At 41.6% G+C, this 72,089-nt stretch overlaps 1 protein-coding gene across 10 annotated transcripts; it reads right to left on the reverse strand.

The window, feature by feature from the left end:
* Positions 1 to 2,256: 2,256 nt before the first annotated feature.
* On the reverse strand, positions 2,257 to 53,592 carry brd4 (bromodomain containing 4). 10 transcript variants are annotated; one of them, XM_058378266.1, is made up of 20 exons: positions 53,510 to 53,592; positions 47,777 to 47,932; positions 16,333 to 16,747; positions 14,473 to 14,610; positions 14,245 to 14,380; positions 13,586 to 13,935; positions 12,681 to 13,052; positions 11,277 to 11,405; positions 10,961 to 11,200; positions 10,518 to 10,735; positions 9,912 to 10,288; positions 9,090 to 9,191; positions 8,580 to 8,996; positions 7,228 to 7,956; positions 6,405 to 6,511; positions 6,165 to 6,321; positions 5,914 to 6,050; positions 5,573 to 5,778; positions 4,362 to 4,629; positions 2,257 to 4,053 (listed from the first exon to the last, which is right to left on the reverse strand). In XM_058378266.1, the coding sequence occupies exons 3-20, from the start codon at positions 16,585 to 16,587 to the stop codon at positions 3,985 to 3,987; spliced, it is 4,407 nt and encodes a 1,468-aa protein (XP_058234249.1). In that variant the 5' UTR covers positions 16,588 to 16,747; positions 47,777 to 47,932; positions 53,510 to 53,592; the 3' UTR covers positions 2,257 to 3,984. The 10 variants fall into 10 exon arrangements, with proteins under 10 accessions (XP_058234249.1, XP_058234252.1, XP_058234250.1 ...); XM_058378269.1 differs by having other exon boundaries at positions 47,777 to 47,929; positions 53,510 to 53,534; XM_058378267.1 differs by lacking the exon at positions 53,510 to 53,592 and adding an exon at positions 53,074 to 53,197.
* Between the last annotated feature and the right edge of the window lie 18,497 nt (positions 53,593 to 72,089).

Consider the following 72,089-nt stretch of genomic DNA (forward strand, 5'->3'; position numbering starts at 1 on the left):
GAGAACGGTACTTGTCTGACTGCATTGTGCCAAGTGTAAAGTTTGGTGGAGGGGGGATTATGGTGTGGGGTTGTTTTTCAGGAGCTGGGCTTGGCCCCTTAGTTCCAGTGAAAGGAACTCTGAATGCTTCAGCATACCAAGACATTTTGGACAATTCCATGCTCCCAACTTTGTGGGAACAGTTTGGAGCTGGCCCCTTCCTCTTCCAACATGACTGTGCACCAGTGACCAAAGCAAGGTCCATAAAGACATGGATGACAGAGTCTGGTGTGGATGAACTTGACTGGCCTGCACAGAGTCCTGACCTCAACCCGATAGAACACCTTTGGGATGAATTATAGCGGAGACTGAGAGCCAGGCCTTCTCGTCCAACATCAGTGTGTGACCTCACAAATGCGCTTCTGGAAGAATGGTCAAAAATTCCCATAAACACACTCCTAAACCTTGTGTCTTCCCAGAAGAGTTGAAGCTGTTATAGCTGCAAAGGGTGGACCGACGTCATATTGAACCCTATGGATTAGGAATGGGATGTCACTTAAGTTCATATGCGAGTCAAGGCAGGTGAGCGAATACTTTTGGCAATATAGTGTATATATATAGCATATATAGAATATACAGTGTATATCGTATAAAATTTGGGTATTTTAGTATTTTTGTTATATTCCTTCCTATTTTATCTATTACCTGTGTTTGTGGATACTGCTGGAAACTGAATTTCCCTTTGGGATGAATAAAGTATCTATGTTTAGTTTTAAAGAATTCTGCTCCTCGTAGTATAGTTTAGTTCTATGTTTGTCTGCATCACTCTGTAATTTGTTTGTTCTGTGTAGCACCTCTGGTCCAGGAGGAACGTTTATTTCATTTCACCATGTACTGCATGAGATATATATGCTTGAAGTGACAAAGCTTCTTCGACTTTGACTCCAGGTTAAAGGTGAGGTACAAAGACTTCCCAAGTGATCCTGTGTTTTATACGAGATTAGAAGTGTTTAGAGTTCGAGTTCGATCATCCTCCTCTCACAGCAGCTGAACTTCATGGACGTGATGAACGGATCGAAATAACCACAAACCAGACAAAAGGCAATATTTTTTTGTTTCCTTTTAATTTTCTATAAAAGAGATGAGTTTATATCATGATTATAACAGAATCATTAACCTCGATAGCTCACTCACATACCAAACAGAAGTCGAGGGAAATGTTGAACACAACAAAAAAAATAAACAAAACAAAAAAAAATAAAAGGAAAAAAATAAAATAAAATAAAAGAAGAAGAAAAAAAATTAAAAATAAAATACCTGAATAAAGCAAACTCTTGGCTGAGATGCGGATCAGCACATTCTCCGGTGAAATAAACCATAATCTATGGCACATAAATGTCTGACTGTTACTGAGGAAAAATAAACAAAAACACAAACAGAATACATTTAAAGGCTTGAAGGAATGAAGTGTTTCTTCTTTCACCTTTTACAAACTGAACTTTTAAAAAAAAAAAACAGAGCGAGAGAGAAAGAATTGTATATATTTATTTATGTGGACTTCGTAAAAACGGGTAAGGGGGGGAGAAAAAACATACAAACAAAAAACAAACAAACAAACAAAAAAAAAGAGCGATAGCAAAGCAACTCGTTCTCGTGAAGTGTTTATGAACGCTCCGGGGAGGAGCCATGAAATTATTTTTTTTGGACTGTGCCACATACTGAAGACCAAACCGACTCTCACACACACACACACACACACACACACACACACACACACGGCTCTTCATACACACAGAATAACGAGTATGCGGCTGCTCAAGACACATCCTCTTAAAACAAGCTTCAAGGAGAAAAAAGAAAGAAGTAAAAAGAAACAAAACCTTAATCTCCGGGTGAAGAGTTAAGAAGTCCAGCTAAAACTAGATTTAAACCTGAATATTTGTAAATGGGTAGAATATAAAATGTTGACCTTTCTTTTTTTTTCTTCCTTTTTTCACTTTTTTGTCATTTTTTTCTTTTTTTTTCCCGCTTTTTACACAGGCTTTTCCACCGCCCCGCCCCCCCACCACGCTGTCCTCCTTCCCGAAACCTTTACTCTTCCTCCCCTATCCCTCCCTCCCTCTCCCCCCGTCCCCGAGAGTGTAATATATGCCAACTAGAATCGCAATACAATACAGGCACTGGAGAAAACACCATAGGAGAAAACTGGAGAGAACCGGCTTTAAAGCGTGGCCCCTCCCTCTCAAAAACAAAACAAAACCAAACAAACAAAAAAAACCCACCCTGCCCTCCCCCTTTGATCCGCGCCCGCCCCTTTAAATCCGACTCGAATAACATAATTAGAACTCACATCCACTATAATTGAACAAGAACGATGATATAAAATCAGAACGCTTGCAATTTTTATTTGTTTTTTTTCTTCTTGTACTTGTTTATCAAAAAAAAAAAAAAAAAAAGTCTCTCATCTGGAACAGCGTCTACGAGCCCTCTCTGGCTGCTTAACATGAAATGATCTGCGAAAGAGAGAGACAGACAGACAGACAGAGAGAGAGAATAAAAATAAAAGAGATCTAGACAAAAAGAGAGAGAGAGAGAGAGAGAGAGAGAGAGGAACCATGCAAGAAATGCCTAAGCGCTCGAGAGGTGACTTCAGAGGAGTCTCGGAGGATTCAGAGTCAGCCGGCTGCTCATCCGCGCTCGAGCTTTACGATTATTTCCAGAAGCGTGAATCGCTTCCAGACGCTTTTTTCAGGTCTTCTTTCTATAATGTATAATACACAAAAGTAATGTAGCACTGTGTGCTTTTTTTTCTTCCAAAAAAAGGAAAAGAAAAAATAATCTCAAACTCAAGGATAAACAGGTAAACAAGCTCCTCTTACCGTGGATTAAAGTATAACTTAACCATTTTCGTTTTTCCTCTTCAATCGTCGGAATAATGCATATATTAGGTATATTCTACTAAACAAGCTACCTAAACTTTCACGTCTGGTGTGAAGGACAAGAAAATATATTTATATATTAAAAAAAAAAAAAAAAAAAAAAGGCGTGTTAAATGAAAGGAAAAAAAGATCTCCGGGACTAGGACTCTTGTTTGGCATAGACATCATCATCATCGTCATCATCAGAAGGAGAAATGGTTAAGTGTTGGTAAGAAGGTTTTTTAAAAATAACAAAACAGTACTCTTTAAGAAAGGTGTTTGTTTTTACAGTAGATCAGTAGAACAAAAGAAAAGAAAGTGATAACACTTATTTTTGGGGATGGGGGGTGGGTGGTGTCATTGTAGCTGTTGATCATCCCCCTGGGGTCTAGACTGTGAATGGGGTGTGTGTGTGTGTGTGTGTGTGTGTGTATATGTGTGAGAGAGAAATGTAATTTTGTGATTTATCTCCATACCATGAGTTGTTAGCATAAATCGCTTGCTTGTGTTAAAAAAATAAAATAAAAAGAAAAACAACAAAAAAAGAAAAACAACAAAAAAGAAAAAAAAAGGAAAACAAAGAAGAAAACAGTGAAAGGAGGGAAAAACAAAAGCGATACCCCTCACACATCTGGCAGTTGATGAACAGCCTACTACGGGTAAATCAGTACGTTTAAACTGTTGTCACTTAGATATACTTCCACTGATATCAAGGTCCAAAAGCATTGCTCCCATTCGTGCGAAAGAGTGCCCCAAGGAAACGTCCTCTCCTTCCTGCTACTTATATGGGTTTAAATCCAGGAATTATGCCAGAGAGGCAACGATGTCCCCAGCTCGAGGGTCCCTCTGTATTTTCCCCCCGCTGAGGCTACAGGGGGCGCCCTGTCAAGGCCTCAGCTTCGCCCAGTGCCGTTCCTGCCTCGGTGGCGCGTTTCTCATGCTCTCAGTTGGGGTCTTTTGAATTCTTTTTAAAATTCCCTTACTGCTTCATCAGTCCGTTATTTCTCTATGCAGAGGAATCCACTAGCAGTTTTGTTTTGTTTTTGTTTTTTTATTCTCGCAGTCCTCTTGTGCCTCCTCGTGCACTTCAAAACAAGTTCTCTTCGAATATAGCCATCAGATCACTTTGGAAATTCATATCAATGGTAGCTGCCATCTGTAAGAGACACAGCAGACACTGTTAAACACTGCATGACTATCACTCTGTCTGTGTGTGTGTGTGTGTGTGTGAGAGAGAGAGAGAGAGAGAGAGAGAGAGAGAGCGACAGGCAGATAGAGAGACAGACAGGTGGGGAGACAGAGAGACAGGCAGGCAGAGACAGAAATAGACAGGCAGAGAAAGAGACAGGCTGACAGGCAAGCAGAGATTTCCAAAAATGTCCATATACGTCTGGACAAGGCCTGATCTGCCTGTGTCCATCTTTACAGAAGTAAAAGTTAAGAGATCAGAGGTAATGTACTCACCGCCTCTCTCCTCCTCCTCTCCTGCTCACGGCGGCGTGCCATCTCTCTGTGCTGGTCGAGGGCGCTCTGGTTGGAGGCCGGGGACTGAGGGGGAGCCTGTGATGGCTGTGTGGCGGACGGCGTCTGGGGCTGTTGGTTCGGGGTTTGGGATGGGGCCTGATGCTGCTGTTGTGGCGGAGGAGCCTGGGCCTGCTGGTGCTCCGAGCGCCTCCGCTGCTCCTCGTGAGGCCTTCGAGTCACCTCCATCGTATCGTCCTCATCACGGCCCCTTCAGAGAGAGAAAATCAGTGTTTTGATGAACTGTTACGACTTTCATTACTGCCATTTTTTATTAGACATGTTAATTATTCACATAAAAAAGGGAAATAAATTGTGCATCAAGTAAGGGAAAGTTACGAGGCCATGTCAGCACTATTACACTCAGGTGCCAACATCTACAGCTTAGCCAAAGCAGTTACAGTTTTTCTTAAAATCATGAACTGATAGTATCCCTTTGTGCTTTTAAGGGAGAAAGAAGTGGGCATGGTCAGATATAAGTAACATGGCATGAAAAAATGAAAAAAAACAAACAGAAAAAATGGCAGAAGTTGCGAGTTGGCTGTAGCTTTGTTTTGCTAGATTTAGGCAGGAACTAAAGGATATCAGTTACATGTTGGTGTGCTCTGGAGATTCTTATTGAATCGCTGTATAGTGAAGTCACCCTAATAAACACCACGCTGTTCCGCCTTTCTTAATTTAATCCCACAGTCCTGTTGTGAGAGTGAAGACATTCATCTGTGTGGCAGTACGGACACGCGAGACTAAGACACATTAAAGGAAGTTTGTTGCTCTGCTCTAAAATCAGACAGAATGTTAGTGAAGGTCAGTAAGATAGATGAAAAGGAAAGGTTGTAAGATCACACACTTTAAAATCTTTAAGATGCGGACACACTGTGTTCTTTTGAATGCCTTAAACTCGGTCGTCTCAAGTCTAAAGTGGATTCACTAAAGGGGAAAATGTGGTCCACTGGTCCACCAGAAATTACTGCCTGGTCCACTAAATGTCCTAGGAATTTTGTGGGGTAAATTGTTTTTCCTCTCTGTTTGAAATGACTGTGTTGGAATTTTCTTCTGAGCAAAGGTTGCACGGTCAGCAGGCAGTGGGAATAAAAAGGGCGCGACTGGTTAAAACACACTACAATGCTATGCGCTCCTCCCCGTGTTAGTCTCACCGCTGTTTCTCCTGCTCTCTGCGCAGCCGGTCCTTCTCAGCCTGCTCTGCCTGAGCCTTCAGTGCTTTCTCCCTCTCCTCCTTCTCCCGGGCGGCACGACGGAACTGCTCGAAGCTGTCGCTGCTCGATTTGACTGCAGAAGACGGTGTAGACGTGGACCTCTGCGCCAGGCTGGCCCACGAGCCCATGTTCTTCAGCTTCACATCCTGCAGGACAAACATTAAGCGAAACATTAAACTGTGCATGCATGAAGACTCTCTTCGTATTTCAGCACTGTATACAGAATGTTTCGATAAATGTGGTAAAAAAAAAAAAAAAAAAAAAAAGTCCCTTCCACCCACCTGTACCTTTTTAGGAGCCACAGGAGTCTTGGGCTCCTGCTTGAACTTGTCCTTGTCCGGCATGGTGGGAGGTGGACCGCTCTGATCTGAGGGGCGAATCACGGGGCGAGAAGTGTCCAGAGGCTTCATGTCCGGTCCTGAGAAATAAGGAGAGAAATGGTCAAAATCTCTTTGTATCATCATCATCATCGCAATTGATAAATAACTCTGAACAGTTTGAATGGTGAAATCCTGTGAACCCCGGGACTCACTCTGCTGGCCATGGCCTGGCATGTGTGTCTTGCTCTCTGGTTGTTTGTGTGGTTCCTGTCGTATGGGTGGGCTGAAGGACTCGCTCCTCATCACAGGTGAGGGCGGCTGCTTCTCCTCCTTCAGCGGTCCGAGAAGTGGCGGCCCTCGCTGCGGCTCCTGTGGGAAGTATCTCACATGTTAGTAACGCATAACTGTAGAAGTGAGGTGGAGCATGAGAGCGTGAATGGAACGACACTCACTTTTTTGGGCTGGATGTTTTGTGGAGGAGACTGATGGACTACAGGAGGATACTGGGAAATCTGAGGGGAATGCATCATAAGAGGAGAGGGGTTCTCTCTCAGGTGCCCTGTTTAAAAAACACAAGATAAAGACAAGATAAAGCGCACATCCTTCTTTGTGGAAATAACGAGTTAATAATGAGTCTGACCACAAGAAACACAGGTGACCACAAAGCAGTTTCACTGTTTAACCCTTTTAACCGCTCTACATGAACAGTGCTTTAAATAAGCCAAGACATAATTCAATTTCTTTCACGTTGTTCATACGGCAAGTTGTAAAAAGTCATTTATCAAAACATTACATTCTATAAAAAAAAACTCTAAAAAACAAGAGAGCTCCACAACATTACATAATGTCAGAGATTCGGCTTGGCTAGTTACTACAAGATGGATGCAATTTTGGGTGATCTGTTTGAAAATAAAGAAAGAATGAAAGTTGGACAAGCTAAAGGACCAAAGTGCCGCTGCTGTTATGATGAAAGGGCTTAACCCCACTGCGCCACTATCAGCAGGCATTCGAATGGCATTGTAAATAAATCAGGAATATGAAAATAGACCAATATGGTGATAAAATATATATATTTAAACCAAAAAGAATAAAATATAAATAAAATAAATTCTAAAGATAATCTAAAGTTTGAAATGTATGCAATATATAAGGGATAACGTCTGCATACGACTTTATTTTAGGAAAAAACTGTTATTTTTGCATAATGTTGCTAAACAACAGATGTTGGATGTAATAATAATAAAACAAAACAATTCTAAAACTGTTAACTCTGACCTGTGCTGTAAGGATCAGGTTTGTGTTGTCGTGGAGAAGGATGCTGCTGCTGCTGCTGCTGCTGCTGAATAATCTGCTGTTGCACTTTATTGGGAGTCATGGCCACCTTGTGCGGCGCCGGCTGCGCCTGCGTGGTCTGCACTGGGCCCTGTGAGAAAGCCAGCTGCTGCTGCTGCTGGCTCTGTGTTTGCTGCATGTGTCTCGGTGCATGCTGGGGCATCTGTGGCGAGGGCTGGTGCGCCGGAGGAGCCTGGGGCTGAGTCTGGACAGGCAGCTGTGTCTGCACAGGCAGCTGTGACTGCACCTGCACGGTCTGCAGCAGGGAAGCTTGGCTCTGTGGCTGCGACTGACGAGCCTGCAGCGACTGCATGAGCGACACCTGCTGCTGTTGTTGCTGCTGCTGCTGCTGTCTACCTGGCTGCATGTGGTGCTGCAGGTAGAGGACCTGCGTAAGGGGCATGGGTTCCTCATCATCCGCCAGCAGCACCTGAGGAGGCTGAGAGGAGAGCAGGCCCTGTGGGGTGAGCGTAGGAGGAGACAGCGGCCTTTGGCGGATGGGCTGAGGGGGGTGCAATAGGGGGTGAGGGAGGTGGTGCTGGGTTTGAGGAGGCTGTTGGGGCTGGAGCTGCAGGGGCTGCTGGGGAGCTGTGGGCTGCGGAGGTTTGGCGGGGAGCGGCGCTGCTCTGTTGCTGGGACGTGAAGGTTGCTGAGGCATAGCGTTGTGCAGTGCTGCGGAGAAACACGAGGAAAAGGGGTCATTTTATGCAAACACTGAGCATTTAAACAATGCGGCTATCACATAAAATTAAAACATTTTCTTAAAATCTAACTGTTTTTTCTTTTACTTAATTCAGTTTGGTTGAAACAGAAATGCAGTCTCAGTCACAGGACATGTCTGTTACACGAACGCGAATCATTAGAGGACACCTCAGACCCTGTGTAGTGCACTATATTCTTCAAATAATTACATTTATTATACATTATTATTATACACATTAATTAATATTATACACATGCTAATATTATTACCCATCTTCATAAATACCGGGAATGCGTTCATATAGTAAAATTTGCTGTCCAGGAAATGCATTAAGCTTATGTTTGTATGACGAATTTACCTGTATTCCTTTTTAAAAAATCAGAAAAATGCATAAGGAGTCGATTACATTACAGTACCATAGATCAGGTTATAACTGAATCATGAAGTACTTAAGGATTCCCAGTCCAAGTTTAAACACATCTGATTCAGTGAATTAAATAATTATGGGGAGAAAAAGCCATTCAGGTGCTCTGTTTTAGAATAACATTACTGCAGATGAAAAGGAAATCTCTGACCAGATGCTGTGACGTACCTGGGGATTGAAGGATGGGGTGCTGGTTTAAGAAGGGGTGCGTGTCAGGTGACCCGGGGCCACTTGCTGTGTGAGCGTTGAGGTGAGGCGGGGCAGGAGAAGACGAGTCATTGGCATGGTGGGGTATGTGCATGAGGGGCGGTCCAAAGTGGGCTAAAGAGTCAAACGTGTTCTCGAGCACCTGGGATGACTCCAGCGCCGTGACCGAAGAAGCCATGTATGCTGCGGGAGAAGGATGCTGTGGCTGCTGCTGCTGTTGCTGCTGCTGCTGTTTTATCTGATCGTTGGGCTGTAAGACAGGAGCCTGGGGCTGAAGGGGCATCTGGGGCTGGCCCAAACCTGGCGCTATCACAGGGTGGTGGACTTTCTTTCCCTCTTTTGCAGAGTGACCTCTCTTCTTCAATTTAGAGGCCATTCCTGAAATGGTGAAAAGGCAAACAGCTGGTTTTAATCAAAACCAAGCAGCAAGATGAGACAGCGGCAGTGAATAAGGAATCATGGCGTCTTTACCTGACTCAGAATCCTCGCTGTCAGAAGAGCTTGACTCACTGCTGCTGCCCGAGTCTGAAGATGAGCCTTTTGGCTTAGCACTCATAGTCTCCATGGTCTTTTCTGTAAAGGGGTAAAGTGAATATTCACGTGCTTTGTTGAGAATTCCATCTTAAAGTACTACATCCTATTATAAGCTTGACTAAGTGCAGTAGCACATTAAATTGCATTCAAGCTCTATATTACAATTCTGATTACTGGTCACAATTATTAACCACATTTAGAGCATTTAATAATTTTAAAATCAGAAAGCGGTCTAATTCTTCTACATTATAAACATACAGATGTCCTTCACACAGATAAATAGTTGCATTTGAGTAAACTCGAGCATGAGGCACATTAACGAGAGAAATAAACAAACACATATGGTCCCAAACAGATGGCTAAATCATCTGAACGAGGCGCTCTAAATTCACTGCAGTCAATTATCATCCAATATAAAGGTAATAAATATCATATTTTACATATTTTGGGGTAAAATATTGCAGCTGACTTTAGTATGTAATTTATTTAGTTTCAGTGAGAAAGCCAGAATAGTGATTGTAATGAAAGAATATTTCATTGTGCAGTCTGTACATAAAAAGCAAAGTTTGTAAGTGAAAGATCTAAGTGGGAATGGTTCATAAATATTCACCATTTGTCCCTTATTTACTCATTTGTTTGTTTGTTTATTTATTTAACCAAAGCCTTGGCTAAGGCGGCAGCACAGTATAATTAACACAAACAACAGAAACAGATATAACACTTGAATCCTGTAATCGTAGCGTTTAAGAAGAGACCAACCTGGAGGTTTCTTCTTCTTGCGGAGACAGGATGAAACATATCTCTCCAGCTCCCGCAGCGTGGAAGGTTTTAGCGTCTCGAAGTCGATCTCGATCTCATCCGGGTTGGAGTTTTTCAGCGAAGGCTCACGGGATTGAATGATGTGGACCACGCGGCCCAGCTTGTCCCCAGGAAGCTTATTGATGTCGAGGCTCAGCTGCCTCTTCTCCTCGTAGGACATGGGCTTACACTTCTCGGCTGGCACCAAGCCTGCGGATCCTGGTCCCCCTCCCAGAGTCAGCTCTTCCACAGGGTCGAGGCCAGGCACCGGCTGCAGGGTGGGAGGTGCGGTGCCTGGGGGAGGAATGGAGCGGTTGTTCTTTATGCCCTCCTTCTTACTGCAGGATCAGAAGAGACAAAGATTTTTAAATGACACACATTGATAAAAAGACTTCAGTCTAAAGGACACGAGTTTGTGTTATATTAGAGGTCAGAAGTAGCATTTCCTGTATTTAATACAGTTTATTATGTAAATGTTTCAATAGAAGCACTTGAATATTCATTTTACTTTAAAAAAAAAAAAATAAGAAGAAATTTTGTTTATTAAAATAAAGCTCTGTGGCTCACCTTGGCTTCTTGGTCTTCTTGGGCAGAGGATCCTTGTTCTTGTTCTTGCTCTTCGGCGTTGGGAGAGTGGAAGGTGCCTCGAGGATCTCGTCCAGTCCAGGGATGGCTTTCTTTTTGTGCTTCTCTTTCTTTTTTTCCTTCTTGTCCTTCTCTTTCTTCTTTGGTTTGCTGGCCTGAGGCTGAGACAGGGCTGCCAGCTGTTCGTGGACCGCCTTGAGCTACATTGCAGAAACAAGAAGGACCATATGATTAAATATACTTCAACTCTATTTTGTCCTCTGTCGTGGTTGACGCTAAAGATCGACCAGAAGAGAACTGGTTATTTATTTAATCCAGACATAAGGCTTTATAGCTACAAGAATAACATTATTGTTTCTATGGTAACATCTCTTGATATTAATGAATAAAAAAAAAGGACCATGTGTCCTTCTTTAAAAGGACACCTCTTTTATCCACACCTGCTCCTTGAGCTCAGCCAGTCTCTGAGCTCTCTCCTCCTCCGAATCGTCGGTAGAGGATTCCGACTCAGACGAGGAGTCACTGGAGCTGTCGGAGGACGAGGGGGCGGCGATGGGTGGTTGGGGCTTCACAGGAGCCACAGGGTGCAGCACGGGGGCAGGTGCAGGGGTAAAGACCTCCTCGGGCTCATCAGGCATCTTAGCAAACCGCATCTCAAACACATCCTGTAGAAAGACAGAGTTCTCAATGACCTGAAATAAAGATGAAATAAAGAGGGAGTTTCAGTGTGCGTCTACGTACCTGCAGCTTGCGTGCCATCACCACAACCTCGTGGTCCGGAGGGTTGTACTTGTAGCAGTTGGAGAACATTAACCGTACGTCTGCAGCAAACTCCTGCGCGTCTCGGTACTGTCTGTTGTCCAACTTGTCCTACAAAAAAAAAAAAATTAAAAAATTGATATGACAACATGCTTACAATGGTCAAAACAGCATGCAGCATTAGAATGTCGGTGCCTGTTGATAGAATTCCTAAAGTCGTTAAGAAATAAAACCACTCGTGGGTTAATGCGACTGATGACACGTGGTGAAAATACTGTAATGATGTAAACACAGTGTAGGAAGAAGCAAATACACCAAACAGAGTGTAAATGACCAACAGTTTCAGTCACAGACATTGGTTTGATCAGAGAATCAACATGAATGGTCGACATATTGCTTTAGATGTAAACTGGGAACGCAGAGATTGGAAATCTACTGGAAGCTTGTTTTAGAGTGTTAATGGAAGCTGACTGGGGGTCATCAGATCAACATGAATAACAATAACATGACTAACAATACTGTGAAAATCATCTGAAACTCCTAGACATATAAAGGGATAAAAATCTAAATCTGAAGTGGAAAAAAAAAATCTCTCTGGGGAGGTGTCTCACATTCCCAAAAAAAATCCAGGACAGAAAAACCTTTAAATATAGCTTCATTCACCTGTTTACCAAACTGATATTCTTTAGCACTGGTTCATCACTGATTTATTACATAAGCGCTGTTTGTGCATGGTTTTGACGATGGGTTGGTGGATTTGTATCTGCTTCTCTTACATGTACAACCTTGAAATAAAGCTAAAACTATATATTAGTATATATTAGTATATTATCTAATTCATATCTGTTAAGTAGTATTATAACAAAAAAAGGTGCTTGTTACATAGCTATAAAGCAAGAAAACAAGCTTTTATTTTCATTATTTGAACAATTGTTATCATTTCTACGGAAAATCCCCAAACTTCCTTTTGAGCACATTGTACAGTCATACCCCACCCTACGTCGTTAATCGGTTCCAAGAGACGCGACACAAGTCGATTTTCCCCTATAAAGTGCTGTATATGTTCCCTTTAATGACACATGAATGAATATATGTATTTTCTTATTTTATTAAAAGAATTTTGTTTAGTTTGTTTTATTAGCCATTTTTTATTGTTACTACGCGACAGAGGGACCGACGTAAGGTTGTGTAAAGTGCCGTAAATTGGATTTCATTTTTCTATTTAATATTTAAGGATGAGCAAAGGAAAAGTGGAATCGGCGCAAGTCGAAACGACATTAAAAAGGGACACTTGTGTATAGTCATTTTCTCTTATTTCAGAAGATTAGAAAATATTCCACACAAATCCAAATTATCAATTCAAAAAAATGTCCATTTCTCTCTCACCTTGATGGTGGTGAGGTCCATGGGGTGTTTGATGATGTCGTGGTAGTCGTGCAGTCCCAGAGTCTCCACATCCACCGGTTTGTAGAAAGGCCATGCGTAAGAGGCATGCTTCTTAGCGAACATCTCCTTCACGATGCCGGTGCAGTAGCGCAGCTGCTCCAGCACTTTGGGGCTGTTGGGGCCGGCAGGGACGCTGTAGCCGAGGTGGTGCTGGGAATCCGGCGCTTCTTTCTTGGGCTGTTTAGACGGCCGTGCGCTCTCTCGCCGAGGGAGAGTCTTCCCCGACTTTGATTCTGCGGGAGAGGACTCGCTCAGCTGGTCGTTGGCGGTAGGGGTCGTCGTGTCTGCTTTCCTCTTCTGGCTTTTCCTCTGCTGTTTTGTGGAAAAAAGAGAGATAAAATAAATAAAATGGCTATTCAACAATTCATCTTTAGCAAAAAATAAAATTATTCACCATGACATTATAAATTAATACAATTTATTTTAAAACAAATAATTTGTGAAAATTACACTCCAGAGCAGTGTATTTAAGTAGTTAATAACAGGGACGGTAATATTAAATGAAATATGATAGAGTATTTCACATCATCCTCTTGATAATGCTAACTAGCCATATGAAAACCAGAGCGCGCACACACACCTGACAAGCTGTTAGGCTTACAGATTTATAAACAGCAGAAATAAATTTAGCTTATGACACACGATCATTTTTTATCACCACATGACAGTCACAAATTTGCACCATACACATTTCCTGCTAAAAACCTGAGTTAGGAAAATGTAAATTTAAGGTTAGTGTGTACTTGTCCAGCTATCTGACATTTCATAATAAAACTACATGAACACAAAGAAACAAAAAGAAAGGCTTTTTTCTGAAAAGCCTACTGGATTTGAACTTTCGTTACCTTTAATATTGGAGGACTCACTTTAGGCATGACGCTCTGAAGCATCGGGGCAGGACTCTGTTGAATGGGCATGGGTGGAAGGGCAGTCTGGGTCGGGGGAGGCACCGAGGTCATGATGGTGCCCGGAGGGTTGCAGTCTGAAGGGGCGAGTGGAAAGGGCGGACCCAGCTGGGGGATCGTAGGGGGGACACGTGGGGGTAGAGCTTGCAGCTGAGCCACTTGTGGAGGGAGAGCTGGAGGACCTGGTACAGGTGCTCTAGTCTGTGGCCCTGGGCCGTGATTGGAAATGCCACGAGTCTGAGGAGTCGATGGAGAATCCCTGCCAGGTCCAGGGGGCTTCAAGTTTAACCCTGGAGACAGAAACACACAGAGAGAGTCTTAGTGGCTATAAAGGGACTCAATTTTTTTTCTCATGTGAATATGTGCCTCAGCACGACTCAGTTTTAAGTAGCAAGAGAATAAACGAAAATAAAATTAAGTAAAATGAGCAATTTAATGCACTAGAGTCAATAAAACAAGCATCATGTTATTTGACTGGTTCACTAGACACCTAATATCAACATTCTGTTGTGTTCAATTACTCAAGCAAGCCAACAATCAGTTCAAAAATTAAGCTGTAAACTTTGTAGTTGCGAAAATACATTGAGAAATACAGGTACCTGGGTCCCTCCTGCCCCGACCACGGCCCTTGGGAGTCATGACTGCGATCTCGTTCTCCTCCTGGGGCATTTCCGAAATCTTCTGGAGGAAGAGTTTCTCCAGTGCCTCAGCCATTAAGACTATATCATCCCCTGGCTGTAGAGGGCGACACGTACCATTAACAACCCATATACATGCAGTGGAGCCTCAGAGGAGTCACACAGGTGAGTGTGGATCACACCGGTTACCTTGTTGTAGATGTAACAGTTGGTAAACATGGTGTTGAAGTCTTGAATACATTCTTGGGCGTTCCAGTAGAAACTGTTCTCAAGCCGTTTCTTGATTGTTCCCATGTCCATAGGGTTTTTAATTATCTTATAATAGTCCTAAAGCAGAAAGGAAAAAGAAAGCCATGTCGGTTACGGGAAATCACGAGCCATGTGAGTCAGATGCAGGGGAGAAAAAACAAAAATTACTCATTCACATCACTGTTATACCTCAACATGGCTATAAGGACTTTAACCTGTCTTAATCATGCACATTTTTTGGCACTGACTGACAAGCGGTTGTACAATATACCACGTTATAAACACAGAGTTCCTGTAGTATTGATTCTGATAAGTTAGACAGCAGATCCAAGTCCACAGGCACTGGTTATCCCGTTTCTACGGTAACAATGGACACAGGGATACCCTACAGTGCATGGAACGGTTGAGGATGTGGTGGTGTTTTCTGTAGGGAGATGTTATGTTTAACATTTAGGGAAGAAATCGATGGTGTCAGAAATAAAACACTGCACATTTTCAGACACAAGAAAATCTACAGTATCTCGATAACCAATTTCAGGCTGCTTCTTATTCACCTCAAGCCAGGAAAAACAAAAGATGTGCATGGTGTTATTGTTGCGAATGCTAAAAACTGAGCAATCGTGTACATATGACGCACATTTCGTGTTTATCCTTGTGCTCTAATTTGCATTATTACTAAACTTCTGTGATGCACTTTAGTCTCTCTTCACATTGAAAAGCTTAGAAACTAACGGCTGTTTTAAAAGACAGACAGCACGAGATAAAAAAAAAAAAAAGCATGGTCATGGATCTAAATCCAGCAATGTGTAACATGGCAGAGAATCTGTGTGTGTTTCTCCGTCTCCATGATATTAGGTTTCCTAGTCTAGCGTTAGCAGCATCTACCATCAATAACAGCACCAATAACAAACAGTATACAAACTACTTTACCAGACACTGCTGAGAAGTGCTGAGATTATTACATCACAAATCTGGAGCAAACTATTTGGACATACTGTTCAAGGACGGACGTAATCAGCAGCTCTGGCATCTGAGACGAGCAGATTTCATGTCAAGGGAGATTAGCTTTTTATTCAGTCACCTAGCAGACTGATAATCTCAACAAACAGAGAGAAAACAGTTTTAACTTACTCTCCTTGCTTAATTCTAGCACACTATTGCGGTTTGAGAAAAACCCTGCAGTTAAATACATGAGGAGAAAAAGACACAGGCTAGAGTGAAATAATATATATATTAAAATCTATTTGATGAGAGAACGACATATCATAGATCAGTTTTTCGAATAAATATGATGTGCTACTTTGTCAGAAGAGGATAATTATACAGCTAGTACTGCTTTATTAGTTAGTATTTACACTAGTTAACAATTCTTGGTTATTACTAATGTCCTTAACTAGCGCTCTATACATTGCTACAATAGGTTATTTTAATGCTTTTTAGCTGTTCATTAGGTTTTGATGTGACCAAAACACAGGCCTGGGCAGAGCACTGGCTAATAAATGTGTGATTTGTGCCCCACTGATGGACACAGTCTGAATTCCCAGTCCTTGTTTTCCTTTTAAACTCCAGTTAAAAAAAAAAACAAAAAAAAAAACAACTCTCTGTACCAGCTCCATTTGACTAAAAAATAGTCCGAGGTATCTGGAGCTGCACCCACACCTTTGAACTGTACCCTTGGTACCTTGGCAAGAAGGATAAGCAAATTCAGCACTGGTACGTCATAAAGGAAAGGGAAATGAGGATGAAACAGGATGTACCACTGCAGATTTTTCACACTGACAAATGTACTTGAACACTCACAGGCAGGTTAAGCTTGACGGCATCTACAGGAGCCTGGAAGGGCCATGAGAACTGGTGCTTCCACAGCGTCTTGAGCACCACCTTGAGCAGATATTGCAGCTGGTTGGTCTGCCGCTTCGGCCGTGCCGCATTGATGACCTCCGGGGGAGGGGGGTTGGCGGTGTGAGAGGCTTGAGACTGGGGCTGGGGCTGCCCCTGACTGCTGCTGCTGCTGCTGCTCCCTAACATCGGTGCGGCGTCCAGACCGTCACCCATACTGGTTGGATGGAGCGAGGGCACCAGGGCGGGTGGAGGTGGAAGATGGGGTGGAGGTTGAGGAGGAGGGGCCACGGGACACCGCTCGTTCAGCCTCGAGCCAGGCGCGGCCTCTGCAGGGAGAGTGCCGCCGATTCCATTGCACTCCTCGCTGGGATCTCTGTAAAGAGACGAGACGGGTCGTTAATCAAAAACTCTCACATCCTGTCACACTGATTATGCGACTTTTTCAGTCACGCTAAGTGAAACTAACCACTAAACCCACATGCTCCCTGTCTCCTACTCTACATAATCCAAACCATAGTGATGACCCAGACACGTGTAATTACTGTTGAAGTTGTCTTGGCACTTCTACACACTTCAGGAAGGAAGGAACCAACATTATCTCTCTCTCTTGGGGTGTGTGTGAGAATTTCTAATGGTTGCTTCGAGTATTTCCCTTTCTTTTTATTTTTTTAATGACACATCAACACCAGTGGCCTACTTCTATCTGATGAGATGAAGCGATGATAACTCTGACTGTGAGAAAGAGGTAGAACTGCAGTCAAGAATTGTCAGGGACACAGAAACCCGTAGGAGATGTTTCACAGATGTTCAACAAATTTCAAAATAAAATATTTTTAGGTAATAAATAAACGGGCTTCATTAGTAGGAACTTCTTGTATTTCTTCCTCTTTGGAAAAACCAAAGAAAATGCTTGCTTAATGCTTGAACCTCCTCAAGGTCGAAAAATCATTTAAGTCCACAGTCAGACATCCCACTACTGAGCCAGGTCTAATACAGGCTTAGTGCTGGTCTTTTACCACCAGCTCTCTCTCTCACACACACACACACTGAGTACTACTTCTAGAGTTCGCACCATCCATCAGTCATCCTGTGTGATTTAATCAGACATGACTAGCCCTGTAACTGATGACAGCGAAAACAGTGGATGCCTCTGAGCAATCACCAAGTCATCGCCTCCATTTTGACAGTGATGTGTGAACGCACTCTTCCTGCTAATGCCTTCACCTCCGCTTTACTGTAAACCTCCTTCCACACATCCGCGCTGCCAAACATGCTATCTCCTGAGACGGGAGAATATAAAAAAAAAATCACGATTCTTCCCAATATTGACGAGCTGCGATGAGTCAGAGGAGGAGCGTGAAAGCCGAGCGGCTCGTCTGCTCTCAGGGTGCTCGTTCCGGCACTTTATTATGAGGTAGCGTCTGAGAGGCTTCGCCGAGCGGATACCTCCGAAAAGTGGCGCAGTTCTTGGTCACATGTGAACTAATTAAAAACGGGCGAGATCGTCGATGGGGCAGTTTTCTGCGAGATGATGTCTGTTTAATGTGAATGGACGGAGTCTACAGTGTTAGAGGAAAAACTACCGTATGCTCCATCCATGAAGTTAGAGCTCGACTATGATGAGCTGAATTTATTTGGACTTATGTATTTCTAAAGCAAATAATTTTAAGGGGTATGAAGAAAGGTTGGTAAGGGAATGAACACTTATCACACCATTAAAGATGTCTGATGGGGTAATGACGTTACAGGGTGGAAAATTGTTCTTATGACTCATCAGATACTTGTGAAGGAGGATTCATGGATGTATAAATAGAGGAGTCAGTGTTGGTGTAAGAGGTGTAACACGTGTGTGTGTGTGTGTGTGTGTGTGTGTGTGTGTGTATGTATATATAAGATCTAGTTGGTAACAGTTGAGGTTCTCTTTGGGAGTGACACGGTTGGACAGGATTAGGAACGAGTACATCAGAGGGACAGCTCATGTTGGATGTTTGGGGGACAAAGTTATGGAGGACAGATTAAGATGGTTTGGACATGTCCAGAGGAGGGAGAGTGAGTATATTGGTAGGAGAATGTTGGACATGGAGCTGCCAGGAAGGAGGCAAAGACGAAGGCCAAAGAGGAGGTATATGGATGGAATAAATGAGGATATGAAGCTAGTGGGTGCAAGTGTTGAGGATGCAGAAGATAGGGATAGGTGGAGAGAGATGATTCACTGTGGAGACCCCTGAAGGGAAAAGCTGAAAGAAAAAGAAGAGGAGGTTGGTAACAGTAACTCTGCATCATGATGAATGTTTACTATAACTGCACACCTGCAAGTGTTTTATTCCTCACACAAGTGTGTAGTGTGACATTTTCAAGACTGATTTCTCAAACAGACTCAAGCGCAACACAAAGGTCAGTAGTCGTGTTACTGAAAAAGGAAAACAGACTAGATGTGTGGGCATGTGTTCGGAAAACAGTGGGCTCACAATCTTGGTCTTTTCTGTAGTATAAAAAGGGAATAAAGTGTTCTTTATTTATGATATCCAAGATTGAGAAATAGGTTAATATATTATAAAATTCAACCAATCAATCAATCCACATTCTCACTAATGCTTCAACTTGCAAGCTTTAATTATTCAAGAAAGCAAGAAATTATGTTCACAATTTCTTTTAAAATAAAACTTACTCTGGAACATGGACCCGTGTTTGAGATCAGATTATGACCATCGTGTGGAAGTGAAAAAAAGTCGACAACTAAAAAAATGTGCAACATCTAGTTTCGGCAGGTCTTTCTGTCGGTGGATGAAGCAGCAAGGCCAATTTAGCACACAGACTTCCTGCTGGGGGAGTGTGGTGCACCACATGGCTTCCAATGAGCTACAAAATGTACTACGGGGTCACGGTGAGCGCTAGGAAAATGACTAGCATGTTACAGTTTAGACATTATTCCTTCTAACTGTTACGTAAGCGGATTTCGCCGGTTGACACTTGGACTGACGCTTCAAACCCTGGATGTGTTCATCACCATCATCATCACCATCATCATCACCACCACACCACTACAGTACATGGTCATGTCTGTCAACGGAATGCTTGTCCGTGTTTTGACTCATCTCTGGTCAGTCGTTGTAGTTTAAGAGCTTTGTAAGTTCTGGGGGCGGAGCTTCACAAACATGGTGGGAAATGGGGAGGTGGTCTCAAGAAGGGGAAAAAGTAAATCATTCAATCAGATCACTGATCTTACTTAACTCGTGTTTTATTAGAAACTAATAAAAAATGTTGGAAATTCATACTGAATTATATTCATGCAAGTCATCACTTAAAGGGCAAAAGTTCACCTAAGACTCTCGCGAGCTTCAGATCTGACCAACTGCTTAGCAGTAAAAAAATTAAAAAAAATAAAAATCTCCTGTGTTGTACAGACTTGATACAGAGTACAGCAGAGACACGATTTTAGCCTGAACCGTGAGAATATCTCGAAAACATGTTGACTGACGAGATATGCTTCTTGGAATAAAAGCACAGGATGTATTTTTATAGCACACTGAAATGGTGCATTAATGTGAATTTCAAGCACGTCACGTCTTCCATGTTTGTTTATCTCAATGTTTACTGCGGATGGAGGTCATTTGCTGCGTTTCAGCTCACCGATACTGCTGTGTGGGAATAAGAGAATCTTCAATCGGTCATTTCCTGAGCACTGTGTGGAGGTGAGAATCAAATTAGCGTCTGATATCCGGAGTCACGAGTGAAAGAAAGAAAGAAAGAAATAAGCCACTAGTCCACACCTGATCAGTCGTGACTGTCGGATCTCCTCTACAAGACTTCACTTTTTCATTACAGATAATAAAAAAAAACATTTTGAGAATGGTTTAAATGATAAAACAAGTGACCGAGAGTCATTAAATCAGAATGCTTCGAGAAAAATATAATGGTTTGGCCAAACTACTCGATTTACTCCATCAATAATTTACCAGCTAACAAGCCAGCTTGTCGTTCCCGGTCCCCGGTCCAGAGCCTTTCATCAATAATGATTAAACCACATTAGCGCCTGCTTTAGGAAGGCCTGGCAAGAAGAATTAATAACAGCTCGATAGACGGGTCTTTACTTCCACACAGGAATTTTACGATAAATACAGAACGCTTTCTGTTTACGTTATAGAGTCGCTAAGCCAGGTTAGCTTGTGAGGAAGTTAGAGGCCCTTCACCTCTGTATTTAAGCCTGTGGTGAAGGCAAAAATGAGCCGTCTATTTAAATTACGTAAGGTAGAGGATGCTCTTCTGTAGATGCTGCATGGAAACTCGCAACAGAGTGTCAGGCGTGTGTGTTAACAGATTACTATTCACAGCCCTTATACAAACCACACTTTCATTCAGAGCACCGTAACCACAGCCTCTTAGAAACTACAGCAGGGCTGGAGCCAGATGTTGGACAGCTGCTCTCACCAACTTATTTCCTGACTGGCACATCAAACCAGGTGCTTTTCTTTTTTTTTTTGTTTGTTATTGAAGTTAAGGCAGACATTGTGGGTTCTCAAAGCCCTGAGAAGTCCAGCGAGCCTTCAGGATGAATGTGTGCTATAAAATATATTTATCTGAAGATCATCTGAGCAGGAGACGAGTTTAACTGATCAAAGCACAGAGATAAAACCTGGTACAGGACTGCGTATTTTACATATTTTATGATTGGTGTTGGTGACATGGTAACCTTTTTCATCTGTGCTTTCTGCGGATAGTAAAGGAAAGAAAAAAGAAAAGAAAAATAAATAAATAAATAAGTAAAGAAAGAAAGAAAGAAAGAAATTGAAGTAACATGGGGAAAAAAACCCGAAAGAAAGAAAGAAATTGAAGTAACATGGGGAAAAAAACCCGAAAGAAAGAAAGAAATTGAAGTAACATGGGGAAAAAAACCCGAAAGAAAGAAAGAAATTGAAGTAACATGGGGAAAAAAACCCGAAAGAAAGAAAGAAATTGAAGTAACATGGGGAAAAAAACCCGAAAGAAAGAAAGAAGTAGTAAACAGAGAAAGAAGAGAAGGAAGTAAAGAGAGTGACGTTTATAAGTATGTGAATGACGTTAATTATATGATGTGTGCGGATATAATGACAGAAGTGAAAGCAGCAGTAATGAGTCAATACCACTGCCTTGCACTGCCTCGCACTGCCTCACTCCAGCACATGTAGCAGTCCTTCACCTGTTGCACTGCTGTGAGCCGAGTCAGTAGTTTGAGTGTGATGTATGAGGCTAATTAGCACTTTGAGCCGTTCCACACAGCCTCTTATCTACAGTAACGTCATTAACAAGCCAAGGCTTTACACAGTCCTGTACCTCATGCCAGTGTGTTCAGTGTAACTCGTCACGCTGCACCTCATGCCAGTGTGTTCAGTGTAACTCGTCACGCTGTACCTCATGCCAGTGTGTTCAGTGTAATGACGCTGCACCTCATGCCAGTGTGTTCAGTGTAACTCATCACGCTGTACCTCATGCCAGTGTGTTCAGTGTAATGACGCTGCACCTCATGCCAGTGTGTTCAGTGTAACTCATCACGCTGTACCTCATGCCAGTGTGTTCAGTGTAATGACGCTGCACCTCATGCCAGTGTGTTCAGTGTAACTCATCACGCTGCACCTCATGCCAGTGTGTTCAGTGTAACTCATCACGCTGCACCTCATGCCAGTGTGTTCAGTGTAATGACGCTGCACCTCATGCCAGTGTGTTCAGTGTAATGACGCTGCACCTCATGCCAGTGTGTTCAGTGTAACTCATCACGCTGCACATCTGGTTGGTTTCAAACACAAGAAGCAGCTGTAACACTAAAGCGCAAGTCTTATCGCAGAGCATCCAGACCATGTTACAGCTACCTGTCGGGAAATTTCCTGTCAATCACAGCAACACTAGCCAATCGTGTGTCCGTGAGCTCGTGTATGAGGAAGAGGACGTTTTGGAGAGAAACATGCTGAGGGGATGTAAGGCACTGTAGCATGACATGAGAATCACATTAAAGTCATAAAAGACTCATAAGATATGCTCAGTGGCCAAGAAGTGCAAAAGAAAATAAATTCAAAGACACAGGGACAAACCGTAAAAGGTAGGTATAGTCTGCGAATAGAATTCTTACTGCTGATTGGACGAGACATGTCACTCAAAATATACAGGAAGTACAGCAGGCTGCAGCAGTAGAAAGTTGATTGGTGTGTGTATGAATGCAGCTCTGCTCTTATGTAAGCACTCCTTACATCCTTTAATTTGGAATAGTTTGGTCTTTGAAACATACCTGTGATCTCATTATATTATATTATATTATATTATAGTATAGTATAGTATAGTATAGTATAGTATAGTATAGTATATTATAGTATATTATATTATATTATATTATATTATATTATATTATGTGTTTTCTGATTTGTTAAGACATTTTGGACAATTTCATTCTCCCGACTTTGTGGGAACAGTTTGGGGATGACCCCTTCCTGTTCCAACATGACTGTGCACCAGTGCACAAAGCAAGGTCCATAAAGACATGGATGAGTGACTTTGGTGTGGAGGAACTTCACAGAGTCCTGACCTCAACCTGATAGAACACCTTTGGGATGAATTTGAGTGGAGACTGTGAGCCAGACCTTCTCGTCCAACATCAGTGCCTGACCTCACAAATGGTTCTAGAGGAATGGTCAAAAATTCCCATAAACACACTCCTAAACCTTGTGGAAAGCCTTCCCAGAAGAGTTGAAGCTGTTATAGCTGCAAAGGGTGGGACAACTCCATATTACATTCATGTGCATGGAAAGGCAGGCATTCCAAAACTTTTGCCAATAGATTGTATTGTACATTAATATTACTCCAGTTTTTCAGAGGATGTTTTGAGGATGGTTTTATTTCTCGTGCTGTTGTGTGAGCCACTATATCTGAACTCCTCGTGATAGGTTTTATATTTAGGATCTTGTGGCTTTTAAACTGCAGAGCTTTGAGAGAGAGAGAGAGAGAGAGAGAGAGAGAGAGAGAGTCTGTTCGTCTACACTTGGATAACGTCATATAGTTCACATGGTTTCAGATGTTGCCATGAGAGCATTTTTTCACAAGTACAGGTAATTGAGCACAGTATCAATATCAATGTTTAGATTAGTGTGACTTTTTCATATGATTAAATGTTATCCAGCCGTTTAAAATGTTCCTGTTTCAGATCCATAACCCAAAACTTAACAGAAATGTCAGGTTATGTAACCGTTCCTGTGGCTTTTCTCCAGTTATCCTCATGCAAAAATAAAAAGAAAGGGGGGAAAAACCCTATATAAAAGGGTACAGTGTCTACACAGCCTGGACTGAACCACTTTTCTCCATGAGCTGTTGATATTCATAGAGAAATAAATGCTTAAGGTTTTTAGCACTGATCTTATCTGGAGTTTGCAGGTCAAAACTATCTGAAGAAAAAAACCAACAGTTTGCAAAAGGAAACGAAAGTGAATGAATGAGCGGGAGTTGTGGAAAATCCTGATCATGACGTCAAAGAGAAACGAGAAAAACAGCAGGGTGATGGCGAGATGTGACGTTCCACACTGGTTCCTGTTCTCTAACCTGCAGCTCCTCTGTGGCCAGGTTCAGATAAATCTGAATAAAGTGCTGAAACATGTGAACTACATCCACCACATATGTTTGTGAATTTTATTTCCACCTTGGCTTCGGCGAGCAGATTTTTATTTGCATTTTGCAGAGCTGGAGGGAAACGTTTGCTAGAGTGATGTACACTTTTCCAGTAAAAGTGAAGAAAAAGTGTCTGCTTTAACAGAAAGTGTTAAGTGGATTAGTCAGCACTAACAGATATAGAGGAAGAAAAAAAACCCTAAACTTTCAAAGCCAGGACCGTGTGAACCCTTGTCAATCCTGCGACTTGCTTGTGGCTTGTATCGCAGTGTTCAAAAGCTGAAAACGGCGAGTGTTCAAAAGTTTCACAGTCTGGAGTGACAGAGATCAATAGCAGGGTTTCTGCTGACGGTGCAGAGTGAAGACCTGGCTGTGTTAATGCTGCAGCATCGATTCTGCGTGTACACCAGACTGCAGCATTTTATATTCTGAAACTCACCGCCAGAAAAGTTTTATTTCTGACACTGGGAATATGAAGCGTCAGTGAATAAAAAATACACTATATTGCCAAAAGTTTTGGGACACCCCTCCAAAAATCATTGAATTGAGGCCCCTTAGTTCCAGTGAAAGGAACTCTCAATGCTTCAGCTTCATACCAAGACATTTTGGACAAATTTCATGCTCCCAACTTTGTAGGAACCTTATTTGGGGATGACCCCTTCCTGTTCCAACATGACTGTGCACCAGTGCACAAAGCAAGGTCCATCAAGACATGGATGAGCGAGTTTGGTGTGGAGGAACTTCACAGAGTCCTGACCTCAACCTGATAGAACACCCTTGGGATGAATTAGAGCTGAGACTGCGAGCCAGACCTTCTCATCCAACATCAGTGCCTGACCTCACAAATGCACTTCTAGAGGAATGGTCAAAAATTCCCATAAACACATAAGAGTTGAAGCTGCAAAGGGGGGGGCCAACTCTATACAACATTCATGTGCATGTAAAGACAGACGTCCCAAAACTTATGGCAATGATGCATTTAGGTGACAATTTGACTCCTTGTGATTTAATAACTTTCACAGACGAGGAGAACTCTGTGTTCGACAGACATCAACTGAAGTCATCAAGCCAGAATAATCTCATTAAAAAAATGTGGGGTGACGAGCCCAAAGCTATTCATGTTGAAAATATTTCATGACATTGATAATAGATGCTAAAAGTTTATTCATAATAAGAACTCCAACTAAACAGAATTTCCAACTAAACAGTACCTGAATCATAATGAGCTGTTTACTGAGCTGCACAAAGATGAACATGTCACATAAATCATACACTCTACAATACACCAGCGAGCTTTACTACTTCCTTCCAAGATGTACTTGTCCTTCTGAAGTCTCGAGAACACACCTGACATGTCACGTACATCAGAGTAAGATGAAACCACGATGTTTGTTTGTTTCTAAATTAAACAGAACTAAATGCAGGTAAAAACCTGAAGCCGGTCGTCTGGGACTTTGTCATGTGTCATGTCTGAACATGTAAATGTGCACGTCTCTGGTGATGAAATCGTGGCTCTGTGTCGAGCGTGTGCGGACAAAACAATTGGGTTTTTTTGGCGTGCTACATTTGATAATGTAGAAGACATTTGGACGTTATATGACGAAGGTGTCACATTATTCACTGTGAGCTATTTATAGACCTGAAAATTGAGCTCTCCACAACGTGGTTATCAAGTCAAAAAGAAAAACAAACGTTACCACCATGATGTTATCTGGGTAAGAAAATGTTGACGTCACTGTGAATAAACATTAGCGCTAAAGTCAGATTAGATGTTGGTGTAACTGTTTGCAGGAGTGGTGTGTATCCTGCGGTTTTCTGAAGCATCGCTTGGGCACATCCTTAGAACTTATAAGTACTTCATATCCCTCATATACAAGCGGCTCACAGCTGTTGAATGAAATCGTACGTACACCTGCAGAAATAAACGCATCACCTGGATGGCAAATCGGAGCCAAAACTTCAGATTCGTCCGATTTTCTAGTTTAAAGCTCAGCGATATCATGCACAGTATTTCTCTTAAAAAAGAGAGTCTGTTATTGTCATGATCTGCATCTCAAATCAAAACCCTTTCATTACACCTTGAAAAATGTTTAAGGCTAATACACACAAGTTTTGTTAAAACCTCATTAACAGTCTAAAATGGTACACGTATACATTTCAACACACCATGCTGCTAGAGATGCGCTGTAGTGTCCACGATTTGCACAGACACAATACATCGGACTCTGAGTTCTAACCGAACGACCACGTGATTCACGCGTCGGCCATCTTGCGTACACCTTCATAACAGCACGTAAAACACGTCTGTGTGATGCTTCACCGACGCAAACAGTGAGGGTGGTAAAAGCAGCACAAACCACCAGTGTCACAAGATGCCCACAGATGGATATTCAGAACCGGACAAAATAAAACTCTCATGTAGCCTTCAAACCAATCTAAAAGGTTTGTTTTGTGCCTTCTGGGATCTTCTAGACTGTAAGGTCAGTGCTTTAGATTTGAGCTGCAGCTCACGACAACATCAAATTCCCCTGGAATCCAGACAGCCACCAAAATTGCAATCAGTAGTAAAAAAAACAAAAGCGATGACAGACAGAGGTCAAATCCATGTAGGCGTTAACCTTCGACACAATTCGGAGCTTCTGAGTGCGAGAGTAAACCACTCACATGCAGCCCTTTTGTTTATCACCACACCAGACGTGGGTTTTGTAGATAAATATCAGTCTGAACGGAGACGCAGGCACGGAGTTTACCACACAGTGAGCTGAGGAACAGTCGAGTAGGCGTTTGGTTTTAAAGTCTAAAATGAAAAAAAAACAAGAAGGAAAAAAAAAACGGCTGTACGATGTTTCTGTTATCAGACTTCATAAAGCTGAGCTGAAGTGAAAAACGTATAGAGTTTCCCCTGATGTACCTGGTAAAAGGAGTCGAGAAATCTGAAAGACATACAGGCAGGAGGAAGAGGAGGAGGAGGAGGAAGGAGTGAAGACTACGCTCCGTCACCAGACAAAACAACACGTACCAGTCTCGGCTCAAAGGGACTGCGAGATTTCACACGCGCTTCACAAACTGTCCTGCTGAAGCTCTGCGACCAGGGTTTCTGCTGCTGCTGCAGAAAAACCAACTGGACGCCATCACGATTTACGACTTCCAGAATTAATTAATTAAACGTAATTGCAACACCCAGAGCCCAGCTGATGTTATATACTTTCCAGTAACTGTAAAATAAATAATCATGAGCTCTCTCGTTTTAAGTATTAACCATCTAGCTGGATATATTCTTTCAAGGCTCATTTGTTTATATTTAATTACATGAATGTTAAATGGCTCGCTTGATCATTAGGACATGCAAGAAAATTAATTAAGAATGAAAAGTGGCTCTGCTGAACGCTCGATTCTGATTGGTCGGGATAAGTAATGTCGTTGAACAGATCTCTAGTAGGAATCACTCACAGGGACATTCGTAGGTGTTTAACATCTACGGAAGGAGCCGTCAGTGTCGGTGCTTCATAACAGCCTGAGGTAAAGCAGTGTTTGCATTTCTGCAGGGAAGAAAAACACTAAATCTCTAAACATTATTATTAAAAGTATATTAAATTCATTTCTTTTGGTTTTAAATCAGAGTTCGGAGAACAACTAGTTCTTTACAGCGAGTCCGAGCGATCGCAAAGATGGTCCCTGGTTCTTGGGAGTGTCCAGAACATGGGATTACTCGGGAAGACCTGGCTTACAAGACAGTAGAGTAAAAAAGGCTCAAAGCGCTGCAAGAGGAATGTCGGTCGACGTGTCGAGGCTCCGAAGTGGACAGATCAGTTCTAAACCACCCACTCTGTCTGCACGCTAAAGTGCTTAGCCTTTAGCCTCGGGCTGTCTAAAACACAGAGTTTCCAGCTCACCTCTCTGTTCTCACGAACACACACACAGTGCGATTGTTTGCCTCTGACTAACCGCATTCTTCATGACTCACCTTGTGATGAGAACGGTGGGCGGACCACATGACCGTATAATTCCACACCCAGAAGAGCTCCGGTGAAAAGCAAGAGAAAAAGGAGGAAGTGAGCGTTTCGCAGCACTAACGCCGAGCAGGGGAAAAAAATTCCACTCCCTCACTGATAACAGCCACGAGGGCTTTGCCTACCAAACCGGAGAACACGGAAAGAACTGGAATTTCAAGTACGAGCAGAGCGGAGAGACCTGAAATAACCCACGTCACGCAGAGAGGTCGGCCTGGCGAGAAGGACAGGATTCGAGATCACACTTGTATTACACACTGTGCAAAGATCCAAAGTAATCTCTGATGAAGCGTGCTAAACAATATCAGATGACACGATCACGATCCTCTGATGACAGACCTACGCTTAGAGATCAAAGCAAATGGTTATGACTTGCTTACATGATCAAATACACCATCAGAAACATGAAACAGAAACACGTCCTCAGCGTAAAAGGAGAAAACCTGTTCCAAAGCACGATAACGCTAACGCCCATTCCATAGATGTATTAGACATTGTTTTTCTGATCATTAGCATGTGCGGCAGCTCAGTGTACTGCGGATCATGCGTGCAGCCTGGTAATGTTATGCCAAATAAAGCAGGATTGTAAATAATTCCTAGCTCAAATATAAACAACCATGGCTACGTCAGTCGAGTCCAAAACCATGGCTACGTCAGTCGAGTCAAAAACCATGGCTACATCAGTCGAGTCAAAAATTATTGCTACGTCAGTCGAGTCAAAAACCATGGCTACGTCAGTCGAGTCAAAAATTATTGCTACATCAGTCGAGTCAAAAACAATGGCTACGTCAGTCGAGTCAAAAACAATGGCTACGTCAGTCGAGTCAAAAACAATGGCTACGTCAGTCGAGTCAAAAACAATGGCTACGTCAGTCGAGTCAAAAATTATTGCTACGTCAGTCGAGCCAAAAAGTATTGCTACGTCAGTCGAGCCAAAAAGTATTGCTACATCAGTCGAGTCAAAAACCATGGCTACGTCAGTCGAGTCAAAAATTATTGCTACATCAGTCGAGTCAAAAACAATGGCTACGTCAGTCGAGTCAAAAACAATGGCTACGTCAGTCGAGTCAAAAATTATTGCTACGCCAGTCGAGTCAAAAATTATTGCTACGCCAGTCTAGTCAAAAACCATGGCTACGTCAGTCGAGTCAAAAACCATGGCTACGTCAGTCGAGTCAAAAACCATGGCTACATCAGTCGAGTCAAAAACCATGGCTACATCAGTCGAGTCAAAAACCATGGCTACGTCAGTCGAGTCAAAAACCATGGCTACGTCAGTCGAGTCAAAAACAATGGCTACGTCAGTCGAGTCAAAAATTATTGCTACATCAGTCGAGTCAAAAACCATGGCTACATCAGTCGAGTCAAAAACCATGGCTACATCAGTCGAGTCAAAAACAATGGCTACGTCAGTCGAGTCAAAAATTATTGCTACATCAGTCGAGTCAAAAACAATGGCTACGTCAGTCGAGTCAAAAATTATTGCTACGTCAGTCGAGTCAAAAATTATTGCTACATCAGTCGAGTCAAAAATTATTGCTACGCCAGTCGAGTCAAAAACCATGGCTACGTCAGTCGAGTCAAAAATTATTGCTACGTCAGTCGAGTCAAAAATTATTGCTACGTCAGTTGAGTCAAAAACCATGGCTACATCAGTCGAGTCAAAAATTATTGCTACATCAGTCGAGTCAAAAACAATGGCTACGTCAGTCGAGTCAAAAATTATTGCTACGTCAGTCGAGTCAAAAACCATGGCTACGTCAGTCGAGTCAAAAACCATGGCTACGTCAGTCGAGTCAAAAACCATGGCTACGTCAGTCGAGTCAAAAACCATGGCTACGTCAGTCGAGTCAAAAACCATGGCTACATCAGTCGAGTCAAAAACCATGGCAGCTCAGTGTACTGCGGATCATGCGTGCAGCCTGGTAATGTTATGCCAAATAAAGCAGGATTGTAAATAATTCCTAGCTCAAATATAAACAACCATGGCTACGTCAGTCGAGTCCAAAACCCATGGCTACGTCAGTCGAGTCAAAATCCATGGCTACGTCAGTCGAGTCAAAAATTATTGCTACGTCAGTCGAGTCAAAAATTATTGCTACGTCAGTTGAGTCAAAAACCATGGCTACATCAGTCGAGTCAAAAATTATTGCTACATCAGTCGAGTCAAAAACAATGGCTACGTCAGTCGAGTCAAAAATTATTGCTACGTCAGTCGAGTCAAAAACAATGGCTACGTCAGTCGAGTCAAAAATTATTGCTACGTCAGTCGAGTCAAAAATTATTGCTACGTCAGTCGAGTCAAAAACAATGGCTACGTCAGTCGAGTCAAAAATTATTGCTACGTCAGTCGAGTCAAAAACAATGGCTACGTCAGTCGAGTCAAAAAGTATTGCTACGTCAGTCGAGTCAAAAACAATGGCTACGTCAGTCGAGTCAAAAAGTATTGCTACGTCAGTCGAGTCAAAAACCATGGCTACGTCAGTCGAGTCAAAAAGTATTGCTACGTCAGTCGAGTCAAAAACCATGGCTACGTCAGTCGAGTCAAAAATTATTGCTACATCAGTCGAGTCAAAAACCATGGCAGCTCAGTGTACTGCGGATCATGCGTGCAGCCTGGTAATGTTATGCCAAATAAAGCAGGATTGTAAATAATTCCTAGCTCAAATATAAACAACCATGGCTACGTCAGTCGAGTCCAAAACCCATGGCTACGTCAGTCGAGTCCAAAACCATGGCTACGTCAGTCGAGTCCAAAACCCATGGCTACGTCAGTCGAGTCCAAAACCCATGGCTACGTCAGTCGAGTCCAAAACCCATGGCTACGTCAGTCGAGTCCAAAACCATGGCTACGTCAGTCGAGTCCAAAACCATGGCTACGTCAGTCGAGTCCAAAACCATGGCTACGTCAGTCGAGTCCAAAACCATGGCTACGTCAGTCGAGTCCAAAACCATGGCTACGTCAGTCGAGTCCAAAACCATGGCTACGTCAGTCGAGTCCAAAACCATGGCTACGTCAGTCGAGTCCAAAACCATGGCTACGTCAGTCGAGTCCAAAACCATGGCTACGTCAGTCGAGTCACTAAATCTTTTACGACAAGCATTTTTCTGTAGAGTGAAACTAGCTTCAAGTTTAGTTTATTTATATAGCACAATAAAACAGTCATTGACCATTATACTGTACAAAAATGATAAGATCTAAATAATAAAACACCGATTGAGACTCAGGAGGACTCAGATTATCCTAACAGATAAAGGGAGGCTATTCTTAGAAAATCTAAAATCTTTTAAAATAAATAAATAAACAAATAAAATAAGGACTAATTTTTGGTTGAGTTGAACATGCTTTAAATATTTTATTCTGAGTTTTATCAAGGCTTTTATTTGACTCACGCTTGGATATTTTGGTGTAAACAAATTTAAAGGTGCGGTCAGTGATTTTTTTTTTTGGTGTTAATCAGCTGAAGCTGTTTTAAATCTCTCTGACTTGAAGTGACTTGGCTGTTGCTCAAGTTTGTCCTCTGGACAGATTTTACTGAGTCCCTATGAAATAAAAACGGCTGACCGCACCTTTCGGAGAAAGGCGTGATCTTTGCTTTGATAATGCTTTAAACAGCAGCGCCTGGTTCCTTTTGAAAGGTTTTTTTTTTGCCTGCGAGGGTTTTCTGAGATGAACGGCGTGAACGAAGAAAAGGAAATCTGTTTACATTACACGAGCATGGAGCCTTCTAGTCTGCTTAGTGCTCCAAAATGAACACGGGCTTCAGCGACAGAGAGCATTCGTAAGCCAAGCACAAGCGAGACAAGTTTGTCAAAGCAACAGCTAGAGAGTGCTTCTTCCATGAATAAGACTTGACTTGAGGATAATGGTCTTTAATAGCGTGTGTCTAATTTTCTTTCTGATGGTTTATATAAATTTTCCTGATACGCTGTCTCTGTGAGAGGAGAATAATTATACGGTGTGAAGCAGCAGTGTGTGATACGACGAGATCAGATTTATACACTACACTAGTCAGGATTTCAGATCAGATTTATACGATAAACTATAGTTTTTTGATTGAGTAGAAATAAAGTATTTAACTCTGAACAGAGGAACGCATTTTTTAAACGTCTGTCAAAATTAATTCCAAGTTAAAACACACCTTTTAAGACATTAAGATACACTAGAAAAACATGCCTCAGCAATTGATCACAATATTGATATCATATCGTTCAGCCCTAGTACAAGTCCTCGGATGTCTGATGTTTATCACCTGACCTATTAAAAGTTTATTTTTTTTCGTTTTCATAATTATTTCTTTGAATGGATTTTAATCCTAACCCTTAATCAACTCACTCGACCACACTATTGAACTTGGGATATATTTTACAGTTTCTCGGTTTTAATGACTAGAAAGCTTTAAAAAAGATCACAAAAATGGGATCCTTCTAGTGAAATCTCTTCGAGTGATAAGACGACAGGACGCGTGTCATCTTGCTGAAGCACACTTGCTTAATGATCTAACTTTAACTTTTTTCAGATCAAGATGATCAGTGATGATAAAGGTTAGAAGCTTTCCAAACCGACGTGTGAACAGAGACTCATTTCAATGCTGATTACTTTTGTTTACACCGATTTTCCGAGCCATAAAACCCAGAAACGATAAATCTGACCGCATGTTTAAAGAAACAAACACACACACAGCCTGCTGATCTGAGCGCCTTACACCAACAGAACGAGTCGAATCATTGTTTCAGAAATCGCCCGATCTGTCGTTTTTTTAAGGATTGTACAGACAGCGAGAACATGAGAAGCAGAACAGGCACAGACAGGTAGGCAGGACGGCCGGGAGCTACTTCCTGTTTAATACAACAGAGATGTGTTTTGATGGAGGTGCCTGCTGTACAGATCGACATCTACTCATTATAACCAGCTACAGCAACAGGAGAAGCAACACGATATTTTATATTATGCGAACAAATATGATACTAGACTTTCTAGTTTATTTCTTAAAAGGTTTCTTTTTCTGATTCGTATTTCATGCAATCAGTGGTGAAATCCTACTTGACCACAAACACCGAAAACAAAAAAAAAAGGAACAATGCTTCAACAATGCAAATGAGGAGTGTACGAGCAGTTCTCTTAAAAAGAGAGGGGAAGAATAAGAAGCACTATTTGGACGGGATTAGGTTTCCACCTGGACCTGAGTGACAACCATTCCTCAGATGTTCCTCAAAGATTAAATGACCTGCACTGTCCTCATCTCGAGTCACACTTCTCGCATCCTGAAGCATCTGTCTGGGCTGAAATTAAGAATGTAATCCGCCGTATTTGGTCACTGAATACTCGTACACAATTTAAACACTTCTTAGAAATCCCAGATTTGATTTTCCAATCTAGAATACTTTTATATCAGATAACCAACACGGTCGTCTAATCGTTTTAATTCAGCCGTGCAGTGACGGCGCTGGGATTATGGAAATGCTTGAGTTTTCTGTCGAGTCTGTATCCATCACATATAGGCCCTAAACCTGGCGCAGCACATAACGATATATTGCTTCCTTAAAAAACTAGCCTTAAAACAAAACACCTCACTTCTCCCCTCCATCCAGCTCACATGGACTGCCTTATTCACACGTGATCCACACACTTCACGGAAACCATTTCTTGCTAAGGACTGGATAAATTCATTCATGTCTCTGATATTCAAATCCACCATTTTGTTTTTGTTTGTTTGTTACAGGTAACTGATGAGTGACGAGTATAATCCTTCCTGAATCGATCGCATGTGCTGTCTAAAGGAGCATGCGTGTTTATATACACATTCTTCTCTATATAACGTGACATAGCTTTCAGTTTTCTAGAAATAACTGCATGAGGCAGGCACATCTCTGCCTTTAACCTCTCGATGTTAAATTCCACGACATTTTTGTAAACGATCCAAGTAGAATTCTCCGTATTCCCACTGCTGATGCACATAAACCAAGCATGCATGGCCACGTGCAAGGAGTTTAAACTGAAATAACTCGGAGCAAGAGCGGTGACATGGAGGAGACGTGTAAGAATGCACTTGTAGACGTGACGGAGACAGTACAATCTCGATCTCGCCCAAACAGAGCTACAGACAGGCTTAATCTGCGGATTTGAAGCTAAAGTCTCTCTCTTGTCGTGTTTGTAAACTGGTCTGTCGAGCCGAGACCAGGTGATCTACAGGAAAAACGCTTTCATGTGTATCCACATCATCTACAGCACAACAGCGAATATTTCATTCTGGGAAAATCTCCAGTTTAAGGTGTTGCTCTAAATCGCTGGAGTGAAACACAGGACTCTTTTCTTTCCCCCTCCGAGGAAAGCATTTGTGGCCGTTTCTAACATAATCAGTACGAGTCAAAGTAAACACTGATTCTATCTGCACACGAAGACCACAAAACACTTCAGGACTGTGAGAGCAAACACTTCCAGTTTAGGGTCCTGTGTCTAAAAAGAAGGATTAAACTTTATTAAAAAGAAGAAAAAAAAAACATGCAGCTAAGCCTGTGTCCTCTTAAAACTTTCACTTTTAGAGTGTACGAATTCTGCGAGTTTATTTAAGGCATTTATTTTATTAAACTAGATTTTTTTTTATATTGATCTTGGTGCTTAGACTCGTGCTGTACTGTCGCTACAGATGTGTTAGGAAAGGCTGGAAAAAAACCACCCGGTGAATTATCTACACTGCCAAGAAAGTTCCTGCTAGACCTGTGTGTGTGTCTTAGGAACATAAACAAACAAACAAACAAACATGATGCCTACGAGAACAATCGAGTCATGCACACTTGGTTTATTTACAGCTACCGAAGGAAAAAGTGGGAATAAACCGGCGGAGGCGTTCCTAACGGCTGTTAAAAAACTTCCCCCTGCTTCATTTCCTTCCTCAGCAAAGCCTCTCTGGAATAAGAGTTGACCTTTGACCTCGGCATAAATCATTGCAAACTCCTGTGGAATGCTTGGTGAAAGAGGAAGTGGCTTTAGCTAGCATGAGCATGAAGAGCAGCAAAAAAAAGCCAGGAAATCTGGTTCTGTAAGGCAGCCAAGCCCATGTACAACCACATGAAAAAGAAAGTCAGCAAGTTTTTATTTTTCACAAAGAGACGACAACAAACAAAAAAGAAGGACGCACACAAAAGTAAAAAATTAATCATTCGTGTGTGTGTGGGGACTTCCAGAAGAAGAGAAAAAAAACAAAACAAAAAGCTCTCCCGAACATAGGAAGACGGAGGTTGGTTATTGGCTTGAAAGCTTGTGTATAAATAATAAATGCTGCTCTGAGTTGGCGCTGACTCGGCCTCGCTCTGGACCTCGCTCCTCTCCGGGAAGATCTGAGTCTAAAGCCTGAATCCCAAGACGTGTTTGTTTCACCTCCAGACACACACATGTACACACACACACACAAATGGAAGGGAAGGCATGCTGAAAACATTAAAGTCCCAGCAGTGGAAAAAACGGCAGCGGTCATCCTCAGCCGGTCGGTATACGGAGAGCGGCATGTGCACTATGCTCCTCCGTGTCACGAACTTTTTCCAGCGTCTGGGTGTTGCAACGTTCCATGCGTTTGCATCAGTCTGACTCTGTGTGGATCTGACAAAGATAAGGTCTGTGCGGTGAAAAAGGTCAGATGCGGTTCACAGCTGTGGGTCACTGTGTGAGGTAAACCATTTAAAGTGTCGCTCAATACCAGCAAATGAGGCTGTAAAAGTTCCATGCTGTCACTTGCGCCGCATTTTCCGTATTGTTTACGCAAAACAGGACTCTGACAGTATGGAAAAACAACGTCTTGGGGGTTAACGAAGGATTTGTCTAAACACAATGAGGGCTCAAAAAAATAAATAAATAGATAAATAATAATACTAATAATATCATCATCAAGGTAGAAGTATTCATGTTGAGTTGAGCTGGGAGCGGTTTCCAAAACCTTTGCCTGCTGCCACAACAAATACGCCACCCCCATCTTCCTCCGAAAGCACCCCCTCCCCCCGGCTTACTCACACACACACACACACACGAACACACACACACACCCCCTCTCTCACCAGGAGGCTGCCTGGCCAGGGTTTTTTAAGCTTTCCTTGCTAACAATGAACACTGTTTTCTCTTTTTGAAGCCATTTTGTCCAAAAAGATATATATATTAAAAAAAAAACAGGAAAGTGTGTTGAAAAAGTGTCTAAAATCTATGGCGTGTGTACAAACACGGCTCATTCTCTCACACGGTTACTGCGATCTGATCGGTTCTACAAACAAACCTGGACAGAACTGTTGAGGAAAAGGTTATTAAACTTTATAAAGCTACATACACACAAAAAAACATGGTGGAAATAAAAAGAAAAGTTTAAGACACGTTACCTTTTTACAGCTGCGGAATAATGTGCAATTTTTTCCAAAAGGGCATCCAGTGTCTGAAAATCCAGCAAATCATTGGACTTGGAATGCATCTTGTAATCCATTTATAGGTTCTCCGGAACAAAAACCGAAAGGAACAAAACAGAGAGAGGGGTAAAACTTTTTTCTTTCTTTCTTTTCTCAATGGACCGCTCTAATCCCCGAACATGAGCACAGCTAGCTTTCAAATCTCCAGTTCAGATAAATGTGTCCCGAGATCCAGTGTGCCGAACACATGTTAAATCCACAGGAAGTCCACAATAATCCTGAGAGTAGTGAAGATTTTAAGTCCTGAGAAGTCCAGAAAAGAGAGCTCCTGTTCGCCTTAACGAGAGAGAAAAAGAGAGCGAGTGAGAGAGAGACAGAGAGAGAGAGCGAGCGCGCGGGTAGAAGAGGCCCGAGGCCGGCTAGCTGCGTTAGCTCTGTGCGCCGGTCTTCTCTGTTCCCCCTCCCCCTCTCAGGAGGACAACGGCCCAGTCGCCACAGGCACTTTGCCCCATTGTGTCCCACCACCAAAAGCCCCGCTCATTCAACACCCGGGCACACCGATGGAGAGATAAAGAGAAAGAGAGAGAGAGAGACGCCAAGGAATCGGAAAAAAAAATCCAGAAACTGAGCTTTCTTTTTTCCCTCCTCTCTCCCGAAACAGCAGCGTGCTCTTACTCAACGGTGAAAATGGCTCTGCCGCTTCCTCATTCAGAACAGTCTCTGCCCACACACACACACACACACACACACACACACACCCCTCCCTCCGCTCTCACTCTCTCTCTCTCTCTCCCTCTCTCTCTCATATACTCTTGCTTACTCGTTGGTTCACTCAACCCCTCCCTTCTTTACCCATCAATAGCTGGAGGTCTCTCCACCCTCCCACCCTTCCTGCCTCTCTCTCTCTCTCTCTCTCTCTCTCTCTAACGCGCACACACACACCCCTTCATCTCCCCCACCCCCTGCTTCCCTACTACCATTCGGTCCTCCCTTCCCCCTGCCCAATTCCTTTTTAGCTTCAGCTCAAACCAAAGCAAGGTCCCCCTTATCTTAGCTACAAACACACACACGAGTCTAGACTACAACAGCACAAAAGAGGAACCTTACTACAATTATAAAAAGCCGTCTAACATGTACAACAGAGGTAGAGTGAACAGAGAGAGAGAGAGAGAGAGGGGGCGGAGCTTATTTCATTTCTCCTACAGAAGAGTCATCACTGGAAAAAAAAAAAAACCTTTTGAAACAAAAATAAAAAAACAAACTGATAGAGGCTGAAGGTCTCGCCATGCTAGAAAACACCGTTTCCGTTTCCTGTTATGTCAGACGGCATGGAGGGAACCCCAACTCACAGTCACAGGGACTGAATTATAGACGGATGGACCTGTGTGTGTGTGTGTGTGTGTGTTAGAGAGAGAGAGAGAGAGAGAGAGAGAGAGAGAGGGAGATGGAATTATTCTCCCAGAAGGCATCTCTTTCCACTTCCCTCTTCTAATCAAGCTGCCATCTGTCTACACAAACGTTTCTCACATCATGACACGGCTAAATCCCTTCACTCTCGCGGAGCTCCTCGCGCTGTTCACCAAGGTGAAGGCGCACGTCACCATGGAAACACGCAACCGGGTGCGACAGGAAGGAAGAAAACAACCGGACCGGACCGGACCGACGTCCCACATATGAGGAACATATGGGTGCGATTAGTGACGGAGGCGTGAGAACGTGAGCATGCCAAACCCAACTCGTGGGACCTTTGGGGAAGGGGTAGGGGGATCTGGATAACGATACACGTCCACGTGTTGGACGGATCATGGTGTACACCCTTTACTCCATACAAACTACTAACACAAGGACTGACAAATAAAACAGAATGAAAATCACTAGAGGTGCCAAGACATGATGTGTTTACAAGATCCATAACACGTTAGGATGATGATGAAGTGTTCTCGACTGAGATCGAAGGCATCGATTAACACAGACAGGTTTATATTAACGTGCAACACTTTATATCAGGTTTATATTAACGTGTAACACTTTATATCAGGTTTATATTAACGTGTAACACTTTATATCAGGTTTATATTAACGTGTAACACTTTATATCAGGTTTATATTAACGTGTAACACTTTATATCAGGTTTATATTAACGTGTAACACTTTATATCAGGTTTATATTAACGTGTAACACTTTATATCAGATTTATATGAAAGTGCTCACTTTATATCAGGTTTATATGAATGTGTTCACTTTATATCAGGTTTATATGAACGTGTAATACTTTATATCAGGTTTATATTAACGTGTAATACTTTATATCAGGTTTATATTAACGTGTAATACTTTATATCAGGTTTATATTAACGTGTAATACTTTATATCAGGTTTATATTAACGTGTATCACTTTATATCAGGTTTATATTAACGTGTAATACTTTATATCAGGTTTATATTAACGTGTAATACTTTATATCAGGTTTATATTAACGTGTATCACTTTATATCAGGTTTATATTAACGTGTATCACTTTATATCAGGTTTATATTAACGTGTATCACTTTATATCAGGTTTATATTAACGTGTAATACTTTATATCAGGTTTATATTAACGTGTATCACTTTATATCAGGTTTATATTAACGTGTAATACTTTATATCAGGTTTATATTAACGTGTAATACTTTATATCAGGTTTATATTAACGTGTTCACTTTATATCAGGTTTATATGAATGTAATACTTTATATCAGGTTTATAATTAACATGTTCACTTTATATCAGGTTTATATTAACGTGTATCACTTTATATCAGGTTTATATTAACGTGTAATACTTTATATCAGGTTTATATTAACGTGTAATACTTTATATCAGGTTTATATTAACGTGTATCACTTTATATCAGGTTTATATTAACGTGTATCACTTTATATCAGGTTTATATTAACGTGTATCACTTTATATCAGGTTTATATTAACGTGTAATACTTTATATCAGGTTTATATTAACGTGTATCACTTTATATCAGGTTTATATTAACGTGTAATACTTTATATCAGGTTTATATTAACGTGTAATACTTTATATCAGGTTTATATTAACGTGTTCACTTTATATCAGGTTTATATGAATGTAATACTTTATATCAGGTTTATAATTAACATGTTCACTTTATATCAGGTTTATATTAACGTGTAATACTTTATATCAGGTTTATATTAACGTGTAATACTTTATATCAGGTTTATATGAATGTGTTCACTTTATATCAGGTTTATATGAATGTGTTCACTTTATATCAGGTTTATATGAATGTAATACTTTATCAGGTTTATAATTAACATGTTCACTTTATATCAGGATTACATTAATGTGTTCACTTTATAACAGGTTTATATCAATGTGTAATACATTTTCATTTCTATAGAAGTGAATCTGTTCAGGACAGAGTTTTCTGTTTCTCAGGGTAGAGTGAAAAAGAGAGGCTGGTGAAGATATGACTGTACAGCTGCTGTACCGTAAGCGATGAAGCAGAACTAACTTGTTTCCTGAACATTAAATGTATCTAGAAACAGATAAAAGGTACGTCTCATTCATTCGTCGAAGGAATGACTTTTCAGGCATGTCGTTATAGAGAGAAGAGTACGGTTGCATCATGGACGATTATTTTCTTATAACAGCACTTGCCTGCATGCGTTAGTCTAAACAAAATCCCAGTATATTCACAGTATTGGGAGATCTTTCTGGGATGGACATTAGCACTTTTATCAGGAAACCTGATCATGTGAAATATGTTACAAATCATGTAAAAGTATCAGGATATACTAAGACTTAATCATCATCATCTAGTGCTCATTTTAACAGAAAAAAAAATCTGACATGGGGATTTTTCTCTCTGATGCGCAGCAGTTCTTTAATAATAAAAAACCCCATAAGGTAAATACACATTATGTTTGTAGTTTTGCTCATCCTCGAGAGAAACTGCATTATTTACGGATGCCTCACGTCCTGGAAAAGTGCCCGCCCCTTCGTGTGGGGGAAGCCCAAATCTAATTGCACTAAACAGATAATCCTGTGTGCTCCGTGTGCTCTCGTTTACTGGCAGGATCACGACAGACAGAGAGAGAGAGAGAGAGAGAGAGAGAGAGAGAGAGAGAGAGAGAGAGAGAGAGTGTAAATACTGTGGAAAAATAAATGCAGCTCAATAAGGATATCCATCAGAAAAAAGAGAGAGGGTTATATTAGGGGGGGGGGGATTGGATTTTAATTGAAGTAAGGAGTGATCTGATTTCCTCTCCTGGCCTCTGATCATTTTTACAAACACTAATCTAATCACGTTCAAACACTACACACACGTTCACACAATGAGCCATCACTTACTCCAACAATAAAAGGTGGGTGTCTCGTCTCTGTGGCTTGGGTGGGGGGGGGTGTGAATGAGTGAGGGAGTGAATGAGTGCGTCTGTAAGTGTATGTGTGAGTATGTGTATATATGAGGAAGTGTGTGTGTGTGTGTGTGTGTATATATATATATGAGTGAGTAACTACAGAGGATGGGGAATTACAGCAAAGCTGGGGTTACTGTTACACTTAGAGACACACCCCACCAGAACCAGATATAGATCTACAGGGACAGATGTGAGAGACTGGCTTTTGTATCCCTTCATCTCGCTCTTCCAGAAATAAACCCCAAATGACACCCCCCCCCCACACACACACACCCCTTTAATATGCCATTTTCTGAAACTGTAAAAAGAAACACAGAAACATGGCAACAGAGATAGAATTAAATTCTAAATTCTACTTCATTATTTATTTAAAAAAAACAATGAATAAATAAATAAGCAATAACAATAATAATTCTATATACATTATAATGCAACACTAATTTATTATTTATTTAATTATTAATTAATTTAATTATTAAATTAATACACAATGCTACACATGCACAATATATTATAAATAAAATATTTAAATAAAAAAAACTTCTGAACTCATTCCAAAATAAATAAATAAAAATCCAATCTAAAAATAGTGAAATATGAAATGAATGAAATGAAATGAATAATGAAATACTGAAACTATTTTAAAATAGATAAATAAGCAGGCAGAGAGACAGAGAGTGACATTGAACCGTCACACTTTAACCCATCGACACTGTTCTCTGTAGCTGTGCAACTAATTACTTTACCACACCTGGTCAAATGCCACTGCTGAACTGGGAGGAGCCTGTGACCTGTGACCTCAAACCCAAACCAGCAGTCATTAAAGGCGACACTATCTCCAGAGCATGTCGGCCATTTTCACTTGCGCCGCCTCTGAAAACAAAAAGCTCCAATGTCCAACAGCTCAGGAGATACGGTGTATCTGATTTCACGTGTGATCACAACCTTTTGTGAAGCCTGTTCCCTCCCCCACATACACACACACACACACACACACACACACAACAAGGTCCAGGGTGCAATCAGTCCACGTGCCATATGCATCTTTCCCCATGACAATACAGCAGCTGCCGGGGTGACAAAGAGGCAGCCGGGATCCTGAGAGATTCAAGAGGAGCTGGAACAACACACACACAGCTACCATTTGGGGAGGATTGGTGTGTGTGTGTGTGTGTGTGTGTGTGTGTGTGTATATAGAGTAGATAGAGGACGAAATGCAGCTGGGGGCTGGGGGTTGTGGCAGGAAGAGTCGTAGGCAGAAAGACATGAAAGAAAATAACTGTGTCTGAGGAAGCGCCGTCAGACTTCTGAGGTCATTAATCATGTGAGTGGCCAGAACTAACAAGAATCTGGCTGGAGGATTGCGAGCACATACACTCTCACACACACACACGTGCACCAGAAGCAGGTGATGGTGAGATAATGAGTAGGACAAGAATTACAGCAGGGAAAAGGGGGAAAAACATTCAAAGCCTTTTCATCGGCTTCATACGTCCAATCCTGATGTAATGAAGAGGAGTGGAAAAACTTCTCTCCTCCCATCTGTTCAGAACACAACCTACCCTCCACACACACACGTACACACACACACACACTCCCCATCTGTTGTCTGTACCCAGGGATGACACAGCAGTCACACACCGGCACAGTGGAGCACCAGCACTCGCCCTCAGCGTCCCTCGATGTTTAGTCTCTAGAGTTTCACTCAGTCTACGGCACATCCCTCAGAAATACAGCAGCCAATCACGGGCCAGAGAATAAAAACGCACTATTATTTAATCTCGACACACACACACACACAGCGTGACCCGCAGCACAAAGGAGCTGCACGACTCATGAACTGCACATTTATTACACAAAGGTAACAAGGTGTGTTTTAAATATAAATAAATAAAATTACAGCTCAGTTTTTTTACTGAAACACAACTCAAAGCTCTGGCTATATCGCCGATGTGACTAATAACTCAGACAGATATCTGATGATGTATTTATTTATAGCCTTCCAGAAGAGCTGAGCATTAAACATCACTGCTTCAATCTAATTTTAACTTTTCAATCGAGATATTTATATCTGTCTACATATATAAACTGTATCTGTACATTAATATTCTATAACAGCTCAATGTCAGGTCCATATTAATGCTCTCATTCTAAGATTATAGTATTGTTTCTATAGTAACAGCTCATACACCAGGACAGTGTGCTGGACACTGTACATAATCTAAGACTAAGAATAAACAGCTGAATAAAAAACGTGCACTTTCCATTTTTAATGTCAAATGACCGTTTTTTAAGAGAGATAGAGCTAATGTGCGTTTATAGTCGCTATAACATAAGCGAAACTGAAATGAACTCGTCTCTCGGATGCTCCACAAGATGACATCTAACCGCTAGCGAATGTGCAATTTTTGCCAAATCACTGCAGACTGTACTCCGCTCTGCATCACGCCCCATCACACCACCACAGCTTGTGGTATTTTCACTATAGCAATAAAACAATTGCACCCCAGGAGTAATAAACTGGTCAGTCGCCTGACCACCACCAGACAGGTTATAGAACATTTATAACACATCCAACACAAATCGCATCTTCTAGCAGCTTTCACCCCGTCAAACATGAATCACATAGAATCAGCAGGGCCTCCATACAGGTTATAATCATTAAACTGATGAATTACGTGATGTGTTTGAACCCTGTGAATGCTTTATTCATGATCTCTGACCCCGTACCAATCAGCAATGATCATCACACAAGTCCCCTAGTAAGTACAATAAAGTATTCATTTAAGATAATGTATTCATTTAAGATAATGGCTTCTTCCATCTTTCCCAGAAAGGATAATACAGAACGCGCAAGAGGCCCAGAAGTCTTTCTAAGACGGCGATGTGACACTAAATGCTAAATTCTTGCTAAGATTTCATTTAACAGTCTGGAAGACTAAACCAGAACTGGAGCTATTACATGAATAATGTAAGCGTGAATGAGTAAGGGGTTTATCATCTAGGTCTGCAGAACAGAACTGCAGCAGAAGGAGGTGGTGGGATTTTATTGATCACCACAAGCTGCTGCACTCTTCTGCAAGGACCTCAACCCCCGACCGGGCCGGAGGTAACCATCACAGTAGCATCTGCATGCAGGATCTAATCACCATCAAGGATCTCTGTCGTCTGAGCGAGTAAACACGCGGCGCTCTGATTCAGTCTGAGAGCGTCAGAGCTTTTGATGAAGACATCCTTCATGCTCCGCTTAATCTTCGCCAGCTAAATACATGAGGCGGTGTAACGTGATCATTACCTCAGGGATTTTGATATTTTTTTACAAGCCGTGTGTACACGTGTCTGAAAAGATTACACTGTATTTTGTATTCTAGGAATAACCCTAGGATAATAGAATATAAATCCCTTCCATGTTGACAACCTTTTAATACGTTTACAGACACTTCAGGAAGCGCTCACTTTCTCACCGAAACAAAACCTGTTGTGTGTTTAAAAAAAATGCAGAAAAAAACAGAAGCGACTCGAGGTTAATTACTGCGTTCCCAGAACAGATGTAGTGACATATATGTTACGATCATACAAGTGTGACGACTGTTTATACATCATGAAGATACACCAACATCCTCTGACACATTTCTGGAAATCGTGCCCCGCCCGAATGGGACCAACGACTCGTTATAGTCAAGCTTTAAGATTTATTACATTTCAGCTTGATGACACTGTGTATACGTGTTTCGGTTTCCAGTACAGCCTTCCTTTACAAACTGCCCTTTCAACACAGGAACACGTGGGGGGCGGAAACCCCCAGCATGTGACCAACAGCCTCTGCATAAGTCGGCACCCTTTATGGGTCAATGATGAATAAAGGGGTTTCTACACGCTTGCGCTATATCATTTATGAAGATTCTTGCGCATGTTGTACCTGGAACACATCAATACATCGTTTCCTCCATCTTTTGGTGACATGTAAAGGTGCAAAATGACCAGAACGCACATATTTGCCCCGAGTTCTTACGACTGGTATGACCTACAGCGCCAGGAGGCATTAGTGACGGGAGGGGAAAAAACAAAAAAAGTTTGGGAGCTTAACTCCATGCAAATTAGAAGCAAAGTGATTGAAGCGACAAGTGCATGTATGGCTGTGGCGCTAAAACACCCAGGGTTTATTTGGTTTCAAACATTCAAAACAACAAACATTTCTTCCTGTAAACTCACTAGGGCTTGGAAATGTTACAAAAAAATATCCTGTACATCCTGACATTAGCAGTCAACCCATTAGTAAACTAGGGTTAGTACATGTCCACTACATGGCACCAGAGTAGCGCAGAAGTTTGGGTGATGATGACATGACATAATATTGAGATCAGAAGATAATAAATGATGTTTCAATACTTAACATCAATCTTTCAAATACACTAATGTCCATTTTGTACTCCTTTGTGATTAGTTAAATCTTCTTTAACCTGTTACGGTATTAAATGCATCACTGAACACTTGCTTATTTTATCGCAGCACTGCTGCATGGCTGGAACCTTGTGCTTGTGATGTGTATAACAGATCTTTTGCTAAGGAATGCCTTGACGAATTGTGATGCGATATTTTTCCGATGGTGAGAGTGCAGCATTACGCCTAGACGTGTGCAAACGCGTTCTTAACCTGATTGAGTTGTGGCATGTGGTGAGAAGTGTAAAAGGTCACAGACGCATGCTCAGACCATAGCTGCAAGCCTTACAGCGCCATGTCGGTGTAAAGTTCAGATTTATTTCATTTCATTTTAATATACAAATTCATCACTTTTTAAACAGGACAGTACTGACGTTCCTCAAAGTGAGCTTTTTCGATTTATTAACATCCATGACAGATTTCCGACCTACTGTTATATTAATTAACATCAGCATGTCGTGTGATTAAACGATCATTAGCTCAAACAAACGTGTGTTGGTTCCAGTTTAATGCTTCAATGATTTGTTTGGGAAGAATGATGCAGAGTTTTTCAGGAATCAGTAAATGATTCCAGCTACCTATACGATGTACACTGATCAGGCATAACATTATGACCACCTGCCTAATATTCTGTTGGTTTCCCTTTTGCTGCCAAAACAGCCCTGACCCGTCCTGCACTGTGTATTCTGACACCTTTCTATCAGAACCAGCATTAACTTCTTCAGCAGTTTGAGCAACAGTAGCTTGTCTGTTGGATCGGATCACACGGTCCAGCCTTCACTCCCCACGTGCATCAATGAGCCTTGACCGCCCATGACCCTGTCACCAGTTCACCACTGTTCCTTCTTTGTACCACTTTTGGTAGATAATGACCACTGCAGACTGGGAACACCCCACAAGAGCTGCAGTGTTGGAGATGCTCTGATCCAGTGGTCTAGCCATCACAATTTGGCCCTTCGTCAAACTCGCTCAAATCCTTACTCTTGTCCATTTTTCCTGCTTCTAACATCAACTTTGAGGACAAAATGTTGACTTGCTGCCTAATATATCCCACCCACTAACAGGTGCCATGATGAGGAGATCATCAGTCTTATTCACTTCACCTGTCAGTGCTCATAATGTTATGGCTGACCGGTGCATGTATCTTGTAATCTTGATAAACTGCTGTCTGACTTTGACAGCGCTGTTGGTCACAACATGTGTAGTTGTTGATCTTTCGGCTGCTCCCTGAGGGTGAGGGGTCGCTACAGCAGACCAACTGGTCTGCACAACAACTTGGCACAGGTCGTTTTAAGCCGGATGCCCTTCCTGACGCAACCCTCCCGTTTTTATCCGAGAAACTGACCACTGAGCCACCAATTATTAAAATGTTTTAAGGTTAGTAACAGCAACGATCTTGTTCACAGACCCGACTTCAGTTTAGCAACCATTACTAAGCTCATCTAATGCTAGAGACTGCAGCGGACTTGTATCCAGGTTCCAGTATTTATTTCGCCATGACGACATAACATATATCATGTATATCTGGCCACACCCACTTTTCCTTTTACAGAGCCACACACACACAATCTCAGTAGAAGTCCAACAGCGTAATCCTCCTCCTTTTGGTATCTTTTAGACGAGTGTGCAGCACTCTCACTGAGATTTTAATCAAAAACAATTGTAATTGCCAGCTTCCTTCTGTTTCGGCTGCACATATGAATATGAACAAAATCCGCCATTTAAATGAATCTATCCTCATATGAAATCTGAGCTTTCTCCGCCTTACTCTATAACTCCACGGACGAGTCGCCTCAGGACTGACTCACACTTTGCCGTAAATCCCAGTGTAACGTGATCATAAAGCCTGGGGAAATCACGACATAATTACTTTTACCATCAAAATAAAGAGGTGTTTGAATGAATGACAGAAAGAGCGGTTAGTTGATTTATTTTAATGAAACATTTATACAACATGATGTGGTTCAGTAAACGTTTGTCCTTTCAATTTTGTGAGTAGTCACTGGTGTGCACTGCTTACTTAATGGGACATTAAGCCTTATATTGAATTAATTAAAATAAATTTTTAGAATTAAAGAGAGAGAGAGATAATACCAAAATACTTTGAGATGCAACATGGCTTAAAAATAAACATTAGAAAGTAAATTTAAAACAATTAATCCCTGATTCCTGTCAGCTTGTGATTATTATAAAACAATAATATAAAGACACCTTAACATCAGCGATCTTTTAGAAAGAAAGAATGCGTATTATGACAATTCATATTGCGATATCGATGTTGTATGTTTGTATTGCTGAGCCTTCAAGATGCTATTAAAGACTCGTTAAGGGATTCGTTAATGATGTGGGATTTCAGTCTGTGGTCTCAAAGGTGAAGGATAATTAGAACATGGCATTTTAAAAGGTAACAGGTTACACACGTTTCTCACGTACAGTTCAATGTGCACCGTGTCTGTGTACACGAAGCTAGAGGACAACGAAACAAAAAGAAAGACTTACATGCTAAGGTCAGGAGTCCCTCCCCTCCCTATCTGAGTGTGCTCATGATCCCCCACTCAGCAGAGGAGCTGCTCTCGACCACGCCCAGAGAAACGTCAGCCAATCGGTGGGAGGACGAGCGGAAGATCTTGCGCAAGCCTGATCAGGAGACCACTGCTGTAGACATGAGACAGAGAGAGAGAGAGAGAGAGAAAGAAAGAAACTGTCAGCATGATGTATTCAGATCCACCACACGACAAATAAGATTATCTCCCTGAAGTGTTTTTGAGCTTTGGAAAGGTGCGACATGAATTATGACTACACACTCATTCACACACACACACTAAGTGTTTCAACAACTTGACACATTTCACTGCTGATCATTATCTGACGTGACATTCTTCTTCAAACCACGCAAGACCTATCCGTTATCTTTTGGTCATTTGAGTGGATTAAGAAATAAAGATTTAGTGGTGGTTTCAAAATAAAACTCCACTCAGGGCAGCTGTACGTGATGAGAAAACACCATGAGGGTGAGAAAGAAGGAATTTAGTGCGTTAATTTAGCATGTAGAGTCGCAACTGGGTCTGAAAAAGACTAGGGGGAACTTCAGGGCTTCTTCTGGTTTCTGTACCATCCTTTCTAGGAAAATGATCTCAGATGACTCGATCTAATCCGGCTAAACTCATCCAGATCTCAAATGTGCACAGATAATTGAACTGCCCTTTTCGGAATGAAAACAAAACAACAAATTTCACACAGTGAATTATATTTCTGGATAAAACATGACCAAACACGCTGCTTTAGAATACAGTACAGATCAGGTCCTCCTGTACATGGACATTTAGGATGTATTACTGAAAAAGACTCATCACTGACTATCGTCGATTCGTTCAACGGCTCTGAATCGGTTTACACCAACCTCTTCGTTAATTCCCGCACACACACACACACTTAAGAACAAGCGTGTTAAGAAATTAGTGTCAGTGTTGTCACAGCAACCGGACTTCGGCGACGACCCAGAGAATTCGGAAAAGGGGAGGAAAACTGAAAACACAGCAAAAATCCTACTGCCAGTATAATGCTAATCAAGCCAAGAGGAATTATGGGATGAAGTGTACAAAGTCTCAGACTGTGTGAGCTACCACCTCCTTCGCAGGCATCTGATAGCAACCTCACGCAATCTGCATGCACTTTGCTCGACCTAACAGTTATGTACATAGACGCCTGTGATGAGTGAAAAAAAAAAAAAGGCACGCAAACACACACACACACACACTCAGAAAAAGGTTGCACATTGACAACAAACAGCTAAAAAGTTAGTAGCAGTACTTCATCCTGGCTCTACGAGGGCAGGTTTGCAGCTTACAGAGCAAGGACACCCTGTATCACACACTGTCACTGTGTGTCCAAAACACACCATGGCATCAACTGACACGACACGCCTTCCCCTACAGGCATGATCAACATTTCTATAAAGAACATAATGTTCAGCCTGACAACTTTAGAAAGCAGCACAGTGCACATGCAGGACTTTCACACCCTCAGAGGGAAATTGTTTTGCTGTTTGGTTTAATTGTTCAACAAACAAAACAGAAAAACAAAAACGTTGGGGGAGAAGTGTGCTGAAAAAGAAAAAGAAAAAAAAAATCACCAGAGCATGGAGAAGGCAGAACTGGTGCTAAAACATTCAGGTTAATCTTATGCACGAGCTACTTAAACGGGTTTCATTTCTCTTTTTTAAAAATCTCCCGAACACATCACCTTTCTGCAGTGCTACAGCGCCGTCCTTTAGTATACACGGCATGTCTGATTCACTTCCCAGAGCAGAGTTGATTCAGAGTCAAATCGCTCCAGCTCACTAGAGATCATTGGGAGGCGCACTGAGAACACCTCAATCAGGCCATGTTTATACACTATATTGCCAAACGTTTTGGGACACCCCTCCGAATCATTGAATTCAGGTGTTGGGCTCGGGCCCCTTTAGTTCCAGTGAAAGGAACTCTCAATGCTTCAGCTTCATACCAAGACATTTTGGACAATTTTATGGTCCCAACTTTGTGGGAACCTTATGTTAGATGAGAAGGCCTGGCTCAGTCTCCGCTCTAATTCATCCCAAAGGTGTTCTGTGGGGTTGAGGTCAGGACTCTGTGCAGGCCAGTCAAGTTCCTCCACACCAAACTCTCCCATCCATGTCTTTATGAACCTTGCTTTGGTCACTGGTGTGCAGACATGTTGGAACAGGAAGGGGTCATCCCCAAACTGTTCCCACAAAGTTGGGAGCATGAAATTGTCCAAAATGTCTTGGTATGAAGCTGAAGCATTAAGAGTTCCTTTCACTGGAACTAAGGGGCAGAGTCCAGTCCCTGAAAAACAACACCTGTATTCAATGATTTGGAGGGGTGTCCCAAAACTTTTGGCAATACAGTTTAACTGGGCATTAACGTGCATCCTGAGTGATTTGATTGTAAACAGCAGGTGTGAATGTTAAATGCGCCTCGAAGACTCCTTGTGATCTGATCACTCCCAACTAGACTCAAAGATGCTTTTGGACCACCTCATAACAGCAATGAAAAAACAAATAACCTGCATCAATGCCCTATCTGGAGAAGACTGTGTGGGAATTGCAGTGAATGGCAGCGCACTCTGCAGCTAGGTTCATGGATAAACAGCAGGTGCAACTCTTCAGGCCATCTCTCATTTATTTATAAGTTTCGTTAACAGATTAAAACATTTCAAAACAGTCCGCATAGGTACATGAGACAGGATTAATGGGACATTTTTGTCTACAAATAAAAGCAGTAGAAGAAACATGTAGGACCGCTTTCCTCTGGCGGGAACACGATCACAAGCAGGTGACTCAAGATGCACTCATCACGCCTGGTGTGAGCGGATCGGAGTCTCGACTGTCCACCTGTTAGCCGATCACTCGGAGAGCATGTTAACGCCAGGTGTAAACAGGGTCTTTAAAGCTCTGACGTGTTTAACGGACCGAGCCAAGCAGAAGAACCCATCAGCGTTCAATCAAACAGACTGAACCATGCATGTGTGAAAACCGTACACCTGAGAAGAACCGGGACTGAGAAGAACACAAAGACGAGGCAAGCATCAACGTCACACCTCAAGTTAAAGCGACAACAATATCAACAAAAACTCAACAAGGAAACCTTGTGCTAAAAGCAAAGAAGAAAAATTACCCATATCCAAAACACCATATGAGGACATATGAACTGTTTGCGTCTATATTTTATTACACACGAATCCACAAATTCATGTTCGAAGCGACACGGCATGTTACATCATGCACAAATCTACTACATATAATTAACAACAAACTCTTTACAAAGCAGAGCTTAAAAATATTCAACTTACATCACCGCAGTTGCGTTTATAAACAACTTTTAAAGTAACTCGAGCTCTATATGAAGTGCTTCAGCATTAATCGTGATCGAATGCAACATACACGCTGCATACAAGCTCCAGTCTCTGGAGTAGAAAGTGAAACTGTGATGAAAAGTGACCTCAGGAATCACGTGAAACGAGAAGCATCTTTTCTTTTGTGCCTGTGTAACTCGTGTCAATTCAGTTTACACTGCTGGGAAACAGGAATAACCTGAGAGGAGCAGGACTGCTTTTAAAGATCTCTGCTCAAAACCTGAAACGTGCATAAGCAGCCTATTTAATCACAGCGCAAGGAACACTTGGAAAACAATCCATGACAGGGCGGCGTGATGACGTGGAGATCCTGAAGTTGATTACTTTCCTAAAACAGCACGTCCTTTCACAAAGTTATAGTTAAACACGGCTTGTCACAGCAAAGCAACACTGAGCTCTGACACTGGAGACTCATTCCATAAACGTTCAACATTCCCCTTGGGAAAACTTCACTTCATCTGTGTACATGGTGTTAATCTAAACTAAATATCTGAATCTGACATTTATACACTTTCACGTGAATTAAAAGTTCATGCGCGAGACAACAGCAGCAAAACAAACCCTTACAGAAACTGATAAACAAACTAGGTTTACCGAGAGAAAAACACACAAGTAATGTCAACAAATCAAGCTACAGCCTTCCAAATGCCTAAAATTTGAGATTAGATGTTTTTACACCGCAAAACAAAGAAAATAAACCCATCCGAGAAAGGATGCTCTGACCAGTTACAGCATGCAGTGTCCGAATGTGACGTCTGCACACGGCCAAGATGACAGTCTCATTGGGTTTCATGGACAAAACCAAAACAACGCATTTTTTTTACTGTGTGAATGTAATAAAAGAAAAAGGTTTAAGAGACGCTAGGGACTTCCTGCACACAAATATGACTCTAATCATTCTGCAAAAACAAGAAATGTTCTCCTGATTACAGATTACAGCAAAAAACCTAATAAAGCCCTAGCTAGACTGTTAGCTAGCCAACATGCTAGCATGTAACAGGAGGACCAAGTTTGAAAATAAAACAAAACCATTGTTCAAAAACGCTTTTAAAGACAACATATATGTCTGGAGTGCGAGCAAATCTGTCGTGAGACACTTTCTTACAATTATATTTCAGCCTATTAAACTGAAAACGTTATTCTCGCTCTCACGCTCCGGTCCTCCGGGTAGCGCACAAAATGGCGACCACTGCGTTACAGCCTCGGAGTCCTTATTCTCAAGCGCACTTGTGGTCAATGGCACATACAGACACTTAATACTTGAGTTCTGTTTTTAATTAAGCGCGAACACAAAACGCATTTAAAATAACAACAACAATAACATGACAACAAAAAGAAAACAAGCGGCAATAATGCCTGCGCGGTACTTGTTTTTCGCCGAGCTAACTAACTTAGCTTCAACCGGCTACGCTTTGACACGGCGGGGTGGCCGAATCACAAACGGACACCTAGGGCACTAGGAAGGACGCAGAAACTATATATACACTTTACAGAACGCGTAGTGCACTCGAATAGGGCTTGTGTGGTTATTTGGGATTCCGCCTGACTGCATACTCCTGTACTACGAAGAACGAACGCTGTGGCGCATGAACTGTGTTGACATACTATATGCTGTTTAGTTGAGTACGGTAGGATTTAAGGTCTGAGCGTCAGAATTGATACTTAACACCAATATAAAAATACACAAATCTTTTTTTTTTTTAAATGTCGTTTAGCTCAGATAAATACGAGCCTACGCAATTACTGTAGAAATATATTGCGTAGTGTCGCTCGCATTCTCGAAAAGAAACCAGCGCGCTTTCTTACGCAGCGAGCGTTCAGACAGGACCAGGTTACGGAACGCAAACAGCGTAGCTTGCTTTCACGCATGTCGCGCAACCTACCTATGAGAAAATGGCCTAGAGTTGTATGGCAGCTAGCTTAGCCGCGCTAGCTAATAAACAACCTAGCCATAACAGCTAGCTAGGTGAGACGCTGAATGAAGCAGAGAGTCCTGTGATCCTGATGCACGGCTAGTAGATTAAGAAACGCCGCTTCACAACACACGCAGGTGTCCGTTGACGTTAATTAAGCTCGTTAGTCTCCCCGTTAGTCTCTGCAGGGCCTCCCTCCGGTCTCCTCGCGCTCCCCTTTCGCCGCTGCGCTGCTCACGCGAGAGTCGACGACGACTCCGATACTGACCGAGACGCTCGATAAAAGTGAGCTAAAAAAACGAGGCCGCTATCCGTCGCCTACCGTCGGCGTTTTCTCGCGTGCCAACACTCCGGTAACGTTATGCAAAAGCTTTAATTGTTTGTGGTGTTGTCTATTATTGGTTACCTTATTTAACGGGTTGTCAAGGTGCGCGCGCTCTTTTCTTTTCCCACAATCCAGAACAAACAGCTAGCGACGTCGGTGACGTCATACGCATGCCAAGCGTACGGGTCGTCGCTGACAGCTGAAAAAAAGTGTGCGCGCGCGTGTGTCTATATATACATCAATTTAATATGCATTATTTATTTTAGAAAATAAAATAAAAAAAAGTCAATTAAAAGAATGAAAAATAAAAAATGAAACTACTCTGTTTAGGAATGTGATATCTATCTAATAATAGAAATGAACTGATTTATGTTTGTGTTTATATAATGATAATACAGTAAACTTATTCAACATATACAAACAATAAACTCAGTTGTTTATGGAAAAGATTCTGATATATTTTATAATAATCATAATAATATTAATAATAATAATAATAATAATAATAATAATAATAAACACGAGACACAGAGTCATGTATAGATACACTACTCACAAAAAGTTAAGGATATTTGGCTTTTGGGTGAAATTTATGGAAAATGTAAAAAGTTCACGTTACAGTGATATTATATTATGAAAGTAGGGCATTTAAGTAGAAGCATGCAATGGTGATTTCCTCTTCTCAAACAATTTATTGAAGGCTGAGGAAGGTTCATCTTCCACCTCCCATCCTGACCACCTTCTACAGAGGGACCATCGAGAGCATCCTGAGCAGCTGCATCACTGCCTGGTTTGGGAACTGCACCGTCTCGGACCGCAAGACCTTTCAGCGGATAGTGAGGACAGCTGAGATCATCATCGGAGTCTCTCTTCCCTCTGTCACAGACATTTACTCCACACGCTGCATCTGCAAAGCTAACAGCATTGTGGCTGACCCCACACACTCCTCACACACACTCTTCACCCTTCTGCCATCCGGAAAGAGGTACTGAAGCATTCGGACCCGCACAACCAGACTGTTAAACAGTTTCTTCCCTCAGGCAATCAGGCATCTCAACAGAGAACTCAGCTGAGCTGAACACACACACACACAAACACACACATACAACCAAGATCTGATCTCAAAGAAGAACTGAACTGTGCTGGACACGGACACACACATACGCACAAAAAAGAACTGGACTGTGCTGGACATAGTCAGACACACACACACACACTAAATGTCCTGTCTGCACGCACATGTCACTTTACATTTCACTTTACATTTATATTTATATTAGTCTTGTTACATGTGTCACTTTAATAACTGCAATCACTGTATACACTGTTCTTTCATTGTCTAACATTGTCTTGGTCTTTGCACAAAGTCGGCCTATATGTTGTTTGTATTGTCTTGTCTTCCTGTGCACTTCTGTTGTATGTCTTAAAGATTGCACCTTAAGTATAGTTTAAGTATAGTTTAATTTTTTTAGTTTAATTTTAATTTTTAAATTATAGTTTAATTTTTTATCTCTATGTTTAGTTCTATGTTTGTCTGCGTCACTGTACTTTGTCTGTGTTATGTGTAGCACCTTTGGTCTAGGAGGAACGTTGTTTCACTTCACTGTGTACTGCATCTGCTATATACCGTATGGTTGAAGTGACAATAAAGTTCTTTGACTTTGACTTTGAAACAAAAGCCAACAACAGTGGTGGGTATACCACAACAAAAAATGTCAATGTCTCAATAATTTGTCATGTGCCCTTGACCATCAATTACGGCTTGACAACGACGTCTCATGCTGTTCACGAGTCGACTTATTGTCTGCTGAGGCGTGGCATTCCAGTCTTCTTGAAGGGCGGCCCTCAGGTCATTGAGGTTCTGGGGTGCAGGGTTATGAGCCTCTACACGGCGACTCGGGTGATCCCATAGGTTTTCTATGGGATTCAGGTCTGGAGAAAGTGCAGGCCACTCCATTTGAGGTACCCCAGCCTCCAGCAGCCGTTCCCTAATGATGCGACCTCGATGAGCTGGAGCATTGTCGTCCATGAAGATGAAATTAGGCCTGTGTTGTTCATGCAGGGACACAATGACTGGATTAATGATGTTATTCAGGTAGTATTGGCTTGTCACTGTACCATTCACAAGATGTAGGGCAGTTCTGTATTGAGTAGACACACCTGCCCAGACTGTAACACCACCACAACAGTGGCTGATGCATAGCGCTCTCCTTGACGTCTCCAACATCGTTAGCGGCCATCATTTCTGCTCAATGTGAATCGACTTTCATCAGAGAACAGCACTGAGGCCCACTGGTCCCTCGTCCAGCGTAAATGCTCCCTGGCCCGACGCCTGTGCCTGGTGGTGTGGTCAGGTACCCTCGCAGGTCATCTAGCACGCAGATCATGCTGATGTAAACGGTTTCGAATGGTCTGACGTGACACTTGGGTCCCTCTCACCTCCCTTAAATGTGCCTGGAGTTGAGTTGCATTCATCATCCGGTTCCGCAGGGCACTGTTCACAATGAAGTGGTCATCAACTTGGGATGTGGCCAAAGGACGTCCACTTCTATGCCTTTCTGTGACTCTTCCAGTCTCTCTGTATCTCTGTCACAACCTGCTGATGACACTCTGGGACACTCTAAGCTCAGTGGCCACTTCCCTCTGAGAACATCCAGTTTGAAGCCTCGCAATGGTGAGGTACTGTTGATCAGTTGTTAGGTGTGGTCTTGGTCTCATGATGTCAAAATGTGAACAGCATGATGAAGAGGACTGTTTAAATACCAATTCTAATTGAACCAGAACATTTATTGGTCGATTCATGGATCAAACACCAGTTGTGAATTTTGCCGTTAAGCACCTTGTTAGAGAACAGCAAGTTATGCAAAAAGTACTGAAACACTGAACAGTTGGACATGTGCATTCAGAAGTGTAGAGAAGGTCAAATTAAGTTCACCTGTAAAGGTTATAGTGCATTTTAGGTGCATCCTGAAATTTCACCCGAAACCCGAATATCCTTAACTTTTTGTGAGTAGTGTATATTAAAGACAAACTCCTGTTAGTAAAACACATTAAACAGAGACTCCTGTCAGTAAAACAATAAACACAGACTCCTGTCAGTAAAACACATTAAACACAGACTCCTGTCAGTAAAACACATTAAACACAGACTCCTGTCAGTAAAACACAATAAACACAGACTCCTGTCAGTAAAACAATAAACACAGACTCCTGTCAGTAAAACAATAAACACAGACTCCTGTCAGTAAAACAATAAACACAGACTCCTGTCAGTAAAACACAATAAACACAGACTCCTGTCAGTAAAACACAATAAACACAGACTCCTGTCAGTAAAACAATAAACACAGACTCCTGTCAGTAAAACAATAAACACAGACTCCTGTCAGTAAAACACAATAAACACAGACTCCTGTCAGTAAAACACAATAAACACAGACTCCTGTCAGTAAAACACATTAAACACAGACTCCTGTCAGTAAAACACATTAAACACAGACTCCTGTCAGTAAAACACAATAAACACAGACTCCTGTCAGTAAAACACAATAAACACAGACTCCTGTCAGTAAAACACAATAAACACAGACTCCTGTCAGTAAAACACAATAAACACAGACTCCTGGCAGTAAAACACATTAAACACAGACTCCTGTCAGTAAAACACATTAAACACAGACTCCTGTCAGTAAAACACATTAAACACAGACTCCTGTCAGTAAAACACAATAAACACAGACTCCTGTCAGTAAAACACATTAAACACAGACTCCTGTCAGTAAAACACATTAAACACAGACTCCTGTCAGTAAAACACATTAAACACAGACTCCTGTCAGTAAAACACAATAAACACAGACTCCTGTCAGTAAAACAATAAACACAGACTCCTGTCAGTAAAACAATAAACACAGACTCCTGTCAGTATAGACACATTAAACACAGACTCCTGTCAGTAAAACACAATAAACACAGACTCCTGTCAGTAAAACACATTAAACACAGACTCCTGTCAGTAAAACACATTAAACACAGACTCCTGTCAGTAAAACACAATAAACACAGACTCCTGTCAGTAAAACACAATAAACACAGACTCCTGTCAGTAAAACACATTAAACAAAGACTCCTGTCAGTAAAACAATAAACACAGACTGCTGTAAGTAAAACACATTAAACACAGACTCCTGTCAGTAAAACACAATAAACACAGACTCCTGTTAGTAAAACACATTAAACAGAGACTCCTGTCAGTAAAACAATAAACACAGACTCCTGTCAGTAAAACACAATAAACACAGACTCCTGTCAGTAAAACACATTAAACACAGACTCCTGTCAGTAAAACACAATAAACACAGACTCCTGTCAGTAAAACACATTAAACACAGACTCCTGGCAGTATAGACACATTAAACACAGACTCCTGTCAGTATAGACACAGTAAACACAGACTCCTGTCAGAAGAGACACATTAAACACAGACTCCTGTCAGTAAAACACATTAAACACAGACTCCTGTCAGAACAGACACATTACTCCTGTCAGTATAGACACATTAAACACAGACTCCTGTCAGTATAGACACATTAAACACAGACTCCTGTCAGAACAGACACATTACTCCTGTCAGTATAGACACATTAAACACAGACTCCTGTCAGAACAGACACATTACTCCTGTCAGTAGACACATTAAACACAGACTCCTGCCACCATAGACACAATAAACACAGACTCCTGCCAGCATAGACACAATAAACACAGACTCCTGCCAGCATAGACACAATAAACACAGACTCCTGCCAGCATAGACACAATAAACACAGACTCCTGTCAGTAAAACACAATAAACGCAGACTCCTGGCAGTAAATAACAATAAACACAGACTCCTGTCAGTAAAACAATAAACACAGACTCCTGTCAGTAAAACACATTAAACACAGACTCCTGGCAGTAAAACACAATAAACACAGACTCCTGTCAGTATAGACACATTAAACACAGACTCCTGTCAGTAAAACACATTAAACACAGACTCCTGGCAGTAAAACACAATAAACACAGACTCCTGTCAGTATAGACACAATAAACACAGACTCCTGTCAGTATAGACACATTAAACAAAGACTCCTGACAGTAAAACACAATAAACACAGACTCCTGTCAGTAAAACACAATAAACACAGACTCCTGACAGTAAAACACAAACACAGACTCCTGTCAGTAAAACACATTAAACACAGACTCCTGTCAGTATAGACACATTAAACACAGACTCCTGTCAGTATAGACACATTAAACAAAGACTCCTGTCAGTAAAACACAATAAACACAGACTACTGTCAGTATAGACACATTAAACACAGACTCCTGTCAGTATAGACACATTAAACACAGACTCCTGTCAGTAAAACACAATAAACACAGACTACTGTCAGTATAGACACATTAAACACAGACTCCTGTCAGTATAGACACATTAAACAAAGACTCCTGACAGTAAAACACAATAAACACAGACTACTGTCAGTATAGACACATTAAACACAGACTACTGTCAGTATAGACACAATAAACACAGACTCCTGTCAGTAAAACACAATAAACACAGACTCCTGTCAGTAAAACACAATAAACACAGACTACTGGCAGTAAATAACAATAAACACAGACTACTGGCAGTAAATAACAATAAACACAGACTCCTGTCAGTAAAACACATTAAACACAGACTCCTGGCAGTAAAACACAATAAACACAGACTCCTGTCAGTAAAACACATTAAACACAGACTCCTGGCAGTAAAACACAATAAACACAGACTCCTGTCAGTAAAACACAATAAACACAGACTCCTGTCAGTATAGACACATTAAACACAGACTCCTGGCAGTAAAACACAATAAACACAGACTCCTGTCAGTAAAACACATTAAACACAGACTCCTGGCAGTAAAACACAATAAACACAGACTCCTGTCAGTAAAACACATTAAACACAGACTCCTGGCAGTAAAACACAATAAACACAGACTCCTGTCAGTAAAACACAATAAACACAGACTCCTGTCAGTAAAACACATTAAACACAGACTCCTGTCAGTAAAACACAATAAACACAGACTCCTGTCAGTATAGACACATTAAACACAGACTCCTGTCAGTAAAACACAATAAACACAGACTCCTGTCAGTAAAACACAATAAACACAGACTCCTGTCAGTATAGACACATTAAACACAGACTCCTGTCAGTAAAACACATTAAACACAGACTCCTGTCAGTAAATAACAATAAACACAGACTCCTGTCAGTAAAACACAATAAACACAGACTACTGGCAGTAAATAACAATAAACACAGACTCCTGTCAGTAAAACACATTAAACACAGACTCCTGTCAGTAAAACACATTAAACACAGACTCCTGTCAGTATAGACACATTAAACACAGACTCCTGTCAGTAAAACACAATAAACACAGACTCCTGTCAGTATAGACACATTAAACACAGACTCCTGTCAGTAAAACACATTAAACACAGACTCCTGTCAGTAAATAACAATAAACACAGACTCCTGTCAGTAAAACACAATAAACACAGACTACTGGCAGTAAATAACAATAAACACAGACTCCTGTCAGTAAAACACATTAAACACAGACTCCTGGCAGTAAAACACAATAAACACAGACTCCTGTCAGTAAAACACATTAAACACAGACTCCTGGCAGTAAAACACAATAAACACAGACTCCTGTCAGTAAAACACAATAAACACAGACTCCTGTCAGTATAGACACATTAAACACAGACTCCTGTCAGTAAAACACAATAAACACAGACTCCTGTCAGTATAGACACATTAAACACAGACTCCTGTCAGTAAAACACAATAAACACAGACTCCTGTCAGTAAAACACATTAAACACAGACTCCTGTCAGTATAGACACATTAAACACAGACTCCTGTCAGTAAAACACAATAAACACAGACTCCTGGCAGTAAAACACAAACACAGACTCCTGTCAGTAAAACACAATAAACACAGACTCCTGTCAGTAAAACACAATAAACACAGACTCCTGTCAGTAAAACACATTAAACACAGACTCCTGTCAGTAAAACACATTAAACACAGACTCCTGTCAGTATAGACACATTAAACACAGACTCCTGTCAGTAAAACACAATAAACACAGACTCCTGTCAGTAAAACACAATAAACACAGACTACTGTCAGTATAGACACATTAAACACAGACTCCTGTCAGTAAAACACATTAAACACAGACTCCTGTCAGTAAATAACAATAAACACAGACTCCTGTCAGTAAAACACAATAAACACAGACTACTGTCAGTATAGACACAATAAACACAGACTCCTGTCAGTAAAACACATTAAACACAGACTCCTGTCAGTAAAACACAATAAACACAGACTACTGTCAGTAAAACACATTAAACACAGACTCCTGTCAGTAAAACACAATAAACACAGACTCCTGTCAGTAAAACACAATAAACACAGACTACTGTCAGTATAGACACAATAAACACAGACTCCTGTCAGTAAAACACAATAAATACAGACTACTGTCAGTATAGACACAATAAACGCAGACTCCTGTCAGTAAATAACAATAAACGCAGACTCCTGTCAGTAAATAACAATAAACACAGACTCCTGTCAGTAAAACACAATAAACACAGACTCTTGTTAGTAAAACACAATAAACACAGACTCCTGTCAGTAAAACACAATAAACACAGACTCCTGTCAGTAAAACACAATACACACAATCACATCAACATACACACATTATGCTGACACAATATAAGGTCACAAATAAAAATAAAACAATTAAACAAAACAAACAACAACACATACACACAGCACTTTTATTTTTCTGATATGGTTTGTTTTCAGGGCAGAACGGTGGCTTAGTGGTTAGCACTGTTGCCTCACTGAGAATGTCCTGGGTTCATATCCTGGGTTTGAACAGGCAGGAGCCTTTCTGTGTGGAGTTTGCATGTTCTCCCCGTGCCTGCGTGGGTTTCCTCCGGTTTCCTTCCACAGTCCAAAAACATGTACATTAGGTTGATTGGTAATTCTAAATTGCCCATAGGAGTGACTGTGTGGTTGTCTGTCTATATGTGGCCCTGTGATAGACTGGTGACCTGTCCAGGGTGTACCCCTGCCTTTCACCCAATGTGTGCTGGGATGGGCTCCAGCAAATCCCTGTGACCCTAATTAGGAATAAAATGGTTATAGAAAATGGATGGATGATTTGGCTTCACATCTCACAAAGAACAAAATACAATTTAATTCTTTTAACTGATCACCTTAATCTTTCCATGAAACATTTCTATCCCTGCATTTAAATCATTTGAACAACTAATATAAACAATATTTTTAATATTACAGTATTTACTATTACTACAGATGTAAGAGTGACCACACAGATGTCATAACTATTGTTTTTTGTCTTCCTCTTTCATTTTCAAACAGCTTTCATTTATTTGCTAATCCCCAAAAAATCACGAAATAAATCTGTATGCACTGCAGTAAAATAAATAAATAAATAAATAAATAAATAAATCTTTCAGGCTTCCTATTTGTTGTTCCTCCTCAGCTACGCAATATTGCCCTCTAGTGGCTGATATCGAAATTGAAATCCAATCTCATTGTTTCAGGTACAATTTTCTCTCTTTTTTTCTACACTCTATTCCTCTACAAGTAAGGTAATGTTAATTGTACAATAATAATAATAATAATAATAATAATAATAATAATAATAAAAGTGTTTCTAGTTAGGGTTAGAGTCTAGCTCAGGGTTATGTATAATAATTTTTTGGTCATGTACCATTATTTTAAAGAATTTTTTCATTTTTATTTCTAAAAACAAATTTGTTTGTTTATCTCCATTGTATTTAAAATGTATTATTATGGCTTTGATTAGTATCTTATCTTTTCTTATCTTATCTTATCGCAGGTAGCTGAGAGGTATAGATCTTTTTTTTATGACTTATTTTGATTGTGTAAACATTTATATAGGATTTATAAATAAGAAGTCTAAATAAGAAGTCTTATTTAGATTATTTTGTAAAATCAAAGAAATATCTGCTCCAGCTACAGATTTACAAATTAAACGCAGCAGAATTATCTTTAGAATTATTGGAACCATTTTGTAAAAATAAAGAAATATATAATTAAGATATTTTATCATGTACCTGATTGTAGGAGTTGGTCTAAACTCTGGTGTTAATTTGCTACTGATGAAGGAAAGCATTTTCATATTCATGATAATATAAACTTACCTGATTCTGATTAATGAGACTTTTTTTTCCTCCTGAATGAATGTATATATCCATTGTGACTTCTTTTATATCCATTGCCTGACTCCTGCATGGAGACAAACATTAGTTTGCTGGTGTTGAAATCACACAAAAGAAATATTTAATTACTAGATTTAGGATTCAAGAATTTAAGGGCACTGGTGGCTCAGTGGTAATTTTCTCCCCTACCATGCGGAAGGCCTGGGTTCGATTCGCAGCCACTGCCCGACCCCAGCCACTAGATGTAGTGCCGGTCCCAAGCCCAGATAAAATGGGAGGGTTGTGTCAGGAAGGGCATCCCCTCACACACGTAGGGAGCAGCTGAAAGAAGATTCATTCATTCAGGATTCAAGAATTTGTTTCTCATTCATTCAGCTGTAAACAATATACAACATGCAGAGAAACTAAATGAAAGAATAATCTTACATGTAGTAACAGTATAGAATGTGGAAACATTAATGGAAAGTGATGCATTAAACATGCAGCTGAGTTACATGTAGTAACAGTGATTTTGTTTTAATGAACACTAAGAGATTTTCCACTGCAAATTATTCACTCACTCATACACTCACTCACTCACACACTCACTCACTCACTCACTCACTCACTCCCTCATTCCCTCACTCACTCCCTCATTCCCTCACTCATTCACTCACTCATACACTCACGAACTTACTTACTCACTCACACACTCACTCACTCACACACTCACTCACTCACTCACTCCCTCATTCCCTCACTCATTCACTCACTCACTCATTCACTCACTCATACACTCACTCACTCACTCACTCATACACACACTCACTCACACACTCACTCACTCACACACTCACTCACTCACACACTCACACACTCACTCACACACTCATACACTCACTCACTCCCTCATTCCCTCACTCACTCACACACTCACTCACTCACTCACTCCCTCATTCCCTCACTCATTCACTCACTCATACACTCACAAACTTACTTACTCACTCACTCACTCACTCACTCACTCATACACTCACAAACTTACTTACTCACTCACTCACTCACTCATTCACTCACTCATACACTCACTCACTCCCTCATTCCCTCACTCATTCACTCCCTCACTCACTCCCTCACTCATTCACTCCCTCATTCCCTCCCTCATTCACTCACTCATACACTCACTCACTCACTCACACACTCACTCACACACTCATACACTCACTCACTCCCTCATTCCCTCACTCATTCACTCACTCACTCACACACTCACTCACTCACTCATACACTCACTCACTCACTCACTCACACACTCACTCACTCACTCACACACCCACTCACTCACTCACTCACTCACTCCCTCATTCCCTCACTCATTCACTCACTCACACACTCACTCACTCACTCATACACTCACTCACTCACTCACACACTCACTCACACACTCATACACTCACTCACTCCCTCATTCCCTCACTCATTCACTCACTCACACACTCACTCACTCACTCACTCATACACTCACTCACTCACTCACTCACTCACTCACACACTCACTCACTCACACACTCACTCACTCACTCACATACTCACTCACTCACTCACACACTCACTCACTCACTCATACACTCACTCACTCACTCACACACTCACTCACTCACACACTCACTCACTCACTCACTCACTCACTCACTCACTCACATACTCACTCACTCACTCACACACTCACTCACTCACTCACACACTCACTCACTCCCTCATTCCCTCACTCATTCACTCACTCATACACTCACAAACTTACTTACTCACTCACTCACTCACTCACTCACTCACTCACTCACTCACTCACTCACTCACTCACTCACTCCCTCATTCCCTCACTCATTCACTCACTCATACACTCACTCACTCACTCATACACTCACTCACTCACTCACTCACACACTCACTCACACACTCATACACTCACTCACTCCCTCATTCCCTCACTCATTCACTCACTCACACACTCACTCACTCACTCATACACTCACTCACTCACTCACTCACTCACACACTCACTCACTCACTCACACACTCACTCACTCACTCACTCACTCACTCACATACTCACTCACTCACTCACACACTCACTCACTCACTCATACACTCACACACTCACTCACACACTCATACACTCACTCACTCACTCATTCCCTCACTCATTCACTCACTCACACACTCACTCACTCACACACACACTCACTCACTCATACACTCACTCACTCACTCACACACTCACTCACTCACTCACTCACTCACTCACTCACTCACTCACTCACACACTCACTCACTCACACACTCACTCACTCATACACTCACTCACTCACTCATACACTCACTCACATACTCACATACTCACTCACTCACTCACACACTCACTCACTCAATCACATACTCACTCACTCACTCACACACTCACTCACTCACACACTCACTCACTCACTCACTCACTCACTCACATACTCACTCACTCACTCATACACTCACTCACTCACACTCACTCACTCACTCACACACTCACTCACTCACTCACTCATACACTCACTCACTCACATACTCACATACTCACTCACTCACTCACTCACACACTCACTCACACTCACTCACTCACTCACACACTCACTCACTCACTCACTCACTCATACACTCACTCACTCACATACTCACATACTCACTCACTCACTCACTCACTCACTCACTCACTCACATACTCACTCACTCACTCACTCACATACTCACTCACTCACTCACTCACTCACATACTCACTCACTCACTCACTCACATACTCACTCACTCACTCACTCACATACTCACTCACTCACTCACTCACTCACATACTCACTCACTCACATACTCACTCACTCACTCACATACTCACTCACTCACTCACTCACTCACTCACTCACTCACTCACATACTCACTCACTCACTCACTCACATACTCACTCACTCACTCACTCACTCACTCACTCACTCACATACTCACTCACTCACTCACTCACATACTCACTCACTCACTCACTCACATACTCACTCACTCACTCACATACTCACTCACTCATACACTCACTCACTCACTCACACACTCACTCACTCACTCACTCACTCACTCACTCATATACTCACATACTCATTCACTCACTCACTCACTCACTCACACATTCACTCACTCACTCACTCACTCACTCACTCACACACTCACTCACTCACTCACACACTCACTCACTCATACACTCACACACTCACTCACACACTCACTCACTCACTCACACACTCACTCACTCACTCACACACTCACTCACTCATACACTCACACACTCACTCACACACTCACTCACTCACTCACTCACTCATATACTCACATACTCATTCACTCACTCACTCACTCACTCACTCACTCACTCACTCACTCACACACTCACTCACTCACTCACTCATACACTCACTCACACACTCACTCACTCACTCACACACTCACTCACTCACACACTCACTCACTCATACACTCACTCACTCACTCACACACTCACTCACTCACTCACTCACTCACTCACTCACTCACTCACACACTCACTCACTCATACACTCACACACTCACTCACTCACTCATACACTCACTCACTCACACACTCACTCACTCACACACTCACTCACTCACTCACTCATACACTCACTCACTCACATACTCACTAACTCACTCACTCACTCACTCACACACTCACTCACTCACACACTCACTCACTCACTCACACACTCACTCACTCACTCATATACTCACTCACTCACTCACTCACTCATACACTCACTCACTCACTCACTCACTCACACACTCACTCACTCACTCATATACTCACTCACTCACTCACTCACACACTCACTCATACACTCACTCACACACACACTCACTCACTCACTCACTCATACACTCACTCACTCACACACTCACTCACTCACTCATACACTCACTCACTCACTCACTCACTCACTCACACACTCACTCACTCACTCACACACTCACTCACTCACTCACTCACTCACTCACTCACTCACTCACTCACACACTCACTCACTCACTCATATACTCACTCACTCACTCACTCACACACTCACTCATACACTCACTCACACACACACTCACTCACTCACTCACTCATACACTCACTCACTCACACACTCACTCACTCACTCATACACTCACTCACTCACTCACTCACTCACACACTCACTCACTCACTCACACACTCACTCACTCACTCACTCACTCATACACTCACTCACTCACACACTCACTCACTCACTCACTCACTCACTCACTCATACACTCACTCACTCACACACTCACTCACTCACTCACACACTCACTCATACACTCACTCACTCACTCACTCATACCCTCACTCACTCACTCACTCACTCACTCACACACTCACTCACTCACTCACTCACTCATACACTCACTCACTCACTCACTCACTCACTCACTCACTCCCTCATTCCCTCACTCATTCACTCACTCATACACTCACAAACTTACTTACTCACTCACACACTCACTCATTCCCTCACTCATTCACTCACTCATACACTCACAAACTTACTTACTCACTCACTCACTCACTCACTTACCCATTCACTCACTGCTTCACTCACTCACTCACTCACTCATACACTCACTTACCCATTCACTCACTGCTTCACTCACTCACTCACTCACTCACTTACCCATTCACTCACTGCTTCACTCACTCACTCACTCACTCACTCATACACTCACTTACCCATTCACTCACTGCTTCACTCACTCACTCACTCATACACTCACTTACCCATTCACTCACTGCTTCACTCATTCACTCACTCACTCACTCACTCACTCACTCATTCACTCACTTACCCATTCACTCACTGCTTCACTCACTCACTCATACACTCACTTACCCATTCACTCACTGCTTCACTCACTCACTCACTCACTCATACACTCACTTACCCATTCACTCACTGCTTCACTCACTTACTCACTCACTCACTCACTCATACACTCACTTACCCATTCACTCACTGCTTCACTCATTCACTCACTCACTCACTCATTCACTCACTTACCCATTCACTCACTGCTTCACTCACTCACTCATACACTCACTTACCCATTCACTCACTGCTTCACTCACTTACTCACTCACTCACTCACTCACTCACTCACTCACTCATACACTCACTTACCCATTCACTCACTGCTTCAATGATTCACTCACTCACTCACTCACTCACTCACCTCGGTAAGCACTTTATCCAGGTCCGGGTGGTTGTGGATCTGGAGTATGTCCCAGGAACACTTGGGGAGAGACAGGAATACAGTCGGGATGTGAAACCAGTCCGTCACACAGCACCACACACACATATTCACCCTCTCATCCACCACCTGGTATTTGGGAGGTAGGACTAAACGTGCCAGGCCATTGATTGTACTGTAAAATCCTGCCTTGACAACAGAGTCAATGTGTAGCTGGAAGTTTAAACTGGTGTCTAAAGCCACCCCCAAATTTTTGACTGCTTGGCTAAAATGAAGGGCTGGGGAATCAAGACCAGCAGCAACAAAACTGGGAAGGTTGGAGGTGCCAAAAAGAATACATTCTGTTTTACTCTCATTCACACAGAGACAATTCTGTGACAGCCAGAGTTTGATGTCATACAAACATCTGTGGATGGATTCAAGAGCATCAGAAGAATTTGGCACAACTGGCAGATAGATTTGTAAATCATCTGCATCTCCATTGCAGTACAGGACCTTGAAGGCCAACTTGTTGTGCCAGGCGTGTCAGGAGAATCGAGTGGTCAACAGTATCAAATGCAGCAGTGAGGTCCAACATCACAAGCAGCACAGGTTTTTTAGAATCAAGGGACAAGAGAATGTCATTCTGTACCTTTAGCAGAGCGGATTCAGTGCTATGACATGTTCTTAAGCAAGACTGGAATTTCTCTAGGATATGATTTTTTTCCAATAAAGACTGCAACTGGATAAAAAAACTACTTTTTCTAAAACCTTAGATAAAAAAGATAAATGAGACACTGGTCTATAGTTTGACAGTACTGCAGGATTGAGATTGGATTTAGCATGCTTAAAAACATCTGGGACAGACCCTGAACTGAGGCAGCTGTTAATAAACGAGAGCAGACATGGGCCCATTGTGTTAAAAACCTGTTTCAGTACCCTGGATGGAATAACATCTAGAGGACAGTTAGTAGGGGATAACTGCTGGACCACCCTAGAGAGGAGAGAGAGGGTTTATGATTTCTTGGCTATTTTTCAGAGAATATGAATAATAACACAAAAACTTTCTTTCACTCATGGTTAGTGTTTGGCTGAAGCCATTTATTGTCAAACAACTGTGTTTACTCTTTTTAAATCATAATGACAACAGAAACTACCCAAATGACCCTGATCAAAAGTTTACATACCCCAGTTCTTAATACCGTGTATTGCCTCCTTTAACATCAATGACAGCTTTAAGTCTTTTGTGGTAGTTGTGGATGAGGCTCTTTATCTTGGTTCTTGGTTCTGATGGTTATTATTCATATTCTCTGAAAAATAGCCAAGAAATCATAAATTCTGCCAAGGTATGTAAACTTATGAGCACAACTGTATTAAACACAGACGAGGGCAAAGAAGAAGAGCATAAGTCAAGACCATTAGACATGTTGATGATGTTCCGCCTAACAGACCACCTTGTCAACAAAATGATTAAGAAATTCATCACAAGTTGACTTTGATACATGTTTCAGAGCATTGTAAGATGGATTTATGGCAGACTGGATTGTATTAAATAACACCCTAGGCCGATTACAGCTGGTGGAAATTACATTTGACAAGTACATACATTTTGCTTCTTTAACCACTTTTTGATAGTCAGAAGACTCACGCAGTATACCCAGTGATACATGCAACTTGTCCTTCTTCCACCTGCGCTCGGCTTGTCTGCAGCGCTGCCTGAGGGCACACGTTTTTCATGGACCTGTCCTTCAAAGGTGCAATGAAGTCCAAAATCCCTGTTTTATTATTTTATACAATCATTTGTGCTCAGCTTTGTAAGGGGTGCCAATAATTTTGTTTGTCTAGATACTGTTAAAGTATTTTTTTAATGAAAATATATCAGTGCAGTTTTCTGATTGAAATCTAGGACATGTAAATGTAACAGGTTATATTACAATCCACACCACCCTCAGTTAACAGCTTCTTGTCTTTTAGAAGTATTTTGTTTCTTTAATGATATCTTTCCCCTTGCTCTGTTTTAAAATGTTCCTCACAGCCCATTTGTCTTGTCTTTTCTTTCTGCAGATGTTAAAAATGTTGCACAGGAACATTTGAGTGTCGTAAGGCTCTGGTGCCTCGGGGACAGACGGATCAGACGGGGCAGAATGCTTGTCCCACAGCTGTAATGGAGGGGGTCACTCCAGGCTGGATGCTCTTCTCCTCTCTCACAGCCCAGACTCGCCTGACCACAGAAACGCCTCATGTTTTTATACTTCAGATTCCCAGAAGAAATCGTTTCTCCACATCCTAGACATTTTCTTTTTTTTCTGTTATGCATATTGTTCAGAAAAGCTCTTTAAAGGAGAAGTTCACTTCCAGAACAAAAATCTACAAATCATTTCCTCACCCCCTGGTCATCCAAGATGCTCACGTCTTTCTTTCTTCAGTCATAAAGAAATGATGTTTTTTGAGGAAAACATTTCAGGATTTTTCTGCATATAGTGGACTTCAATGGTGCCCCCGAGTTTGAACTTCCAAAATGCAGTTTAAATGCAGCTTCTAAGAGCTAAAAATAAAACACAAGCATACTGTTTTATTCTACTAATTTATTCCACAGGAATTTGATTACAATACACTATTACGTAAAGAACTCCATCATACGTTTGATCTGTTATTCATTGCATTTGGTGTTGTGGAGCATTATAGCAGCTATAAACACACGCTCCTTCCACAGCCTCCACACTTTTCTCTCTCTTTAAGTAAATAAAACAAAAAAGAAAATTGAGAATGTTAGTGAGAATCGTCAGTGTAAGCTCCTCAACCCTGAAGACGACCAATTACAGCTTTCACTCTGACTTTCTACTCTTGCCGTAAATGTTAAATAAACATCTGTGAACACCACTATATCAACAATTATGTTTGTTTTTTTGTTTTTTATCTTTTTACCAGAGCCCAAAAAAAGAAATGCACTTGTTTTGTTGTTCCCGTGTTCACATGACTGTGTATGTTTAGAATAGAACAAAACAGAAGAAAATAAAACAGAACGGTTACTATGGAAACACTGAAGTATTCGAGCGAGGGCAATAATATAAACCTATTGTCAGATACAGAACTTTAATTAAATCATCCTGACCAATCAGATTCAAGAATTCAACAGTTGTTGTGAAAAGAAATAGAATAAATATTTGGATAGAAAAGAAATACAGTGGCAGTGGTAGTGATTAAGGCTCTGGGTCGTTGACCGGAAAATCGGAGCTGCCATTGTTGGGCCCTTGAGCAAGGCCCTTAACCCCACCTGCTCCAGGGGCGCTGCATCATGACTGACCCTACACTTTGACCCCAACCCTCAAGGATGGGATATGTGAAGAAAGAATTTCACTGTGCAGTAATGTGTATATGTGACAAATAAAGACAACTCAACTGAAAACATGAATATGGCTTTGGACTGCAGTTGATATGATCAGATCTACACTCAGGTTAACTCCAGGTTACACAATTCCCCTTAATTGTGATCATATAGTACAAACTGATAGAAGGAAAACCATCTATAATCTCACTCTCCAGTGTCAGATGAGGATCAGCTTCCCTTTTTAGAGTCTCTCAAGATTTCTTCCTCATCACCCTCACCTCTTACTCATAAGGGATATATACTACTCACAAAAAGTTAAGGATATTTTGGGTGAAAATTATGGAAAATGTAAAAAGTTCACGCTACAGTGATATTTTATCATGAAAGTAGGGCATTTAAGTAGAAGCATGCAATGGTGATTTCCTCATCTCAAACAATTTATTGAAAGAAAAGCCAACAACAGTGGTGGGTATACCACAACAAAAAATGTCAATGTCTCAATAATTTGTCATGTGCCCTTGACCATCAATTACAGCTTGACAATGACGTCTCATGCTGTTAACGAGTCGACTTATTGTCTGCTGAGGCGTGGCATTCCACTCTTCTTGAAGGGCGGCCCTCAGGTCATTGAGGTTCTGGGCTGCAGGGTTATGAGCCTCTACACGGCGACTCGGCTGATCCCATA

Source organism: Hemibagrus wyckioides, linkage group LG24 (assembly GCF_019097595.1).
Source record: "Hemibagrus wyckioides isolate EC202008001 linkage group LG24, SWU_Hwy_1.0, whole genome shotgun sequence".
Taxonomy (NCBI): Eukaryota; Metazoa; Chordata; class Actinopteri; order Siluriformes; family Bagridae; genus Hemibagrus; species Hemibagrus wyckioides.

Coding starts and splice junctions, on each gene's coding strand:
- brd4 (XM_058378260.1), bottom strand. CDS start 36,469: ATGGATTACAAGATGCATTCCAAGTCCAATGATTTGCTGGATTTTCAG. Junction 16,748..36,368: donor TATTCCGCAGCTGTAAAAAG/GTAACGTGTCTT, acceptor GTCTCTTTACAG/AGATCCCAGCGAGGAGTGCA. Junction 7,957..8,579: donor CCCCATCCTTCAATCCCCAG/GTACGTCACAGC, acceptor GTTTCTCCGCAG/CACTGCACAACGCTATGCCT.